The following is a 72,089-nucleotide window of genomic DNA, read 5'->3' on the forward strand; positions in this document are numbered from 1 at the left end:
AAATATGCATTAATGTTCCCCGCTAAACTTCGCATAATAACAGATGAACGCACCCATGTGTTCACCTCTCCGGAAGATGCCTGGACGTGGATGCATGCCAAAGGCTTCGCCCAACCACGCGAGGCAGCCGGTGCTGACGAGAACTGGTCAATGACGAAACCTAGGAAACGATCTAAGAGGCACGCCAGGGGTCAACCCACGGAGGAACAGGCTGCAGAGGAGAGAGTCAGGGCCCTTAAAGAAACTCCCCTACTAACTCGGAACTCCTTTGAGACGCTTAGGTCCCATCCAGTGGAGGGCTCGGACTCGGACTCGATCAGCTCGGACTCTACATTAACGGAGGCATTAAGAGGCCCGGAGCTCACCCCCAGGTCCGCAGACGCACTCTGAACAAAAACCACTGAACTATCCCCCTGGGGGGGTCCAGCCACCACAGCCGGAGCACAGAACTGAACTTTGCTACTTCCTCCTGAAATAGGTGATCATATCACCTGTACTTCTGTATCCTTACATGTTTGCTCCTGGAGATAACTCCTTTATTCATATTGTGCGCAGCTGGTGGCGCAGAGCGGGGGGTGGGCGGAGGGCCTTGCCCTGGGAGCGCCCCAAGCTAATTGCGGACCGTGTCTGCAGAAGGATGCGAGCCCCTAAAATGAGCCGCATCTGGATAGTATTATTGCTCCCCCGCAGATATCCATACGGATACACCTTAGCCCGCACCCACTACGGGTGTGTGGCCTGTTGCAAGTTCACAGTTGGGGTTGGGATCCAGTTGGGGAGGGTAAGAGGGTAACTATTAGTTTGTGCACTGCCGGTCTGCTCACAACACTGGACAAACGCCCGGCGGTGTGGGGCCCGCCCGCGGGGGTGACGGGGGCGGTGGGGACCCAATGGAGCTTCCCGGGTCCCGGGGAGCAAGACATACATTCACAAATTGAATATGGCCCAATCCACAACCCATAGCACATACAAATATGACATAATCACCTGGAACGTCAGGGGACTGGGGACTCCGGGCAAGAGGGCCAGGGTGCACACACGACTCAAACGCCATGGCACACATATTGCAATCCTACAAGAGACTCACTTGCGGGACCCAGACCTGCAGGATCTACGTAGTAAATGGGGAGGTCAGATTGTGGGCACATTCTATTCATCCTTCGCGAGGGGGGTACTCATATGGATAGCAGGAGGTGTCCCCTTCACTCAAACATCGCACAAGATAGATCATGAGGGCAGGTATGTGGTGGTGGAGGGTAAGCTGGACGGCAAACAATTGTCAATTATAGGGGTATACGCTCCCAACAGCGCACTGCCTGAGTTCCTGAGCACACTCACTCCAGCGTTATTAACGAACCCCGAAGCACCCGCCATATGGGGAGGAGACTTTAATTGCACGCCAGATCCAGCATTGGACAGGTCAAATTCCCCCACACATTCAATAGTCATTAGACACCTCAGCCGCCCATTATCGACATGGGCTAGTAACATGAGCCTTCATGACATATGGCGCATGAAACACCCACGACACAGGGAGTATTCATTTTACTCAGCACCACATAAGGTACACACTAGGATAGACTTGATGTGGGGCACTCAGGAGATCTGCACAGGGATCAGCGGAACAGAATATCTAGCCAAGACACTATCAGATCACTCACCGCTTAATATAGCCTTGGACTGGGGCAGGAAGCCCCAGGCTATTCCAACATGGAGGCTACAAGCGGAAGCATTACATGACCCTGCATTCACAGACTCACTGAGAACAGCGCTAAAACAGTACTGGGAACTAAACACCGGCACCACAAAATCAAGAGCAATGGAGTGGGACGCACACAAAGTGGTGATTCGTGGACATTGTATTTCCACTACATGGGGGGTGAGGCGCACACTTCACGCAGAGGTTAGCAAGCTGGAGCAGAAACTAAGAGTACTAGAAAACGCGGTTGCTCGCAATGAAACGCCATACACGGCTCTGAAGGAAACGCGCGCGGAACATGCAAAGGCTGATGCCACATTACGCCTCCACGACCACAAACACCACGTGGCTAGGCTACAGTCGGAAGGCAACAGATCTGGTAGGCTGCTCGCGTGGCTGCTGCGGGAGGACCGGCGGTGCCCTCCAATAGGGGCAATAGGAACAGGCGCAGGCGCAATAGCTAATACGCAGGTCAATATAAATGATGCGTTTAGGGAATATTATACACAATTTTACACCAAAAGCACATCAAGCACCATCCAACAGCTTGTGTCCTTTCTAGCAGACTCTCATCTGCCCCAACTAATGCACGTCGACAGAGAGACACTAGAAGCCCCCATCACATTAGGGGAACTTAATAAGGCCCTCGAACAACTACCTAGGAATAAAGCCCCAGGTACAGACGGCCTGCCATCAGAATACTACTCCACTTTTGCGACACACCTTAACACACATCTCCTAAAAACGTTCGAAGAAGCAGGGATCAACGGTATCCTGCCCCCCTCAATGAGAGAGGCAATGATAGAGGTCCTTCCAAAGCAGGGGCGCGACCCCACTGATGTCAGGTCTTACAGACCTCTCTCACTATTGAACCTAGACTGTAAGATACTTGGCAAAATCCTGGCTAATAGACTAGCTCCCTACATGCATATCCTGGTACATGATGACCAGAATGGATTCATCCCGAAACGTAACACCTTCCTAAATATCCGGAGGCTGCTCAGTGTGATGGGAGATACCTCCCCGACCGCACTCGAGGAAGTGGTGATATCGCTGGACATAGAAAAAGCGTTTGATACATTAGAATGGGACTTCCTGTTCGCCACCATGCAGTTATTGGGTATTGGTCCAAAATTCATAAACTGGGTACGTATTCTGTACACTGCCCCACAGGCTAGGGTGAAGACGGGAGGAGTAATATCAGAAACCTTTCCGATTAGCAGGGGAACAAGACAAGGCTGCCCCCTCTCCCCCCTCCTGTTTGCTTTAGCGATGGAACCACTAGCTGTACGCGTCCGGGCCAAAAAAGAAGAATGGGGGGTGTCAAGGAACGGTACTCTCCACTCCATATCATTATACGCAGATGATGCCTTGATATACATACGCAGAGTGGAGGATTCGCTGGCCCCAGTGATGTCGCTACTATCCGAGTTCGGAAGGGTATCTGGTCTAATAGTTAACTGGGGGAAATCCTGTATATTCCCACTAACCAGCTGGCCCCCTGCGAGGCAAGAGAGCGCCCCATCAGGCCACCTAAAATGGTGCTTCGACACATTTAAATACCTAGGGATCAACATCTACCACAAGGCGGAAGATCTAAGGGATGGAAATCTGGGGAAAGCGGTGTCCTCTGTTAAGAGCTCAATACGCTTCTGGAATAAACTACCACTCTCACCACTGGGTAAAGTAGCTATAGCAAACATGCTGATATTACCTAGACTGTTGTATTATTTCACGGCCCTGCCAATCAATATCCCCAAAAGCTTTTTTGTTGGCTTGAACTCCATCCTACTACAGCTGGTGTGGGGTGAGGGCAGAAGGCGGATTGCACTTACCACGCTGCATCATCGGGTAGCAATGGGTGGACTGGGCGCCCCAAACTTTGAGCTCTATTCTGCGGCCGCACAGCTGCAGTGGATCTTAAATTGGCTCCATAGACCCAGCTCGGCAGAAACCATATGGCTGCAATCCCGACTCCAGGGCGCTCCCGTACTAGTGTGGTTGCTGGACAAGCAGACTAAAAGCACATGCACAAATCCATTGATGATAGTGGCACACACATATTGGAAGAAGTATATCCAAAAGGGAATTAAAAGGCTACCCTACTCACCACTCCTCCCATTGGATCAGCTCCCCGGGTGGGTGGAAGCCGGCTCATATTCACCTACAACTTGGGCAGACGCGGGTATCAGCACAGTAGGAGACTGTTTAGAGGAAGGGAAATTAATGACTTTCGAAGCTATACAGGCCCTCACAGAGATCAATCCGGGGCAATTCCTGGCATACCACGCGATATGCCATGCAATCAGGAAAACGTGGGCATCTGGCGATGCAGAGCCTGATATCTCAGTCACCCTGCACCACATGCTGAACTGGGATCCCCAAGGAAAAGCAGTCTCAAACCTTTATAAACTTCTGAACAGACCCCCGGAAGACAACCTGCAGAAAGCTAGGGAGAGGTGGAATACCGTATTGCCCACTCCGATCTCAGAGACAGAATGGCCAAAAGCTCTGTGCCACACACGCGAGGTCTCAAGAAACCCCAGATTCAGATTCACACAGTTCAATTATCTACATCAGACATATCTGGCGCCGGCCAGGATTAAGCGTATGTTCCCTGGATCGGACCCAGCCTGTCCCAGATGCAAAATACCAGCAGCACAGTTCTATCACATGGTCTGGGAGTGCCCGCGGTTGGGAGGGGGGTGGGGGGGGAGTGGTCACAGCCTTAGCGGAAATCACGGGGCTCAACCTGGACACGAATCCCAAATCCTGTCTACTCGGACTAAGGACAAGGACGAAAAGAAATAAACACTTGCACAGGTTTGTGGATCTAGCGTATGTAATGTACAAAAGACTGATAGCAATGAACTGGAAGGCTCGCAACACACCTGACTTAAAAGTCTGGCTCGCCCTCACGTTACGCTGGGCTCGCGCTGAGCATCAGGTATTAACAAATTTAGCTCGTAGGGGACTGCGACAGACGGGCTGCGAGACCTGGGGCGTCTTAGTGTCCAGGCTAGAAGCCAAAAACGATGAAAGACCCCCCTGAATCGCAGACGGCTGCACCCACCTGGAAGGCTGTGGGCCCACCCCCCGGCAGAAAGTCATCACCACATCTGGGGAAGCATATATATCCATCATTAATGCCTCGCCAACTTGGATAACACAGCAGCCCCCCTCCCAATGCATGCATGCCACAGCACTAAGAAGCCTGCACACTCAACCAATAGTCACCAGCGCTACGCTCCACTGTGCCATTCCCCTCCCCCTTGCCCCCCCTCCCCCCTCCCTACGCTCTTCTGACCCCCCGCCCTCGCCCGCGTGGCGACGCGGGCCCCTGTCACCAGTGGCAATAGAACCACATTGCAATTGAACGCCTCGTCCTATGCGGTGGCAACTTCGGAAGTGTTGGGCAGAATAAACATACCGGGTAGTGCACACAAGTTCTTAGGAGTTTTGTTATATATATCGTTCTTAATACGGGAAAGCCAGACGGCAAACTTTAACCAATGACAAATCGTTATTAATGTCTGTATATGCAAGAAATGTATGGCTTTTGTTTTGAAAAATCAATAAAAATATATTTAAAAAAAAAAAAAAAAGGACTTTGCATTGCTTCAGAAAAGACTCATGAGTGGACTTCCTAAAAACAACGGGTTAACAGAGCTTGCCTTCACCAACTTTTTAAAAAGTCCCCAGCCTGGAGTGCGTCCAGTGGACTTTTTAAGGATTTGGCTAGGTGCATTGTGGGCATTGTGGTCCTAAACTTGCAAGGACCATCTCAGAGCTTCTAGTCCCTGGGATGTGTGTTTTGGACACTTTGAACCCTCAAGCGGAATGTGAGGAAGAAGTTCCAGAAGTTTAGAGAAGTTTGGAACAACTTTTGGGAAAAGCTCCATAAGCTGACCGACTCGCTGATGTGAGTCAAGCCAACTATTAAAAATTATGACCCAGCCTGGATTTTAGGTTCGTCCCACTGAAAGCTCTGGAGCTCCAGATTTCCAGGATTTGACTGAGGTCCACGGAAAAGCAGTCCAAGGACGCTACATCAAAATCGCCTTGCTGAGGAGGACCGCACAATGTCAAGAGACACATGATCCAGAAAAGTTTTTAAGTGCAAAGGTAAACGTTTGACCGAGGCCTTCTACTCAGTGTAACTGACTAAGGCTGCACCCCAGTGGGCCTCAAACTTTGACTTGGTCTAGGTCAAGAGTGTCCAGATGTCCCCGATTTGGGATATTGATTTATAGGTACTAGAAAGCACTTTTTTTTATTTAATCTTTAAAAATTCATAAATCCTGTTTTCTATATTGGATTTTTGTCATTTTGGTGTCATTTTAAAGATACAAATATTTATTATTTTTATAAATTGGTGTTGTGTTTTCCTTATTTACTGAATTTGTGTATTTAGATGCTTTACATACCTGTCTCCTCAGTTAAGTCTGCATGCTTACTGCCAAGCTAACAGGGTTTGAGCCAGGGGCTAATCTTTTGAGACCTTTACTGGACCTAAAACTCTCTGGGGACATTACTGCTGTTGGTATGTGTGCACATACCTCTACTAATAACCAGCCTCCAATACAGATGAACACACAGGGGGAATTGATCAAACTTTAGAACAGTATCTGCACTATTCCCTGATGAACCAATCCAATCAGTGGTGCAGTGGTCACCTATGGTACAATTCTCTTTCAACAATACTGTAGATTGCATACATCTTTAGGATATTTCTTTTGTACTGTTTCTCAGGGTTTTAAAATTGCATTCAGCCTTCACCATTTCACCGTCTTCACTTTCTTCTGTGCAAATACTTCTTCAAGATATCAGCATCAACTAGAAATCTGCATGTGAGACTTACAATATCTATGTAAATCATTTGCAGATAGGCATTATAACCCCAGGCCAGCCTTCAGAGTGGGAGAAAATGTGTGGCTTTCCACAGAGTACCTTTCTATTCTTGGAACTTCCAGATATACGTGCTAGTGAGGTCCATTACCCGTAAATTTTACATTCTAAACCACTGGAAAAAACATCCTTTTTTCTTTGTTTCACAAAGTCAGAAGCCTATTTCAGCCACTTCTTCAGTACCACGTCTTAAATTATAAGATGGACCACTGGAATACAAGATTGACACTATATTAGGCTTCAGCTGCAGTAGATGACAGTTCAATATGTGGTTGCATGGAAAGGATATGATGTGCCAGCCTACTCATGAGAGCTGGGCTCTCTTATTCATCTTCCTAAAGTGATGTCAACCTTCCACAAAAGGTTCCCTTCCAAGCCCAAACCAAGAGGGAAAGTTATTTGAGCTACTGTCAGGGCACCAGACAAGGGAATTCAGAAAATACCCTAAATACTTCAGAGTTGTGGATGGTGTATAACAGGCCAGTGGAAAATACAGACATAGAAAGCACAAATACTTCAGGAGTCAAGCAGATCAGTTGCACAGTCACTTTAGGACCAGCCCTAGATGTAGTACTTCTGAGGCAGTAGAAGGGGAACTACTAGGAGCAAAATCAATCTGTCTGGCTATATGCAAAATTATGAGTAATTCACTTATGCTTCCTCGTATGAAGGAAGATGCTGGTACTTTGAAACATTTATGAAATACCAAGATTTTCAGGGGGTTACTCATGATGTGGATAGTGGTGTAGTTTACTTAAGTCTGATAAAGTTGTATTGACATCCTGCTGAACCCACTGAATTGATATGCAAATTTATGGGCCAAGCTTGCTCCAGGTGCCACAGCACCACTCAGTTGAAAATGGAGATTTTGATTCAAAATGTCATATGCTTATGGCAGTATTGGCAAACCCAGATCATAACACAAATCTTTGGGACTGACCTTTAAGCACATGGTTCACAAGGTTTAGGGTGCAAATTTAGCATCACAGAAAGATGATGTTTGAAGCAGACCTTTTTCAGATTGTAGTGTTCTCAACAACGACAGGTCCAAATGTCCCTGAAGACAAGGTCTAGAATCTGTCCCTTCTATGTTTCGAGTCTTTTACACAGAAATGGCAGGAAACTCTTTCGATTTCCCATTAGTAGGCAGTTTAAGGACATTTATAAACAGGAAATGGGCTTCCACATTTTCGGCTCTCCAAGTTGGTAACTAAATGATGGAGGACCACACAGTGGTTTTCCAGAGGGAACAGCTATTCTAGACTTCATGCAGAGATTGTAAATATTACTCTGTTGTACCCTGTTGTTCACTCAGTCTAGACCATGGGAAAGTTAACATTTCAGGCCAACCATGATGGAGTGTGGGCCAGATACAGGGAACAGGTTAGTCCCGATGATAAGGTTAGCTTCTCAAAGTCTGGCAGGAAAAGCTCCATTCGCAGTGGCAGAGGCCACTAGGAGCATGTGGAGCATTGTGGGTGGTTATTGCTGTAGGGCAAACTGAGGCCTGGCTGTCATCACTGCAGTATAAAGAGCCAGTCTGGTGTCAAGACTGTTGTTGTTGGAGCTTAACGTTGGCCATCTCCCCAGCTGTTGTTGGTGTAGCACATAGTGCAGATCTTGTGTTGCTGATCATTGATGGCTGTCACTGTAGAAGGGGTCACCAGAGCTTCATGTTTGACGGTCACTGGGTTTGACAGAGTCAGGGCATGAACAGACCCACTTGCAGTCACAAAAAGCCTCAAACATTTCACCTTTCTTCATTGGAGGAGCTCAACCTGTGGCAGCCAAGGGTCCAGGAGCTGGGGAGGTAACTTTGGGGGATTAGGAATTCTCTCTAGCAGAGGCCATCAGGGCCCAGACTGGATCAGTTGCAGGTCAGGGCATGTCCAGTGCAACAGGTTTGCTGGGCAGTATCAGGAAGGTCTTGTGTGCTTGTTGTGTCCCTGAACTGTAGCTCAGACAGGAGGTCAACCAACTGACCCTTGAAGTTACTCATTTAGGCTGGGTTGGAGGGAAAAGGGTAGACATGAAGCACCTCTGGGGTCTAGGCAATCCTCAAGCAGCAGGTCAATCCACTAGTAGCAGCACAGTAGTCCTCTCAGGAGCAAAGCTGGCCTCAAAAGGAGGAAGAGTCGACCGACGCCAAGGGGGCCACTGCCGGTAGTGACTCTGATACCTCCTCTGATGGGAGCTTCCTGGTGGTGATGGACACTAGTGGGCCCACCCATTCTGTGTCATCTTCAGCCACCCCCATACCATCACCGCCCTCCCAGTTGCTCCCCATCCAGTTGCCTGTGCCCGTTCCCCCAGAAGGGTGGGTGCCCCAGGCATCTCATCCCCTGCCCCTGTCAGCCCTGCTGCCCTCATGGAGGAGGCTTTTGACCTCCTAAGGACCATCTCTGTAGGGCAGACAACCATCATGAATGCCATCCAGCGACTAGCATTCCAGATGCAGCAATGCATTGCATACCTGGAAGGCAGTCACAGTGCCATGTCTGGCCTACATATATCTTTTCAGGCTCTGGCCTCCTCTTTGATGGCAGCCAGTGTCCCTGGTCTTTCGGCCCCCCCTCCAACCACCTCTACCCCTTCCAGCACCCCACTCCCATCATCCATCCCAAGCACACATTCAGACAGCCATGCACACATCTCAACACACAAGAAGCACAAGCACCACACTTCCTACCACAGGCATACACATAGCCAACATACAAAGGCACACACAACAACATCCACTTCCACCAGTGTGCCCACCTCTCCCGACTCCCTGTCTGTCACCTCGACATGCACACCCACAAGCACTGCACCCTCAGTCACTGCTGCTGGCCCCATTCTTGCAGTCACCACAACATCTGACATCCAGTCATCCACCCAAGACACCACACCTGCACTCACCACAACGACATTGACTGACACATGCAGCACACTCACCAGACCTGCAGACAACCAGACAACATCCATTTACACTGGCAGCCTGTCTTGTCCCACTGTGTCCACTCCCCCTCCTCCCAAGACACTCAAATGTTCACAGACGCCCACTCAACACACATCCACAGACATCAGCATACTGTACAGGCACCTGCATCCATGTCCAGCACACCTACACCTGTTACAACCACTCTCTCTACCTCCACTCCCACACCTTCCTCGATATTCACCCCAACTGCCCCTAAAAAACGTTTCCTGTCCTGTGTTGACCTTTTCGCACCCACTGGCCCACCCCGTCTCATCCCTAAACATGCCCATCTCCTTGCCCTGTCTACTTCTTCCTCATCTAAGTCTGCCCCAGTCTTCCCTTCCCATTCCTGTGCCCCTTCCCCAGAGAAGAAGAAGCCCCGTGCTGCCCCAGGTCCAACTGCCACCTCCCCGTCCAAGCCCGCTCCAGCACCTTCCAAGGGCAAACCCAAACCCCCTCCACCTACCAAAGGTAAGCCCAAGCCCACCCTCCCAGATGTAATTAACCCCTGCCCCTGTTCCCTAAGGTGCCTGGTTGCCCCATTGATGTCCCTTTATGGTGGAGTAGCCTGTGCACATGTGCGAGTCAAGTTCGGCCTATTTGGGCCCTTCAGGCTATTTATCATGGACTGGCCAATGGCCCTATTTGGACATTCCTATATTAATTTTGTATTAAAGTTTGTGTGCCCAGTGGTGCTGTTGGCACAATACAGAGATGTGGTTCATGATTTCATTGTGGGGGGGTGGTGTGCACATGTGTATACTTTGGGCAGGTTTCATTCGCATTGTGTCGGGTAAGTACCTTTTATTCTGGTTTGTATTGCTTGTGATGGTGTGAGGGGTTGGGGGTGCATTGCAAGGTGGGTGGATGTGTAACTGTGCCCTTCCTACCCTTGTTTACTAGGTTGCAGTACTTACAGGCGTCGTCTTCGTCGGCGGTCACGGTTGTGAAGGTATATTGCAGGAGCAGGACTGGCATTATTTGCAACTCTCTCTCCATGTCTGCTTTGGCATATTGTGTGTGTCTACGGTGAGTGTTTCCTTTTAATTAGTTTGTTTCCGCCCCAGAACTGATGGCGGTCTTGTGCTTCAGTATTTGTTGGGTGGGTAGGGCCTTTCCATTGGCCTCTAGGCGGCCTCTTCCTTCATTGTTGGCACTCCAATGACGGTGGTGTGTGGATGGGCTGCTGGCTGTTTCTCATGTGCTTCATTATTTGGTGGTCTGGACCTCCAGGCCGCCGGCGGATCGGTGATTGCTGCTATGTTAATAATGAGGGCCTATGTCTGAAAGACACAGACTTCTCTCCCAATATTTCAAATTTATTTCTGATAAGGAAGCACCAAAGACACAACAAATTAGTCATAGAGATAAAAGTAAAGTGTAACAAGCAGTGAAAAAGCCACTATATTAGGTTTTACATGCTTGTAAAATAGTTATTCCTGGATCTGGAATAGCTACAGATGTTTTTGGCTAAGAGGATCCATGCTTCACTGCTTTTTAAAACATCAATAAGAATCTCAAATCAGGTAAATGTCAACAGGGTTGGGAGACAGCTGAGAAAGAGCATCCTTTTTACGTTTTTCCTGAGGTGGTTGAAGTCATGGTGGAATTAGTCTGTTAGTTTTATGACATTGTGGACCCACACACTGAGAACACTCAGAATATTGCAAGGTTTTAATAGCATTATCTATCTGCCTGCCAAATAGCAGAGAGTTTGTAAGGATTGGGAGCATCAACAATTGTCAATACAGACCCCATAGAAGACTCCCATTCACACATATGTTTTGTCTAACATGTGGTAGGTGGTGTGGGTCTTCACCTTTTCAAAGGATGGGCAGACCATTAGTCAAATAGTGTGCTTTCACAAGAACACTTGGAGGAGTATTCAGGCTTGATATGTTTGTGTATCAACCTCCCTACCCAACATGTGAAGTAGTGGGTCTCAACTGCGTGCTGAGGTCGGGGTTGAGTATTGTTTTTTGGAATGACATTGTGAACCTGTGGAGAACAGCACATCTGAGTTCCACTGTGTTTTTAATGTCTAAAGAGGTGTTGACTCATTTGTTCATCAAGTCAATTTGATTTTATACAGCCTATCCCAATATAATTTGTGGACTGACAATACTGTCTTCGAGGTACATACATTTTTCAAGACCATCATCAAAGAATAACAAGTGGGAACCAGCGAACCAGCATGAACTGCAGGCTGCCCTGGTTTAACCACAGAGGACCTTCAAATCACATACACAACCTCCTAGTGTGCTCTTTAGATACAGCCACAGGATGATTCCCAATTTTAATTTTGAAATAAGATTCCTTCACCAAGCGTACTCCTTCCTACCTGTATGCAATTTTGTGCAATTGTGGATCAGCACTAAGTGGTTCCTACATCTCAATCAACTGTCTTGAGGTCTTTTTAATTATTGTCACATTTCAATTTGTTTAATGCAGTGTTTTTACCATTGATTTTCATTGGCTACATTTTTCATTTTTATGTACTGTTGCCACTCTTTCTGAACCTCATAAATGTATCTAGCTGTTGCAGCATTAACATGATGTGAACATGTATCAGTGTAATGTTCCAATTGCTGATTGCTTTGTTGTTACTTAAATCATTTATACAATCTTTCTGGGAAATGCCCGGCTATTCAGACGTAGCTACCAAAGATAAGCCAAGGGTACAAATGCCAAAGCCCAAATATTTGCTAGTATGTAACCAGGGTTCCTAGTAAGCTAAACTGGGCAAATTGAGGAGACTAAGGTCCTAAACAGAGTGTGGCACAAAGATTATAAATTTCATTCATCAACATTGTGTTCCTAATTAAAAGGCACTTAAAAATATGTCCAGTATATCAGCACTTCTATTTATTGAAAACAATCCATTCTGTTATGATGTAGTGGCACGCATGTCAAATCCTAACATAAAATGCAATATTAGTGGCTATTAAGGTCACTTCAGAAAGTATCTGTGTAAACAATAGCTTAGGGTTCAAATGAGTACTGTCCATGCATCAAACACGCAATAAGATGGTAGTCGGCAAAAATGAAGGACTACTGACACACATCAATACAATCAATCAATCAATGATTTGTAGAGCACGGCTAATCACCCACAGGGTCTCCAGGTGCTGAATGTAGGCATTCTGCTCAGTTGAAGAGAAAGGTCTTGAGGTCCTGCCTGAACTGCTTCAGTGATGCTTGAAGGGAAGTGGAATCAGGCTGCTAGCTGGGAGAAGGATCTTCCTCCTGCTGTACTTTTCCAGCTGGGAGGAACGGAGACAGTTATTGGGTACATAGAAGGTGACGGGGTAGTGCAGTGCATTGAATGTGTGGATCAGGAGTTTCTATGTGATGCTCTTGTTGACTAGGAGCTAGTGAAGGTCTCTGAGGTGGGAGGAGATTTGGCTGTGTCGGAGGATTTGCAGGATGAGCCTGGCTGCTACATTCTGGACTTGTTTCAGTCTTTATTGACGTTTCTTGGTAATGCCGGCATATAGTGTGCTGCCGTAGTCCAGTTTGTTGGTGATAAGTGTGTGGGTAACTGTCTTCCTCATGTTGGGGGTAATCCATTTGAAAATCGTCTGCAGGAGACAGAGGTGTTGAAGCTTGATGAGATGGTGTTAACTTGGCAGGTCATCGATACAATGGAGTCCAGTATGATGCCCAGGTTGCACGTATGGTCTTTGGGGAGTGGGGGCATTACCCAGGGTGGTGGGCCACCAGGAGTTGTTCCAGGCAGAAGGGGTGGAGCTGATCACGAGGATCTCTGTATGGTTAGAGTTGAGCTTGAGGGAGCTGGCCTCCATCCAGGTGGTGACTGCTCTCATCCTATTGTGGAAATTCCTCTTGGCTTATGCAGAGTCCTTGGACATGGAGAGAATTAGTTGGGTGTCATCAGCATAGGAGACTATGTTTAGCTTTGTTGTCTGGTGATCTTAGCTAGCAGGCCATGTAGATGTTGGAAAGCATCGGACTGAGTGAAGATTCTTGGGGCACTCCACAGCTAGTGTTCTGATGTGAATGGTGGTAGACTGACCATCTGTGTTCTTCCGGTGAGGAAGGACCTGATCCAATTTAGGGCTTTGTCTCAGTTTGAGAGTCAATGGTGTAGGTTGCTTGCTGCTTCATTAGCGTCCTTTGCATACAGTGGGAGGTAGGGGTTGGGAGCATTGGTAAGCTGTGCTTCTCTCACTTTGCCCTATCCTCTGCAGTGTGGTGGCATGTGGTGTTCTTCGTGTAGGTAAAGTGGATGCACTTGTGGTCAGTCCGTTGGTGTTCGGAGGTATGGGAGATTGTGATGGTGTTCCCTGCTGATAAGACAGAGTCGAGAATGAGTCTGGCTCTGTGGGTGGGGATGTTGATGAGTTGTTTGAGGGCAAGAGTTGTGAGGTTGTCCAGGAGGTTTGAGGTATTGGGGTCATCCAGGGTATCAAGATAGAAATTGAGGTCACCGAGTAGGATGTAGTTGGAGGAGGTGAGTGCTTTGGGGGGTGACGAGGTCGGCGATGTCTTCACAGAACTGGGGTCGGAGTCCAGGTGGCCTGTAGATGAGGGTAACATGTAGGGAGGTGTTTGGGTTGGTCTCATCCTGGAAGTGTAGGCACTTGTGCATTGACTGAGACTGCGACTTGATGCTGGTAGTCAGGCAGAGGTTGTTCTTGTAGATTATGGCAATGCCTCCTTCGGGCCAGTTGACTCTGTCCTTGAGGATGATTTTGCAGTTGTCCGGGGTGGCCATGGCAATGTCTGGGATAGAGGTGGGGGTGATCCAGGTCTCCGTGAAGAAGGCGATATCCAGGGCTATTGAGTCGAGGAGGTCCCAGACTACTACCTCGTGTTTGCAAGGGAGCGTGTGTTGAGGAGTATGCCCTTACGGTGGCTGTCCGTGCTTGGTGCGGGAACATAGGGTGGTCCATGGAGGGTGCTGGAGCAGGTGAAGCAAGAAAAGGGTCCATGGGTGTTCCTGGGGTTGGCTTGGTGACAGGCTGATATACAACATATCTCAATTAAGTGTACTGGGGAGATAATGTACAAGACAGAATATTTCAATAGCGTGGCATGATAGGACTATAATGGCAGTACAAATAAGTAGAGCCTATCTCAATATTCAATTCATAACTTATAAGTAAGAGCTGACAGGTCACAGAATGAAATCAGTCACCATAGTAAGTTTGCCTTCAGGAATAGCTAGGAACACGCATCTGAGTAGTTCCCTAGGTGCTGCAATAATTTAATTACAAAGCTATTATGAGTCATTTGAACTTTTGACACTCTTGCGCCACTGGTTTATTCCAAAACATAGAAGCCATTTCCAGTGACCTCCCGTTGCCATTATTCTCACACTTACTTGTGGATGATGAAGGCTATTGACAGATAAAGTCACAGGTGCATAACATTTCAATTATAGTCCAACATTTTAGGTCAACATCTATGTCATAAATCCATTTCCATTTCCATAGCTGATGGCATGCATTTGATACTGGTGCCACACAAGGCCTGAAAAATTGTGTTCCTAAATGGTAAAAATCAACATGATCTAAATGGTACCTCTGATTCTTAGAGTGCTGTAGTGTAATACTCCTCGATCCATTCAGAACTAATTGCATTATAGAACAATCCTGTAAAGTATTTCAGGGGAACTCACCAACCTCTTGCAATATATGTGTTGATTAAACTTCTAACAATATTAAATGTTGGTGGTGAGTCCACTAACATGACACATGTGTCCTGAGCTCAGAGAAGACAAAGTCCATTACTGAGATAAAAAATCCTTACATATATTCATCTGCTCCATTGAGAAATTCCATGGGAGTCCAACACAGACTGAAGGACATGCCTAGCTGAATCAGGCGCCTCCCAAATGGCTAACCGTGTGGATGGGGAATACTTTGCACTAATACAAGGCCATACTGCCTCCTACCCAGCATCATGTGTTTCCCTGGTGAGGCTGGAAGGGTGAGGGCCCACTTTTATAGCGCTGCAGCTGTTTTATTGTTGCCTGAAAACTGTTGCTATATACAAGTAATTCCGCAGTGCTTTTAAACATGCCAAGATATCTCTGGTTATTAATGCTGGAGAGAGATCGTAGTTGTGTCTAGTGGCAGCTATGACTGATCTAAAGGAGCACATAGGGTTAATATGTCTGCTGCAAAGAACTCCTCATATTCATATTACAGAACAGTATTTTATGTGCATAGTTCAGTGGATACTACTTTTGCCAGAGATCTTTTTGTTACTGTGTACTTCATAAGTTACAATCATAATCTAACACAGTGAGCTATGAACTGCCATCATAGAACTGCATTCAAATTGCATGGTACTGGTTAGAAAGTTGTGTTTTTACCCCAGTCTTTGATTATCCAAATGTAGCTAAAAATAATTTGTTTAGGTCGAAATTAATTGTTACTAGTAGAGTCAACTCTACCTACTGTGTTATGTTTCTGAATCTGGAGTTTATGATGCCCCAGACCACGCTCTCTTAAACAGTGCTTACCAGTATGGATGACATGTGAATCCTACAACTTGTAGTCCCCTTTATCTTATTTCTATACACAAATTTATACACATATAAGTCATAGTCTCTGTATGTGTGTGTGATGTAAAGTGTTCTAACACCCTACACTGGTAAGCGAGGCGCTATTAAACATGTGAAATAAATGTGAGAATGGGGTTATAGGTTTCCAGTCCAGCCCTGATTACATTTCTTAGAGAGACTGGCAGATTAAGATTCACACAGAGTAGAATCTCTAGAGGGTGTCTGATGGGACCTGTGACCCATCTCCATTTGTCCTGACCTCCTTCCAGGGCTCCACCACCTCATCTCTTAAATGTGCCGCAAAACAACACTGAAAAAAGACACTGCACCCTGCCCTGCACATTTATTTGTTCATCTACCTATCAAGCCAATACATGAGCCTATATGTTTGCTTAAAATGTGTTATTCCGACAGGACACGCCTTTAGGGAGCTCTGACTCCCTGCCGCTTTTTCCTGCATCATCCTGCTGCTGTGGACTCTCTACATGGCCCAGTAACATGGAGATTCATTCCCCGCAATGTCCTGCAGACATCAGATGAGCCAGCTGACTGAAATCGCCCCTTGACAGTACATATTGGCCCCCGAAGCTTGTGCGGACTGCTGTGTCTGATTCCCAGAGGCCCTGCTGGCAAAGGCTACCTGATGTTGAGGTGGGTGCTGCTGAATGTGAAAGGCCGGTTGGGCCCAGCAGGGCACCATGACTGAGGAAGCTGCCTGTCTGAGAGTGGCGGCTGCCTGCCCTGACACTGAGCCATCAGAGCCTTTGCGGAGTCTGTACACCAGCTCCCAGCACTCGAACAGCATAGGGTGAACCAGTGGCAAGGTTGCAATCCTTAACCCCATTAAGGATAAAGTGCAGCGCACTAGGGCATCCCTCGATCGACGAGGACTTCTGTAATGACAGTGGCAGCCTAGAGGAGGACAGCGGAGAACGGTGCGTCTGGACCTGTCAGATCTGATCACGCACTGGGACATGCTCGAAACACCAATTTACCTCACCATTGATACTGGGGAGTTGGCATTAAGTGGAGGGCCTCCTGGCCTATGGTGCGGTAGTATCCAGGGTGCCAGAGCTGGTTTGTGAGACTGCTGAGACACATGGGGGTCCACGCACTGGGAGCTGTAGCTCACCCTACAACACGCTACTTGATGCTCCCCTTGACAATGGGGGACTAGAATTGAGAAGTGATATCCATTGTGACTGCCATTGTTCTCCTGCTCCCTGACCGACTGCCTTGTGTACTATGATGCATCATAGCGGGTTATTGTCACTTGATTGGAAAGCCCTACAACACCTGGTGTGCAGTAGGTAGTTTGCTCACTTGAGAACACAGATTCACAACGAGCACATTAAGTACTGCCCACTGCTTACCCAGACGACTGAAGTGCATGGACAACAGGAGTTGAGATGGGCAAAGTGGTTTTATAGCCTCCTAGGATCTCAGGAGTACTAAGAATGACAGTTCTGTGACTTAGGACAGGGCCCTTGCTGGTGTCCACATAAGTGTCAAACTGAGGCTAGCTCTTGTGATGGATTATGCTGAAACTCATTGACTTTTGGCCTGAGGCTGCTTTCATATTGGCCTTTATCTCTGCCCCTCTGTCATACAGGTGGGGGCATTTTCAGCTGCTATGCAGTTCATAAGAATGCTTTCCCTGTTGGGCACTCATTATGGAGAAGGATAGACCCCAGAGACAAGAACAGGGTAACACATTTCACCTCTCCCCGCCAGACCAAGCACAGGATTACCAGACAGGGTCGGACCTCGTCAGACCTCTGCTTGAAGTGATGGAGGGAGCCCTCACAAGCTGCCCTGCTGGAAGCATTTCAGTGGTTGTGAGTGGCACTGGAGAGACAGATTGCTAGAGTGTTGGTGGAAGTGAACCTTCTTCAAGCAGATTTATGCAAAGTAGCAGGCAAAAAGCCTGATTTGCATATTGGTGGACAAATGCTCCGTCACACCATGACAGATATCCCATCCACCAAAATCTAAATCCAAAAGGATATAATGGGATTTAGATTTCCGTGGATGGGATATCCATCACCGTTGTGATGGAGTAACTTGTCGGCCAGTATATAAATCAGGTCCAAAGTGAACACTGCAGAAACGAACATCACAACAGTTCAGACTCAAACAGCACAAGCGAGGGGCACAGAGGGACAACTGAGGAGAAACAACATACATTGCTGCGATTCACAGAGTGGGTGGAGGGGCAGTTGGTGGAGCAGGGAGGAGCTGAAGCTGACAGGACTGTTAATCTCTTTGTTATAGAGCATTCACACAGGATTCTGGTGCCACTGCCTGCCCAGGCCTTCATCGCTCATCTGATGATCTATAGCGATATAGATGTGATATTGCAAACAGCCAAGGAGGCTTTCACTCCATAGCTTGAGGGTTGCAACATTGTAATGTACACTAAATACACACATGAAGTAAGGAGCCCGATAAGACATTCTTGGAAGTTACAAAGTGACTCTGGACTACGGGTCTATGATATATGCTCCTTTACCTAGCAAAACTGCAAGTCTTTGATGCAGGAAGATCTCACTTCTTTCAGTGGCTGGATGAAGTCCGGACTTGGCTAGACAGGGCAGGCGTACCAAAAAGACACTCCATGGCTGAAGTAGGTACTTTTCATGCCAGTGGTAAGAGGAGTGTGAACCAACAAAATCACCTGGGGAGTAAGACAGCCAGAAACAGGAGGTACAGGAAATGTGGGGACCTGTGATGATGGCACAATGGTTGCAGCGACCTCGGACCTGCAGCTGACACAGGAAGCACAGGGGAGGAATCTTCCAGGAAAGACAAGGACTCCGACTACTTGGCTGAAACTAGGGATGCCATCACAGACAGTTGGGTCACTATCCCTAAAGAACATAGTACCATTGCAACTGATCAGAACAGAATGTTTCCATGTTATTCTAGCCCTCTAAAGTTGAATGACTGGCACTGGATGACTGCCAAGTTGTCCTGCTGTGGGGTGATGAACCTGTGCGCAGCTGTGTATCTGGTATTTAACAAAGGGGAGTGCTATGTATGTTTGAAGAGCGGAGAGGTATGAAGATCTCTTAGTGTATCCTGATGAGGAGATAATAATGAGTGAGACAGATGAGTGGGTGGGGACGCTGAAAGAGAGAGCATCTGTAATTTAAAATGCTCTTTTACACTTAATCCTTAGATGTCGCTACTAATGCCTTATTTTTATAAATTAGGTCTTTGATTGGAAACCAGGTCACCCTCTGTCCAAGCAAGGACCCTCACTCTAGTCAGGGTAAGTCATACACAATCCAAATAAAATTATCCTGTGCCCACCCTCTGGTAGCTTGGCACTGAGCAGTCAGGCTTAACTTAGAAGGCAACGTGTAAAGTATTTGTGCAATAAATCATGCAATACCACAGTATAGCACCACAAAAATACACCACAGTGTTTAGAAAAATACATAATATGTATCTGGATAAATGCACGTCAAAACAATCAAAATGCAATAAGTATATGTTGAAATATCACTGTAAATATGATATAAAGTTTCTTTAGTCTCTTAAAAGCAACAAATGTCTCTTGCAAGCGCAAAATACCTGGTTTGCTTTCAAAATCTCCACAAGGAACCGCAGAGGAGGAGATGCATGGAAAACAGGGAGATGTGTGTCGATTTCTCGGGCCTCACTCGGCGATGTGTCATTTATTTTTCACGCAGGGAAGACTTTGAGTCGATTTCCGACGCTCCGACTTGGATCCTCTTTGAGTTGTGGGATTTTCAGATGCCCCGGGGATAATGCTTTGAAATCCGGTGCTTGTAGGATGAAGTCACAGGGGCTGCTTCGATCCGGTGGCCGTTGCGTGGAAAGTTCTATCGCACGGTAGACGCTGCATCGATTCCTCTCAGGAAGTCGGGATGCATCGTTCCGGCTCGCTTTTCGTAGAATTTCCAGTTGCTATGTTGGCACTGCGTCGATCTTCTCCATGCGAAGTCGGGCTGCATCATTCCAGTTCAACATGTGGTAAATTTTTCAAGCTGTGAGTCGTTTTCGGCAGGCTGTGCATCGATGTCCGACGCACAGGGAGTTCTTCTTGCAGGAATGAAGTATTTTTGGTCCTGAGACTTCACGGAACTGGAGGCAAGCTCTATCCAAGCCCTTGGAGAGCACTTCTCAGCACAGCCAGAGAGCAGGAAGGCAGCAGGGCAACAGCAAGGCAGCAGTCCTTCTCAGAAAGCAGTCAGGTGAGTCCTTTAGGCAGCCAGGCAGGTCTTCTTGGCAGGTTGCAGGTTCTCGTTCAGGGTTTCTTCGCCAGGAAGTGTCTGACTTGGTTGGGGCAGAGGTCCTGTTTGAATACCAAAATGTGCCTTTGAAGTGGGGGAGACTTCAAAGAGTGGCTTAGAAGTGCACAGATCCCCTTTCAGTTCAATCCTGTCTGCCAGGGTCCCAGTAAGGGGTGTGACAGTCCTTTTGTGTGAGGGCAGGCTACTGTCCTTTGACATGCAAGTGTCAGGCCCTCCACCCTCCACCGTCCCAGCCCAGAAAGAACCATTCAATATGCAGATTGTGGCTGAGCATCCTGTGTTTGGGGTTTGTCTGAATGAATGCATAAGGGATCTGTCAAATAATCCTAGCCAGACGTGGATCGTAAGGCACAGAAGAATTTAAGTGCAGAGAAATGCTCACTTTCTAAAAGTGGCATTTCTAAAATAGTAATATTAAATCCATTTTCACCAGTCAGCAGGATTTTGCATTAACATTCTGGCCATAAAAAATATGACCTTGCTACTCCTTTCAGATCAGCAGCTACCACTCAAACAGTATATGAGAGTATCCCTAATGTTAGCCAATAAAAGGAGCAGGCCGCATAGCAGTGCAAAACGAATTTAGGAGTTTTACACTACCAGGACATGTAAACTACACAACTACATGTCCTGCCTTTTGTCTACACAGCACCCTGCCCTATGGGTTACCTAGGGCCTACCTTAGGGGTGACATATGTAGAAAAAAGGGAGTTTTGGGCTTGGCAAGTACTTTTAAATGCCAAATCGAATTGGAGGGGCAACTGCACACACAGGCCTTAGACATGGTTAGGGGGCTTATTAAGTGGGTGGCACAATCAGTGCTGCAGGCCCACTAGTAGCATTTAATCTACAGGCCCAGGGCACATATAGTGCACTTTACTAGGGATTTGTAAGCAAATTAAATAATCCAATTGGGTATGATCCAATGTCATCATGTTTAAAGGGAGGGTGCATATGCACTTTAGCACTGGTTAGCAGTGGTAAAGTGTGCAGAGTGCTAAAACCAGCAACAACAGTGTCCAAAAAGTGGAGGGATGCAGGCAAAAAGTTAGGGCTGACCACCCTAAGGCTGTCAGGTCTAACACTTATTGTTTGGATGAGAAGTTGGGGATGGAAGAATTTCCATTGTTGACTGGGTTGGGGATGATAGTTGCATTCTTTTGAGTTAGGATGGAGATGCTGCAAGTCCTGTCACATCAAATACTGTGGACATGTACATTATTTTTGGTTAATGTTACGTGTCCTGGGTACAGCATGGTAAGTTTTCTGAGAGTTTTCAATTGTTTTTTTTCAGTTCATAGCCATGTTGACATGTGGGGGGGGGGCATTCAGAAGGTTTGATTGATGATCCAACTAAATGTTTATCCCGAGCAGATATAGACTCCTCTTCTTGAATGTGCAGGGGCTGGGCTCATATACAGGGTGTTGTTCCTCCTCAAAAGGCATGGGGTTTGTATTGCGTGACTACAGGACACTTTCGCACTGAAGTGGAAGCTTAATAATTAGGGGAGAAATCGAAGGGTCAGGTAGACTATGCAACATACTCAACCTTCTCTTGTGCTGGTATGGTTTGCCACAGGTGTCCAGTTTGACTTGACCTATAGGAAGGCGGATGTGGAGGAATGCTACCTGCTCCTACAGGGCGGTCTAGATGGGGTAGATGTAGTCTTTGTGAACTCCTATGGACCGATCATGGATGCTTAGGTCTTTTACAGTACAATCAAAGATGTGGTGTCCACGGCTGTTGATGCCAGCCTGTTCTGGGGAATGAATTGTATTACTGATGGTGAACTAGATCTCCACCCTCCTCAACAATGTACTAAACCAACAATTACAGCTAAGTTAAGGGAGGTCATGACGCAATTGGGACTGGGTGATGGCAAAGTGAATTACATCCTACAAAAAGGAAATATACTTGTTAACCCACCCACCCATGGCACTTACAATAGGCTTGATAATCTTCTATTGTCCACAGATTTGGGTCCCCAGATATAGGTGGTGTCCCATCATTTGCCCAGCTATTTATCTGACCATACAATGACAATGGCATTTTGCCTATTTGTATGGAGGAGGGTACTCAGTCTCCATGAGCATGGAAGTTCCTTTTGGAAATATTACAGGACCTGTGTGAAGTGTGGCCCTAGCAGGGACACTGACGGATTATTTTGAGATTAACTGGGCCACTACCAGGAGCCATGCTATGGAGTGGGAGATGATGAAGGTTGTGTTGAGGGGACGCTGTGTGGGTCTCTCCTGTGGGATGCATTGAGCACTACAGTCAGAGCTACTTTATAAGGAGGAAATGTTAGCAGAGATTCAGAGATTCAGAGACTCCCTCCCAACGATGTGCAGGGGCACTGTAAGGAGACAACACCAGAGTGCCAGGTTGTGCTGGTGAAAGACTGACATAAGCATTATACTCTCAAGTCCTACCACCAATTGTTATACAGGGAGAGGGAAAGCTCTGGGCAATTATTGGCCTGGATCCTCCATAGGGAGAGGCCATATCCTCCTGTTCTACATCTTAAAACAAGACAGGGAAGGGACATATACACACAGCATGACATAATACGTACACTAAGGGAACATCTGGAACATGTGTATACCTGTGTATGCAAACCGGACACCAAGAGTATTGATGTCTTCTTGGCAGGTTTCCCAGTTCTGCAGGTGGGGGAGGTTGTGGCACAGGAGCTGAATGTCAAACTTACTCTAGAACTGGCTAGAGTGGCATTGGTGTGCATTCCTGAGTGGCAAGAGGCCTGGGATTGATGGCTTTTCAGCCAAATTTTATCAGGCATTCACTTTGGAGGATGCCCAGTGATTTCTTTCAGTATATCTGGAGGACAGGGACAATGATGTACTGCCCCTGTCCATGCAGGAGGGCTGTATCAGTATGGCCACTCACTATCATCAAAACAGGCACAAAGGTGCACTGCAAGGTCTTTCCGCTTCAGTTGGGGACGCTGATTCCCATGCTGGTCCACCCAAACCAGTGCAGGCTTATACCGGATCATAATACAACCATGAATCTGAGACGAATGATGCATGTTGTGCATGAGTTTGCAGACAGAGAGTAGGAATTGGTAGTGTTCTCAATTGTCATCGCCAAGGTTTTTGACACAGTGGATTGGTTTTATTTAAAGAAAGTGCTGGGTTCATGGGATTGGGGCCTCAGTTTAGATCTTGGGTGCGTATGTTATATAATGCACCAATGGCCAGGGTGAAGGTTGGCTGACTGTTCAGAACTATGGGTGGTGACCAAGGACATGAAACATGCTGTTCACTTTACTTTCTTCTTTTTGCCTTGGCACTGGAACCGTTATCAATCTAAATCTGACAGGAGATGTCAGTATGGGGCATCCGAGCAGGGGATATGTGTCATTTGGCGTCCCTCTATGCGGATGGCACTCTGGCTCATTTCACTGCCTCAAGAGAGTCCCTGCCCTTGCTCTTACAGCCCCTAGATGTATTTGAGGAGCTTACTGGTCTACACGTTGATCAGTGCAAGTCATTGGTGTTCCCTTTGGGAGTACTGGCCATAGCGGATCCTGTCTCTCTGACGTCCCTTAGGCTACAATGGGAGACAGACCAGTTTCGGTATCTGGGGATCATGGTAACAAGCATGGAACAACGACGCAGAAGATGTTACATAGAGAGGAGCAGGGAGTGTTTGAGCGCCTCAGCACAATTCTTGAACACACTCCTGTTATCACTCTGGGATGAATGGCTGTGGCAAAGATGGTCTTCTTACCATGATGCCTGTACATTCTACAGCACTCGCTCCACCCCCTTCCTTGACTGATTCTTCAAAAACTGAATTATCTGCTTATGACTAAGGTGGCCCTTGAGTTCCTATATTTGCCTACGATGGATGGAGGTCTGGGGGTCCCAAATATGGAGCTGTTTTATTTGGCCCCCCAATTTCAGTATGCAGCCCATTGGTTGTCATAGGGAGAGAATTTGGAGAAGGCCCTACTAGCAGAACAGACAAGTGGCGCTCCACATCCACAGCTGCTACACTCTAGCATGCAGGATCAGATGCCACTCTTGTACCTTATTAAGCATACAGAATCCTCATGGGAGCGAACTGTGAAGGTGGGAATGTGGTGGGCCCCCTTCACTCAGGAGTTTTGCTACTGGGTTCTTCCAGCATTCCACACACTGGCAGAGTAAATGGATGATATGACATGGCGTGGAGACGGCTGTGAAGTCCTAGGTGACTTACATCCAAGTGAGTATATTATCTCGTTTGACACAGCCTAAGATGTTTTTGATATAGAGAATGGCCAAATCCTGATGCATGGTAGTATAGCTATTATAGTCAGGGAACTGTGGCCCACATACCCGACTTCTCCACCCTCCTCACTTCTGTTTCAGACACTGCTAGAGCTGGGGGAAGTATGGCACCTGTTTTCATATGTATACAAAGCTATGATTGCTGATAAACCCAGTCCCCAATTCCCGGCCAAGACTACAGGGTAGTGGGAACTGGGGAAACCCCTTGAAGACGCACTATGGTTCAGACGTTGTCCTGTAATGCATGCATTGAGTTAGTGTATTTCATTTATTTGCCTCATAAATACATTACTGTATATTCATGCATAGACCCCACTAGGTTGAGCGAATGTCCAAGATGCCAGGAACAGGAAGCCTCCTTTTTGCACCTTGCATGGCACTGCCCATATGTCACTGCCTATTGGGGTGCTGTGGTGCACGGCATAGTGGTGGTGAGTAGTACAAGTATAAAACAAGACCAGGTTGTCTACTTGCTGGGGGATGTCAAACAATACAAAGGCAGGAAGATTAAACTTAAATTTCTGCAGTTGCTACTCCTGTTAGCAAGAAAAGTGGCAATTACATGGATGGGGCAAACTGGTCTTGGTGTGGGTGGATGGATAAACAATGTTCGTGAGTGGATGGTGGCTGAGCAAGTTTGCCTTCACAAATGTAGATGAGATGACAAGGTGGCGGATGATCTACAGATCTGAAGGACATTATTGACCAAATTTGAGGATGTGGAGGGATGGTCAAGGGATGAATCCTGTAATGAGCATTTTGACACCTGTGGCACTGGGAGTGGAGAAAGCTTGGATATTTATACATGTGATGCCTACCATCATGGACATAGACCTCCACTGAGTCACTTCTTCATGTCAATTAGTTGGAGATGGCTGTAATGGCTAGAATTGGATAATGGTAATGTTATTGTTTCTGGTGAACAACAACAATACAAGTCTTTAAAAAGAAGTGTGTGTGTGCATATATACATATATATATATATATATATATATACACACACACACACACCGAGACAAGCATAGATACACACATGCACCCACTCTTTACCATTGCTCTCTACAGGTAGCCAAACTGTTTTATCTGTGACCCAGTCTGTGTCCCCCTTCCAAAAATAAAAAAACACTTTTAAAGATGCCGCTGTACCTATGTAACAGGGATGATTTGTAATATGCAGAACATAATGTTAATAGACTCTTCGAGACCTGTGCAATGCTACAGAACGTGTTATTCATAGTGCACCTGTGCTTCTTGACCTGGAGGCACCATAGTCTGGGTTCAATGTTTTATTCAGTGAGCAGTTTGCCTACTAAGCTGCAACCCACTAATATTGTAGTGATTGCTCTTCCGTGGCCTATTTGAGTGGGGTCAACATCTTGAAGTATTGCTTGATCAACTTCTACTCAGTGGATGCAGGTGCCATCTATACATGTCTTTATACTCCAAGTTTCTTAGCCCAACTTCTCTGCTTTAAAGTGATCAGTTGTTTCTCATAAGCTTGTTGTACCCCCACTTGCATCCACCCCGGATGCAAAATAAAACATCTGTGCTCATTTTGATCCCATCTTGCCATGGTTATGTATGTTCTAGAATAAATGGGACATTACTGTGAAACGTGGCCAAACATCAAGAGCTCTGTGGTTGTAGTTTTCAATCATACGTGTCCTGAGCATGCTGATTTATATCAAGGAGTAGACAGTTTTTGCATTGTTACTACTTAGGGATGGGCATTAGTAATGCTACCCGTCATTCTCTACATATAGTAGCAATGTGCTACCTACATTCAGGTTTCTCTGACTTCATCGCTTGTGATGTCAGGCTGGTACCAAATGCAGATTCAGGGAGCTATTACATTCTGTTACATTTTGGCTCATTTAGTGGTACCTGGGCCTCCCGCAGCTGTAGAAGGCCATGCCGTGACATACTAGCCATTGATATGCCGGATTTGTGACCTTTTTTTCTGAGTTGTAGTCTTTACTCTAGACTTGAAGTCCACATAAAGTGGCTGGACTGATTCACAACACATTTTTCTATAAACCGTAAACTGTTCTCTCTTAGTCTACAATGACTTACCCATGCATTTTGAGGACCAAGAGCCTGATTTAGAGTTTGGCGGACAGGTTACTCCATTGCAAACATGACGAATATCCCCTCCACCATGTTACAATTCCCACAGGATATAATTGGATCATATTACAGCTGACAGCACATCCGCCAAACTCTAGATCAGGCCATAAGGGCCTTATTTAGGTATTGGGATATCAATTTAAATCCCTTTATTTCCTGTGGGATTTGGATTTCGGCGGACAGGATATCCGTCACCATTGTGATGGAGTAACCCGTCTGCCAATATCTAAATCAGGCCCTAAATCACTAATCACATTAAAAAATAAAAATATTTTTCCATGCGCAAACATGTCTTAATTTGGGAACTTCATGAGTTTCATCCATAAGTGATCTTGGAATTTATATGAGCTTCTTATTAAGACAACTACTCTCACAAAACTCTTTTTGAACCTAGCGTGGACATTCCTCTGTAATTCACACATAAGACCACAGTACTAGAACTTTTTATGGAAAAAACTCCGTGAATGTGTTGTGTCAAGTGCTGCTTAGTGGAAAGGTTGAACATGCCATAATCAGTTGTCTCCGAAGTACCAGAGAATGATGCCATCACTGCATGAAGTGTTCGTACAACAGGGCCTTTATGGGTGTAGGACTCAGGGACATAAGGACATTTAAGGACTGTAAGTGCTCTGGGGACCTGTGCAATAATTATCACACATGATACAATCCGACACAGAGTTATTCGGATTTCATTGTGTACTTTAACTATCTGCCAGTACAAGTTCTGGCTGTGAAGCAGGGCATAACGTGGATTTTGGTGGCTAGTGCGCCAAAATCCGTGTCTTGAAAAATTTCCAGGCTATTTCCCCTGGTGAATTTTGGTAGATTTGATCTACCTACAGCTATCAAACCGGTGCAGATTTTATCACCCCCGTTATTTACCATGTGTGATTAAATAAAAGCAACTCATAATTACGATATGTGTAGCAACAGAAGTTGCCACACACTGCAGTTGAACGAGGCCCTGGTAATGAAGCCCTACGTGTGCTGTCTTCAGTAGGGTCATCATATGTGCTCACTGTACCTGAAGTTCCTACTGGAAGCAACTATTTAAAGTGTTTGTCCTGTGTCATTTTATCATACTCTAGACATGTTGCATTTCATGAAATCTAATGACAATGACTTTGTGGATATCCCAAAATTATTTGCAGATAGAAAACGTGCTGGTATAATTATTTACTGGAATGCAGCCTCGTGGACAGCATCGTGAATAACTGCATATTTATGATTTTCGTTTGTACTAACAGCAATTCAGATCTCAAATATGTGGAAGGTTATTAATTCTCTGTAGGAGATAAGTGCTACCAAATAGTTGTGTCACGAAATTAAATTAATGATGTAATCCACCAACCTCCTACTAATGAAACACAATGTTGTGGTTTGGCAGTCGTTTCCAAGTGATACTGGAGCATGATTTATCAAAGAATTGTTTAAAAGTGCTGTGAGTATTGTTTTTCCTCAGGCTGGCAAGAAGCTTTTTAATAAGACTGCAGCACTTAGGAACTTAGTTCATTAAACATGTATTGCCTGTCTGCAAGTAAGTTAAGACTTCTTTTCTTAATTGCATCAGTGCTTTTAAAATGGTGGTATTTGATTGCAAAGCAGAGAAAAGGATTACTTTGTAAAACTGCAACCAGTCAATAGAGTGACTCCTATCTGACTAAATGAAGATAGGCAGGCTCCCTGTCATTTTTTCTATTTCTGTCATCAGATCCGATTTCTTTGAACCGCAAAGGTTGACATTTCCACCTACATAAAACTGTAATGCATATGCTTTTTGCGAACTGTCCCCGGGTGTTGCAGTGAGAATGGCCAACGATATTGCTATCTAGCACATTTCTATTTTCCAACCATATTAAGGCTGTTTTGTTTGGATAATCGTTACCGCAACATCATGTTCGCCAAATGTGACAGTCATTTACATCAGAAGATCCAGGTTCTATGCACTCTTTAAATGTATATATTTATACGCTATTGTACCTCTTGAATTAGGTATGTGGCAGTATGGAACTGCCCAAATACCTGCAGCTATCCCAACCACATAATTTTTTGAAAACCCTTGAGGGCCCCAGCTTTTTCAGCAGAATTCGGGCATCTAATCACAATGGACTCCCAAACTGCATTGGTTTGCAGCAACAACTACATTATAATATAATAATAGGGAGAACTCAAAATGGCCTCCCCACCATGTAGCCTAAAGCAGTTTCAACCTCGAACCCAGGGCCTAGCCAGTGGCAGTACTGTAGTAGCTTTAGGGCGTAATAGGTGAATCCAGAGTTTGATGCCTATATGCCACCGATTGTATAATAAATCAAGTGACCACTGGTAGACAGAACCACTTTAGAATTTTTTGATGTCAATCTTAAAATCAGAAAAAATTTAATGGGCAAATGTGATACTATTGTTCCCATTGGAGCAGGGTCAAGACTGATTTTCATACGGCTGGGTCTAAACTGATGTGGTATTGTGTGCAAAATAACAACGGACTAGGTTAAGAACAGGAAATAATTTGACTTTTTAAAGTTTAAAACCAAAAAGCAAAAGCACAATTCAATACTGCTTTTGTCAGCTTGTGTACACAGCATTGCATTGGGTCTTGAATCTAGCATGTCTTTAGGGTACTCTTGATTGTAAGTATCTCTTTTAGAATTGTCAGTGAAGGCAGAGAGGTGATCCATGCTTTTTCCAATATGTAATATTTTATGCAGTATTGAGAGTATGTCTAAGAGATTGTAGCTGTTTTTTTTGCAGTTACCACATGATGCCCAATCAAGTGGTTCATGCCTTCCTGGGCATGCACTGATCAGCGTTATTCTTTTAACTTGCAGTTCTTTACAATGCATGCGATAAAGCACTTTGATTACCCACAGTGTTTCCAGTGTGTGAGATTATTTGAAGCATTCTTTCCAACACTTTGCATGCTTTGATGTGTTACAGTAAGTAGGAGTTGAATGCCCAGACCTGGGTCTAGTGCAGACTGTCACTGGAACCAATCTTAAACTGACTGATGAACACTAATCATGGCAAAACCAGTCTTAGGTTGCTTATGTTCTGTTTCAGGGAGGGCCTGGGTTGATAGCTCAGGTTAGCCTGTTCTCATGGGAGAGGGGTCAAGACTGCTTTGCCTATGGCTGGGTCCAAATTGAGGTGCCATGGTGTCAAAATAATGATGGACTGGGAAGCAGATTGAGTAAGAACGGCTGAGATTAATTTAAACATTTTTTTTTATCACTCTTGGTGCACTTCAGAGCAACCGTGTCTAAAATAGTTCGTACGTTTTTTTAACTCTTTTTACTGAAAGGTGAGAGGAATATACATAAAAAGACTTCAGAAAACAAATTTAATTATTAATTACATCTTCTCGTCTATAGATTAATATCATTCCATTAAATACTCATCAATAAAAAGCATCTCAATTCAAATCACATATTAACCATGAGAACAATATCTGTAGTGAACATAAAAGTGCAAAATCACAACTAAAATCCTTTTGCATTTGGGGAAAATGGATAAAAACGATTTTTCATTTGAAAAGAGCACTGTGCTAAAAAGAGATACAAACACACAATATATCACACTCTCAACTCGAGCCGGACTAATACAATGTTTTAGGCTAATAAGCTTAAACATGACCTGGTGAACTAAAAGGAATTACAAATAATGAATCAGTCCCTGTTTAAAGTGCTATGGCATAGTGAAATTCATATTATAGCCCTAAGTTTCAGGAATATTTCACTTCAATATATCTATAAAAAGAAACATTTAGGGTTTCTGAATGAACTAGTTAACCAAGTGCATTATGTTCTGAACAATCAAAAGCCCTCCAAGTTGCAAAAAAAAAATGTTTGAATCTGGTTTCAACGTGAATATGAATATTGAAATAATCTAATTTGTATCAACTTTATACACCAATGTTCCACAGAAGGTACATTTTTTATTTCCAGTGTTGTAATATCAAAGACCATGTAAAACCATGGCCATGCAATGAACCGAAATGGCAATATTTGCTTAATGTGTTTAAATTAAGTGAGTACCCAAATAATACTAATGTTGACTCCGTCTATTCAAGTTTCAAATAATTTTACTTAGCTCTTAAAACATCTCAATCCAGAAATTATAAAGTGCTGTGCATGTAAACAAAACATATGAATTCAGGCCCCAGGGCATTCAATAGACATTCAAAGCACAGCCCTGGAATTGATGTTGTATGTCCTCTAGAGAGTTTTCGGAGTATAGTATACTGGCCATCTAGGAGCACCATTCAAATTAGCCACACTGAGGGATTTATACCCCATATTTGAGATAATTTAACATCCACCCCGTGCAACCCTTCAGTTGGTATTTCTGCAAATTGAAAAATCTGAAATCGATACTGAAGACAAAATCTTGTGCAAATCCCTTTAACAGTTACCAGCCCCATCCAGTCTGTTGTTAGCTAATAACTTCATCACTGTTTAAGTCCCATCAGTCCTCTGTATAATTAGCTGCCAAAAAACTTGATATCTGTAGATTCTTCCCTGTACTGTATTACAATATCCACCCAGGTTCTAATCCTTTGGCTAATAATGAAATTGCCAGTTAAACAAAACTCTTTAGCGTTCCATATTTCCAGACAAGATTTAGAGATAGCTAGACACATATATTAACAATAATTTAGGGATATAAATCCATGACACTGGAGATCTTTCCATAACCTGAAGAATTGTTTAATATGAGAGTCTATTGAATGTAACGCTTTATGGGGGTCATTCTGACCCCGGCGGGCGGCGGGAGCCGCCCGCCTGGAGGGAGCCGCCATATGGCCGCTCCGCGGTCGAAAGACCGCGGAGGCCATTCTGGCTTTCCCGCTGGGCTGGCGGGCGACCGCCAGAAGGCCGCCCGCCAGCCCAGCGGGAAACCCCTCCCCACGAGGAAGCCGGAGTGGAGGATGTGCGACGGGTGCAGTGGCACCCGTCGCGAATTCCAGTGTCTGCAAAGCAGACACTGGAATTCAAAGTGGGGCCCTCTTACGGGGGCCCCTGCAGTGCCCATGCCATTGGCATGGGCACTGCAGGGGCCCCCAGGGGCCCCCGACACCCCTCACCGCCATCCTGTTTCTGGCGGTCGGAACCGCCAGGAACAGGATGGCGGTGAGGGGGTCGGAATCCCCCATGGCGGCGCAGCAAGCTGCGTTGCCATGGGGGATTCCCAGGGCAGCGGAAAACCGGCGGGAGACCGCCGGTTTTCCTGGTCTGACCGCGGCCAAACCGCCGCGGTCAGAATGCCCTGCGGGGCACCGCCAGCCTGTTGGCGGTGCTCCCGCATCCCCGTCCCCGGCGGTCCTTGACCGCCGGGGTCGGAATGACCCCCTATATCTAGTTATTTTCAGTAGCATAACAATTTTCAGAAAAGCGGCAAGCTAAGGTTGGATTCTTTCATAATCTGAATCAATAAAAAATTACCTAAAGTTTCTATTTCATAAACGATTCTAATGAAATGGTCTAAAACAGGTGCCTGATAACAAACCTGTAAATGGAGTAGGGTCAGTCCTCCTTGAACTTTATTTAATTGCAAAACTGGAAGTTGAACCAAAGGATGTTTATCATTTCATACACATTTTCTTAAAGGGAATCAATTTCTTTAAAATAATGGCTATTGATTTTTATTGGGACGTTGACAAAAAAATATGATCAATGATAGTTATTGGAAGCAAAGTTCATCTATTCAACAACTCATAATTTCATTAACGTAGCAAAGTAATTAGGATGAAACAAGTCTGCAATGCTGGATGTTACAAAAATCCCCAGGTAAAGAAGTGGGTGCTGGGGAACAAACTGTTCTTGAAGATATTGGGGCAGAGTTTTTCCTTCCACATTAAATAATAGAAGATCTGGTTTTGAGGGATTAATTTTATAGCCCACCCACTGTGGTGAATTCTTGGATTTCGTCCAATACTTCTTGAATATTGACTTTTTCAGCTTTCAAATAGAAGATAATATCATCAGCAAAAAGTTACATTTTTGCCATCCCCTCTAGTGGTGGAGCTACTGAAGCCTTAATGTACAGCCTGAATACTAAAATAAATAAATTTTTAAAAAAAGAATCAGACATATTTGGCAGCCCTAACGCATGCATTATTTCATTATGACTGAACTTATCTCTATTGAGTTTTTGATTATTCTAGCTTCAGCACTTTGATATATGTTCTGAGGCATTATTAAAGATTGGTGTGGGAACCCAAATGTTGCCAAAATAAAAAATAAAGTCCCCCAGTTCACTAAATCAAAAGCCTTTTTGGCATGTAGCATCATCATAGCCACTTTTACATTTTTAGAAAGAAAAAAAACACTCACCTGAATGAAGTAATTTGTTTTGACAGCTATAGATTTAGATGGTAAAAAGCTATCCTGATATTTATGAATAATTCCTTCTGTGACTGGTATAATTCATGCAACCAATAATTTAGTCAATTATATATAATCAGCAATTAAACTAATTGGTCAATAAGGATTGACATCCAATATTGGTGTATCTTTCTTAAGAGAACACACAACTGTGTCCTTAAAAGAATGAGAAAAGTCAATTCCTGTCATAAGTTATATAAATAGTTCAGCAAGTATTTCTTTGTACACTTCAAACGGGATACGGTCATTCCCATATGCCTTGTATTAGACACGTGTTTAACAGGCTTCTCTACCTGTGTAATTGTGATTTTTGCAAACAGGCTATTTTGTTTTAATCTCTATCAATCTAGTTCGGTTAAGTGAAATAAAATATTATTCAACAGGAGAAACAATCTCTTTACTCATAAATATCTTTATAATGATATATGGAGATCTCAGCTACTTCATTGCTTTTGGATGCTCAAACTTTAGTGACTGGATTAGAAATCTTGCAAATTGCAATATTGTTCTTCATAATCTTGGAAGACCAAGCAAGGAGTTTATCAATCTGTTGAATCTCTTTGTAAATTATTTGCTGAAATGTTCTTTGGTTACAAATTTCTTCAGCCAAAAAGAAATCCCTAAAATATTGCATTGCTGCAGCTAACTCATTCCGTTTTTGCCCTAATTTGATCATCTGACTGAAGGTCCCAATGGATGCTGTCACTGTATTCAAACCCATTTGCAAGTCCACTATTCTTGAGGAGTGCGTCTTATTTATTTTGGATTAATAGGCAATCCCTGCCCCATAAACATAGCTTTGAAAGCCTCCCAAACTACAAAATCAGACAAGAATTCAGATATATTTGGAAAACTTCTTTTAAAAAGCCTGTGGCTTTCTCTAACCAGGTCTAGTCAGCTAATAATACTTTGTCAAATTGTCATCTACACCTAACTCTGGGCTGAACATCTAATTTAACTTCCACCAAAACAATGGGGTGATCTAAAAAGGAAATAGCCCACATAGATGCTGAGACTCTACAAATGGAGTGTGAAACCAAACAAAAGGTTTTTTTGTGATGCAGAATTAAAAGGACACAAAAGCAAATAAGTTGGAAAAAAACAAGAATGATTTACATATCATGGATCCAAAAGTGCATAATCCGGCTTTTGGCTTGCCAGTAAATGTGCAGTTTTGGTCTTAAGCTGTCCTTTTGCTCTATTTAATGTGTCCAATTTTACATTTTGTATACAATTAACATTGTCCCCGAAATCAGACGTCCTACGATCATGAAATGCTCATAGAGTTGTTTAAGACCTCTAGCTCATCCTCAATCAGATCAGAATTATTAATAAAATTAAAACTGAGCCCTTAATGATGATCTCTCTTGACATCTACAATATGCCAGTTAACATTAAATGAAAAATAAATTGACAGTTCCCCTTACTGTAGCCCCTGATGATGAATAAAAAGAGGAGAAAATCTTCAGTGATCAATATCTTGGGATTAATAGGCTTAAAATGAGTCTCCTAAAACATAAATCACCTCTGCTCTATGTGAGGACAGCAAATTGATCATTAACATATATTTAATTCATAGGCAATGGCATTGAACACACTGTCATGCTGGGAGCTGGCCACAGGGACTTCCAACGCCTGTTCTAACTGGTGTTATACTTGACACCTTTTAACCATGCTTCTATAACATGTGCTTGCAGCTGTATGTGAACTATAATACTACAGGATCGGGTGTTTGCAGATACTCAAAATGACAAGAGGGTAAAAAAAGTCAAAAAACAAACACAAATGCTTTTAAGCTAGACAAAACACATATCTTTATTTAACTATGGTTGGCATATTCCATTGGCTAGTATGGTTTGAAAAACAATATCACCTACATGGATAGTCTGATTTCAATTTTAGCATTTGTTTTAATGATGTTTTCACAATTGCACTCTCCATGTTTCACTTTCTTTCTGGGCTTTTTTTTAACATGTGTCCTTTAAAGGGTGTCACCCTTTTAATAGGAGTTGTGTCGATCATCTTTCCCAGGTGGTTAGACAACTATTTGTGAAGTGTTAAAGGCTCTCCAAAAATAGTTTGATAATCCAACACACATTCATATCAGGGAAATAATGTCACTCACTTTCACAACACATGCAAATGACAAAAAGATCAATGTAGACTTCTAAGCTATCCTGATGATGGATGTGCAATGGTACATATGCACTACTTTTTAGATGAACCCCGGACCACCTGAATCTGATATGGGACAAGTCCATCTCTCTACCAGCAAGCTATGACCACCTATGTGCAGTGGATTACGTCTGTCTGTCTTTTTACAGCACTGACCACTATCTTGCAATGTGCTAATTCCTCCTCTCTTCCACTGGGCCCATTCCCAACAATCTGTAATGGGCCATGTTCACCTGCCTTCCGATTACCTGTTAACTTCTTGGCAGAATCCATGTGAGGCTGTAGCCACAACAATGGGTCCATTGCATGTGCACTTTGGTAAAGAACGGCAGCTGAAAGGGAGGTGTTTGGGACAAAATTGGATGAGTCCAGGACACAAACAGATAAAGTGAAGGAAAAAATAAACATATTGGCAAAAGGGGAGGATATGCAGTATATGAATGAAAAAGCGGTCAGTGTGACATTGACTCAATATTTACAGTACTTGCTTTTGATGAATAGAAATATGTTGAAAGTACAATCAGAACCTTTTTCCATATAATGCATTAAACACCATCTGCATCACAATCTGGCATGGGGGGCGTGGCCAAGGCATAAAGATGGAGGTCGCACTTTCATAGTGCTCCGGTCCCCTCTGTCATCCGCCTTAAGCAGTGTCTATCATCTGCCCGCACTGGTGGCAGAACGCGATCCAGGGGGCTTGTCTGATGCCCCTGGGGAAGGTGGGCTGAATAGTGGCGCCTCATAGCTCAGTCGAGTGGCAAAAAACACACGGAGCGGTCTGCTTCCAAATGGCAGGTGGGCTCCACTGACTGGGTATGCTGTTGGTGACTGGACCGAGCCCGCAGCCCAGCAGTTATGTGAGGTGGAGTGACTGCCCCAACTGGCGACCACCTGAGTGGGAGGTGAGGAGGCCCCTGTACAGTGGGGAGCAGCGACAAGTGGCGGTGGGGCAGATGGCCTGAGAAGTGATGTGGGCCAGAAGAATTGTGGACGACTGCGGGGGCATCCGGCCAACTCGGGGCACTCTAAGAGGCTTGGGAGGCAACAGAGTGCGTGGCCCCCAGCCAGCTGGCTGAAGAGAGTTGAGAGGTGGCGGGCGCTGTGCGGCTGCCTGCTCCTCTCTCGGTTGATAGCAGTGGGGTGCGCTGTTCTAACGCCCCACCCGGCCACTGAGACTGTGCTGGGCCTGGATGGCGGGGGATGGAGCTAAGCAGCAGAAGACGGAGGTGAGGAGGAAGAATGGACAAAAGGTGGTGGAAAGTGCTGCAGCAGATCAAGATTGTCCTCCCCCCCTCCTTCTTTGGGGTGACTCTGGGGACTGGTGGCCGTGGGGAGTGCGGTAGACGTGGTGGGATGCCTGGAGGGTCAGAGAGACTGCAACATGCGGGTCGAAGGTGTCCAGGAACGTCCCCACTGAAAAGGAAACCTAGGCCTCGTCGCTGGGGGTGGATGGACTTCCAGTCACTGAAGGCAGGTTGCATCAAAGTGGAGATTGTTGTAGCCGTGGGAACTGGCGATGGGTCTGTGAACCTCGCAGTGCCCATACGCGCCCCCCGTGAATGAGACGTGGACCTCAGGAGGCAGCTCTGTGGGACCTGAGATCCAAAACAAAGATTCTAGCTGGTTGCATTGGCTGCAATGGGCAAGGACAAATCGACATGACCGTCCACGGCATAAACGTGCATAGACCACATCACTACGGGCCCTGGCGCATCTCGTACTGAAGAGCAGGTGATGGGCGGTGGCGGCGGGAAACCTGCAGCAACCAGCGACCTGGCAACCATCCTTCAGGCTATTCAGGCATCCCAGACAGTGGTAGTGGTCAAGATCGGAGAGGTAAGAGTGGATGTGGCACTAGTGCGCCAGGATCTCCGCACGCAACGGCCCAGATCACAGAGGCGCAATCAAAAATATCCACTGTGGAAGATGACCTGACTACCTTGAAAACGCAAATGTCCGAGCTATCACCCGCCACATTAGAATTATACCGTAGAGCAGAAGACGCTGAAAATAGATCTAGGCGTTACAATCTTCGTATCGTGAGCCTTCCGCAGAATACAGCGGCCTTGTCATTTGCCACCTTCCTGGAAGAGTGGTTCCGCTCCTGGATGCCCAAAGATCGCCTCACCCTACTGCCCACAGGGCTCTACAGACCAGGCCACCACCAGGCTCCCCACCAAGGCTAGTGATACTCCACCTCTTCAATTTTAAGGACAGGAACGCTGTGCTGCAGGAGGCACACTCCCAGTGGGATCTACACTGTGACGGAGCAAAGGTCCTTGTGTTCCCAGACCACACGAGGGACGTGCAGTTGTAGATGTGAAGTTACATATGTGAAACAGAAACTGAGAGTGATGGACATACCCCACTGCCTTCTCTTCCCTGCAAAACTCTGAGTGGTACACAGAAATAAGACTCATTTATTTGAGAACCCAGTTGCGGCGTGGACATGGCTAACAGAGGAGGTCCTGTTAGGCCCCCCTCACCGGTGGAGGCCCACAGCAAGCTTGAGACAGACTACCGATAGACAATTGGCAAAACCGGCCACCTGGCCCCCGCCAAAGAACATGCTCTAGGAGGCACAGAGCGCGATCTGTTGGGGGCTCCTGCTCTGGCTCCCCCGTGGAGCCCCCAACAGAGAAAATGTCAGAACAATTGGTGAACACAGGTCAGGGTGGTAGCGATGGGGGATCACAGGTGGAGGGCCCGGCACTTGTACAGCTGGAGATAGCGGAGGACTCTGATCTGTCCCGAAGCCCAGTGCCTTGAATCCGCATATGGGGTGGGGCAAGTAAAGCCCACGACGAAGATGTTGCTCCAATATGACTGCTTACTATCTAACACTATTTAATCTGACGATATGGAGGAGTTCACCACTGCTCAACCAATTGTGTTTAAAACTCACTGTGTTAGGGAGTGAGATGTTCTATAAGGGCAACAGATGCTTCTTTGGGGAAGTATGGGGTGGGGTGGGAGTTGGGGGGTATGTGAGTTCAGGCCTTGCAAAAAGGTACTTGTTACAGTTAATTGAATTCAGTGTTTGCTGTTATGTGCAACTGCACAGGGAGGTAGACAATGATGCTATGGGGCAGAGAGTACTCTACACACCGGGGCGCTATATGTGCACAAAGGGGGGAGGACCCAGGGGGTACCCGGTGGAGTTAGGGAACATAGTTGTGGTGGACATACGCTCGCAAACAGATGGGACAGACACTGTTATCTCATGGAACGTTATGGGTCTCCAAGATAAGATCAAGCGCGCTGCTGTACTTGCATACGTCCACCGACACCTGCCTGACATGCTTCTGCTGCAAGTAACTCATCTCCTAGGGGACCGTTGCCCCTTCCTGGCCTGTAAGGGTTTTGACAGAGTATATCATGCGGGATTCGTGCGTGGCTCACAGGGTGTGGCGATACTGCTCCACCGCTCATTCCCATGGTGGTGATCCAAGTGTGGAGGGATCAGCAGGGGTGATATGTGGCTATCACTGGAAAAGTGGAGGGCCTCACGATCAATGTTGTTAGTGCCTATGCTCATATGATGGCAGTGCGTGGAATTCTTAGTCATCTGACTCAATTGCATCTGGACTTGCCCCTGGGAATCACCATGCTGGGGGCTGACTTTAATGCAGTTCCTGATCCTGGGTTGGATGCCACCGGGTCACCTTCGGCCCATGGACAGGCAATGGCCACTGGACTATCTGGGTGGCTGACATCCGCGGGGCTATGCCATGCATGGAGGATATGGCACCTGTGGCACCGACACTTTACACATAATTTGGCATCCCACAGCATGCAATCTAGAACTGACCTCGTGTTCCTACCGGCCACAAATTGCTGCCACCTCCCCGATATTGAAATTTTGCCGTGTGGGATCTCATCCCATGCGCTGCTCCAGTTTATTATAGGACCTGCCCAGGCGTTGTTCCATCCTATGTGGCAATTGAATGCATGGTACCTGCAGGACAAGTCTTATGTTAAACAGTTGCAACAGGCGCTTCAAGAGTACTTCGCCCTCAATAGGGATTCGGTGACGTCATCCGGGGTCTTATGGGCCACGAGTAAAGCGCTAGCAAGCGGGCGGCCAGGAGCCTTGTCTGCGCTCAGGAGCTCAGCTGTTCAGCTGGAGGCACGGGTCATGCAATGGAAGGCAGAGTAGGGTGCACAAACCAGTGAAATGGTGGCTAGACAACTCCTACTGATCCAAGAGGAGATTTGCAACCACTATTTTGAAGCGGCTAAGCTCCTTTGGCGGGCATCTAATACTAGGGTATATGGCTGGGGGGCAAAACTGGGAAACTGCTATACTGGCTGGCTTCCCATCAACAGGCCTCTAGAATCGTTCCCGAAATTTGTAACGCGCAGGGGGACCATGTCTCCAGGCTCCAAGAAGTGGCTGATATGTTTGCATCATACTACAAAGTGCTGTTCCAAGCCTCAGAAACGATCGTTCCGGGTCATGCCCGTCAGTTCTTGGTGGATATTCCCCTCCCAGCATTGCCCCCGATGGAGGTACAAATGCTTGACAAACTTCTCACAGAGGAGAAGCTATCCCTGCACTGGGGACGGGTAGGACCCCTGAGCCCGATGGATTTCCATCAGAGTACTATAAGGTGTTCCAGGGCGACCTTGTGCCATACCTCTCAGCTTTGTATACAGAGATGGACCGACGGAGCTCCTTCCCGGACGGGCTAGATATAGCCGCTATTGTGGTGCTCCCCAAAACCCAGCCCCGTTGCAACACTGTGCTGACTACAGGCCAATATCTCTGATTAATAGCAAAGTGAAAATGTATGCCATAATTCTTGCCTCCCGTCTTCAAAGGGTGCTGCCACTGCTGATACACCCAGACAAGTGCGGATTCATGGCCAACTGCAGCATGCAACACTGTATTTGTTGGATGCAAGTGGCCCTCGCTAGACGCCACCAGCTGCCCCGGAATCTTGCCCTCCTATTTATTGACTTTGAGAAGGCCTTTGACACTGTTGACTGGGGGTTTGTCTTCCTGGTGCTCCGAAATGCAGGCTTTGGGCCGAGATTTCTCCGACTGGTCCAGGCCGTGTATGCCAACCCCACGGCACGCGTGCAGGTCAATGGTACCTTGTCCTCGGCTTTTTCTATCCACCGGGAAATGCACCAGGGCTGCCCCCTGTCCGCTCTCCATTTTGTCCTGGCCATCGAATTCTTGGCGCAACTGATAAGGATACATCCACTATAGCGTGGTTGGAAGTGGGGGCCCTCCTATGAGGACCGAGTGTCCCTGTATGCTGATGATATCTTGCTTTATATGGAGGAACCCAGCGTGACGGGTCCAAGAAGCTTTCATCTTTTGCGCTGCTATGAAGAGACATCAGGGATCAAAATGAATCCTGTTAATTCGGTGTTGGTGCCCCTAACAATTTCACAAGACTGCTTTGACTGGCAAGAAATGGTACCCATACGCAGGCTGAGTTTTAAATACCTTGGTATATGGGTGGCTCTCCTTCCGGAACTCACATGGGCCCTAATCCTGACCCCGCTCTTATCCCGCACCAAGGTGGATTTGCAAAGATGGAAAACACTGCTGTTGAATGTTCTGGGCCATGTAGCCTTTTATATGTGCTCCAAAATGTTCCTTTCCTGATCCCACATCCCTGGTTCTGGGCATTGGAGAGAGCCACCACATACTTTCTTTGGTGTGGAGCGAGACAACGGGTGGCCGGATAGCACTTCAGAGGTGGGTGTACGACGGGGGATTGGGCTGGCTGGTCCCTATCTGTACTATCTGGTGAACCAGCTCCTGGTTGTGCACAATTGGTTTAACGGGGGATGGGCAGACCCAGCCAATCAGATAGAGTTGGAGCCACTAAGTTTTCCTCGCATCCTAGACTTTCATATGGCTCGCTGCTCCCCCGAGACATGGAGCCAGTAACTAGAGTGGTCTTCCTTGCGTGGCGCGCGGCACTGCGGTAAACCCGATGGAACACTTATCACCCAGCAGACCCCACTGTGGCACTGCAAAGGGCTGAGTGAGTTGGCGGCACTAGAGGGGTTCACAGAATGGGACCTACTGGGCATCTCACGTGTGGGAGATGTATGGAGAGGGGATGCAATTAAATCCTTTCAGGAGTTACAGGCTGACTTTCATCTGTCCCGCACGCAGTTCTTTAGGTACCTCCAACTCCAGCATACCCTGGGCGTTCACTTGTCCCCACGCCGACTCGATACCGGAATTTAGCCCACGTGAGGCTAAGCTGCTCATTGGTAACTTGGGAAAAAAAGTTGTATCCCAAATTTATAAAATAATAATTAATAATGGCCCGTTCAACCTAGACCAAACTAGGAGCAGGTGGGCGGTCTGGTTGGGGCCAATTGAGGAGACTGACTGGGTGGAATTACTGATGGCATCTAGAACATTGGCAGTGTCAGTGATGCCTTGTGAGGTGCAGTTATATTTCCTACACAGGGCTTACCTGTCTCCTGAAAGGCTGCATTGGACGGGACTTTGCCCCTCCACTCAGTGTCCGCGATGTGCAGGGGGACCGGCTGATTTCTTTCATATGGTATGGTCGTGTCCATTGATACAGGCCTATTGGGGTAAGATAAACCGTGAGCTGAAAGTTGTGCTGGGAAGGGGAACAACAGTTGCCCCCAAGACTGGTTTTATTGGGCACTATGGAAGAATTGGCGGGCACAAGATCAGACCGAGCATTTGTTGGTACGGCCCTGCAGGTGGCCAGGAGAGACATTGCAGCTGCCAGGAACTCCCCTCAGGACCGTCCATCCAGAATTGGAGGCGCAGAGTGGACGGGTGTGCGAACCAAGAAAAATTGGTTTACAAGTCGAGGGGCTGTCCCCATAAACATGGGAAGGTGTGGGGGAAATGGCTGGGCCTGCTTACATGAACTCAATTGGTGTGTGTGCTCTCCGGTGATATGGCAAGATGTGGATCTGACGTCTGTCTCAAAGATCGTTTCACTGTAAATGTAATTTAGATCTGGTTGCACCTGAACTTACCTGTGCAGGTTGTCTTGGTTTTTCCTTTTGTGCTCCTCTTTCTTTCCTCCTTAAAACCATTAAAATGTATTTACAGAAAAAGAACCTGGCACTGAGACACTTGATTTCCTATCCTAAAACATTCATTTACCCAAGCATTGCATGGTTGTAGTGTTTACTGCAATGTTTTAGTGTTGGCTGGCAACTAGTGATTGGTAAAATAGAATAAGAAAGCACTGTTTTTTCAGGAGACCTGCAATCCTAATTGTTATGACATTTGCAAACAGAAAAATGTGTACAATCAGAAATTGCTCACAAATAGAACAAACTTGTGTTTAATTTGAGTGCCCAGTACCTTTAATATAGTTCTTGTTAAGGTTGTATCATGTTATTTTTTGTGTGATTTACATTGCCTACTTCACATTTACACCATTTATACTCTATATATACGTATGTAATTTTGGTGAAATTAGAATGTTCACACCACACCAGACCTTAAATGATTGACCAAAATACCAAAGAGGACCTATGAGGCTTGGGTGCCAGCATTCTGTTGCACTGTTCTCAGTGTCTGGACAGTATGAAACACTAGCATCTCTACAATGATTGGGGAACAATACTGATGGCAAAAATTACCAATAACCTTATTTTGTTAAACAGAATAGTTTAGTAAATACACTGGTGACGCTTGTGTGGTTGGTAGTCTTCACAGGATTAAGCAATTTTGACCCAGTCCTTCACGGAGGTAGCTTAAACTTTTTAAAAATCTCTACCCATATAGCACTGTTTCCTAGCAGACTATAGTAATTCTCCTAAACATCTGAAGGATAATGGATGTACTATATATATATATATATATATATATGAAAAAAAACAAGAGAGAACTCTGGGAAGTTCCCAAATTTAGGTGGAGAGCAGCTCTAGTAAGGAGCACCCTGCAACACCAGCGACACTCTAGATTTGCTCACCTCAAATGTCTGCTTATCTAGCAAAGTTTTTTGTCATTTTACAGCTCGGCGAGGATGACACTGTGTCAATCCTATGCTTAAAGATTTTGCTGTACAAATGGCAAAAGACTTTGTCACTATCTAGCTCGGCGTGGATAGCACTGTGCTGATCCTATGCTTAAAAACTTTGCTAGATAAGCAGACATTTGAGGTGAGCAAATCTAGAGTGTCGCTGGTGTTGCAGGGTGCTCCTTACTAGAGCTGCTCTCCACCTAAATTTGGGAACTTCCCAGAGTTCTCTCTTGTTTTTTGCATAATTTATGCGTCACTCTAACCCTGAAAGGGCCTTGTTTTGATATATATATATATATATATATATATATATATATATATATATATATATATATATATATATATATATATATATATTGGTTATTTGTGATTTTGTTCACTTTCCTTCACTCTATTTTAGTGTGCTAACTCTTTGATACCCACAACCTGTTTGATGTGTATAAATGTGAGAAATTAAGATAGAATAATGCTCACAATGATTATACAAACATAAGACATGCAGAACTTTTCCAGAGATTCTAGAAATGATTGAAGAATATTCTAGCCCTCTGTTTCATCCATTAACTCATACAAATCAATGCTTTACCCCCAACCTGGTTTCAATGTAGGTTTTTGAGAGCCATCTATTCTGTTGTTGCCAAATAGCTGTATTTAGCTATTGCTGTTAATGCTTGCATGGGGACATTTTATATCAGCTGTGGTCTTAACTATGCACTCAGGTACATGTTGCCTAATCATTCAATGGTAACTGAGGCTCTCCAAAACATTTATGCTTTTTTGTATAATTTGTTTTTCAAGAGATATCAATGAATGCACCAGTTTTTTTCTTTTTTTCAAGAGACTAAAGTAATCGCAAAACTGATTACTTTGGACATGGGATTCCAAGAATGCCTCTGTCGCCAATCTGCAGTGTGTGATTAATAGGTGAGAGTTGGAATCTTTTATCCCATCATGATTGAATGTTCATCTCAAGGGTTGCAGAACATGCTAGTGGCACAAGCAGCCTTAATTAAATTTCATTATGCTCAAGAATAAATCCTCATACCTGATCTGGAAAGCCTTTATGCGTTGCCCAAATAAAACTCCATTCTTTTACATAAATTTTCACTTTTGGGCTATTCAGGGACTCAGTCAAGAACTCTGGTAGAGTGCTTAGGCTACTAATGGTATGTATGTTCAAGAAAATGGGGTTATAAAAGAACAATAGGGTGATGAAATTCGGAAAAAGTTGACAAGAATTCGTGCTTGATGCCGCTCAGGGTTTCCTACCAATGCTATTACTACTGAAAAAAATAAAACAACATGATCTGGATTCGTGGCCTAAATAGAGAATATTGAAAAATATTAAATAATAAAGTAATTTCCTTACAGAAGTAAAACTTAAACATGGAAACAGTAAGAAACTGGAACATTTAATATAGTTGCAAAATCGCACTGGAAGACTGGTCTGGACTTATAATTGACGTGTGAAATGATGATTTGGTTGCTTTCATGTTGAAATAATATCCAGAGAGCACACATCTAATTTACTTCAGCACTATTTACCTCCATACCCTCTAAACAAATTCCATTTAGACCAAGGTGGGTAGAAGAACGGTGCATTTGAAATTCACCTGTCAACCAACAAAACATTTTTGCAAACGCTTTGTGGTGCCCCTGAAAGACACTTTTACAGAGAGATTTGATTTGAATCAAACATGTTTACTTCCTCTAATCCCAAAAGTGAGAAAATGGAAATTAAATGAAGTATAGCATCATTAGGCATAGTACAGACTGCAAGGCTTATTGAAAATTAATAGGCAGTCAAAAAAACGTTTGCAATACCACAGAGTGGCACAAATATGAAATCACCTGGGTGAAATAGAAAAAAACGGCTTAAACATAATGCTACCTCTGTCGATTAGGGATATTGTTTAAATTTTGGGAACAACCAGAGAACAAGATCGTCTTCTCCTGTGAATGCCTCCTTGACTGTAAAGTTCTACTGATCTATTAACCTGTTTTGATTAACTGCATAATGCATAGCACAAGATCGTCATGTACATATATTACTTTCCAATCAACTACAACCTCCACACGGAAACAAAAGTACTGAAACCAAAGGAGAGCTTTGAGTGTTTTGACTAGCACACTTCTGTCTGTGAACTCCGCTGTTCTTTTTGAAGTCATGTGCCTCTTTCTCACAGGAGGCTGGCAGGGGAAAGGCTGCAGTCCTTAATGTGAGCTACTGAGTGCCACCTGCACTTTTGTTTTCATCATCAGATATCTACTGAGCGCAAGAGAGAGAAAACACACAAATTGACTTGAAGGAGGCAGAGAAAGGCAGCAAAGCCGTCACAAAATTAGAAATTTGGGAGGGACCTTCAGGACAAAGAAAGAAGGGCGGGACGTATCAGGTAGTGGAGTATAGAGGCATGAGGTGAACTTGATGCCACAAACCTTGGGATGCAGCACACTGACAGCAGTGATGGCTGAGGGTTTGTGAGCATAGATTCGGGTACTCATTCTTTCACAAATTAAGCATTGTAAGTCTTTCTTTATACGAATAGCATCTGCTTCGGATTCATAGAAATCAGTTACAGAAAATTATTATCAAGGTAACCCACAAGACTTCTATTTCTTCTTAGCAATTACCTAAGTTTCTTTGACACATTATCCTGAAATCATCAAAATGTGTTTCTGCATACAATAACATATGCCTACTGTGGCACAGTTCAAAACATACATGAATTCTTCTCATTGGCCTGCACTCAGTACCTTCCGGACCCTACACAAAGTAGCAGTCACATGCCACTGGAAAAATTCTTAAACCCCTCAATTACAATCAGTCTACCACTGTGGACAACAGTCTCACGTGCATCATAGTACCAATTGCAACGAATCAGAAGTGTTCTCACTCCCCTCAGAATACTAGTGAGACACTGCTGATGCTACGCACAACCCTGACAAACTACCAGCAGAGCCAACAAGTCTGGCTGCTAACTGAAAGTGAGTCGTCATTGATTGGGGAACTGTGTGTGTGGGCTTATAGGTAGGTGATGGGGTGAATGAAAGAATTAGTCAATAGGCTGAAGAAAAATGCAGGAATATACGAATGAGTGAATGAGTAGATGAAAGGCGACTGATTGCAAGCATCGATGGATGGAGGAAAGACTGGATGGATATAAGAATCCTCCCTTCCTATTACAAGTCAAGACCAATCCTTTTGCCAAAGGTTACTTTAACTTCGCTTTAAGCCACTACATTTTTCGGTCTGCTAGAATTTTTTTTTCTCTCAAAACTGTGAAAACTCATCATCAAATCTGGGAGGCATTCTGTTTTGTATACATTTTATATCCTTACAATAAAGACACGATTAACACTGAACGCTTATTATTAGCCCGTGCAGCTTTAGCATCTGATGTAAATACAGAAAACATGACAAGTTCCTGCAAACAGCACTTTCTGACCTTCCCCAGCAACTGGGAGCTGTTTGATTCTTGTGACATTCAGTGCCATTCGAAACCTACGAATTTGCCGCAGCCTTATTGCAAAAAGCAATCATATACTATTCTTTAGCTCAATCATTTTCTTAATAAAAAATTAGAGCAATTCTACAGCGAAACTGACTAGCGTGACCTACGGTTTATTAATCATGGCACAGGCATAGCACTGGAAGAACATTTTCATTTGCACAGCTATCTTTATCACCTCAGTGAGGTGAATTCAACCGACAGTGTTAGGAACACAAGCTACAGACACACACTTGTATCTATTTAACCAAATGGAATACATCTTAAAGTGCTACTGCAGACATGTCACGGTGACATTAGTGCAACAGCGCTGAGGAAACCAGTAGGTCTCCCTTCTGTAGGGGAGTGGTGAACTATGAGTGCGTTGTAGGGGTGAGAATAAGACAAATCTGTCTGATAAAATAACATACATTTAAAGTAAGGAATACGCATGAATACGTAGTTAGACATGTATCAATAGTGGGAGTATGGAAAAAATGTCTTGAAAGTTGCTGTTTATGAATTCGTTTTTTCCTGTAGTGCAACGATGTATACAGAGCTGAATGCATATAAGAGACAAACATTTAAACGCCATGCGAACGCCAGATATGCCATTAGTTATACACTTATGTTTGTTTGTGAAAGGAATGCACTATCACAGATGAGCGATGCTATCACTCGATGTTTGTAAGTAAAAGCATGTTTTCTTTTTACTAATGAGTGGATAGAAAATCCTATCCCGCCCCTACTGACCACACACCTGTGATAAATCTTAGCTACTGCTCTCTTTCTTCTGGGTGACAACTGGAGGACACTGGAGAAAAATACAAAGCAACTCTTGCCCTACTAAGTGTGAACGAGGGAACAAATGAATGAATTGTGAGCATGAACTATATGTCCAGACAGTAGGTGCCAATGACTCAGAAATGGAAACAAATATAACTGGGATGAAAATAGATGCTTTCAGTTCTTACAAATGATAAGATACAAATGAGTCTGGCAGAGAACAGTAGAGTTATAGAGGGTTGCGGCGCACACAAAGAACATATGGCCTTCGAGGGGAAACCAGGAAGGTGAGGAACAGCTAATAGGAACATGGGCATGGGAGAGTTGGTACATTTTTTACTTTTGAGATGGTTACTAGAGGCGACAACAGTGTTCATACCTTTGAAGAAAATCTATATTAGCCTCCAAGTAGCATAAAAGAGAGTTATTGCATATGTCCACCACATCACACCAGATAACGCTGAAATTTTAAATCAATAGGTGGTCCTTCCCAGGAGTTCTACTGTCAAAAACTCCTCATTTATCACAAGGAAAACACAACTGATACACGACTTATGTTTGGGTCGCACTCAAGATAGTAGCTAAACAATATTGTTCTTATCCAAGTCCAGTTCATCAATTGTTTATGAAATGCATTCGGACTAATATTTTCCATCATAGATGCATCCTTCCTAGTGGGAATCCCGAGTTACCTTACTCACATTTGCATGTGGTCTCCAAGGTGTACGATTCGCCACACCACCTACAAGGAGCCGTACATCGTGTATACATTTGATATCTTTTGAATTTGGGACAATGTACCTTGAGAAAGTTCTGTATGAACAAGGCAGAATTTTAATAAAGAGAAAAGAACAATAACGTCTTTGGAATCTGTATACAAATGTTTGGCGGGTATTCATTTCTATTAATTTTGGAGCACAGTTAATAAGAAATAATTGATGACATGGACTTGGGTAACAATATTGATTAAGTGATATCTTGAGCATTGTCACAAAAATAGGAAGGACATAAAAAGAGCACAGATTAGTGATAACGTCAAGCTTCTTGTTCTCATTGTGGAAAGCATCAGAAGAGACTGGATCAAGAGTTGTGAGTATTACCGAGTCCTCCATCCAGCACAATAAAACAAACATACCCCATGCCCAGAATTCCCCAATTTTAGCGTACTACTAGATAGCTCACGACCATTTTCACAAGGTACTGACGCACTGATGACTACAGAGGACGCCATACAAATATAGATAGGGTGCAGTGTCGATGTGCATTCTCTGCAGACACGAAAAACAGACCTGGGACAAATAATGAAAGTGAGCTTTTGTTATGCTGAAAAAAGTTTGTGTAGTTGCACCTTCTAGCACTAATGCTCATAACATTTGCCTCCTCCCTCAATATGTCTTAGGTGAATTGACACAATATCAGGATACAATAGTATACAATTACTCAGACAAAGCTTACACCGGCAGTCCAATGTTAAACACCTATTTCATTTTCCCTGCGGAACTTTGCAGAGAGGAAAGATGATCTATAAACACCGTACGTTAAAAATGATCAATGCATCAATAGTCGCCCGGGCTGACTACGCAAATCACGGTCCCGCCTGAAGTGACAGAGGCACGTCTGCTTTTCATAATGTCTCTGGGAAGAAACAGAGAGTTACAACACTCTCTATCCCACATGTTTTAAAAGCATTTTCCCTGAGGCTGCCACCCTCATAGCAGCGCAGAACTAAATCATATCAACGGGAGCTCTGTGACAAAATGTTTTTCTTTGCATTAGGTGGAAGGGGAAAGTAACTGCACCACTGAAAAGGCTTGAAAAGCAGTGCAAAGCCTTCGTTTTTGCAAATCTCACCACTATCACCCTTAGCAGATCTGAGAGACGCAGGCTTTCCTGTGCCACCATTTGAGGTGGGAGCAGCACAAGTATTACCGTGTTCTTCTGCCTTTAAAGTAATAGGCACACTCTTGCTACAGCTCTGGAGGATGTTCTACCTAGAAATCGTATTAGCATTAACCTTGGGGCACGCATCAGCAGCTCGTGGGAAGAAAAATAGGCGTATGGTGAGATACAAAAGCATTTTAGCAGTCAAAATTCTTCCGATTCACAAAATCACAAAGTTTGAAACTTAAATAGGATTTTTTTTTACTAGCTAGTTTTGTGAAGTATATAATGCCTTTCAGACTCACAAAAAATGCATCATAGTTCATAGAGGTAATTGATTAAAAAGCCTTTTCTAACTAAGATTTGCAAAGATATGTTCCAATGATACGTGGCTGCTATTGCAGTCCTAAGCCATTGATCATATACCGACCCCCAACTTGGGCTGGTACCTGTCTCATTGGGCAGTTTCCCTTTGAGAATCAAGTCATGCAGTTTTCGGGAGAGCTGACAATTGTTTTGGGAGGGACCATTATATGAATATGTGGGTATATGAATGCAGGAATGGTGGCCTGCAGTCCTTTGCAGCTCACCATCTCTGTGTTTGTAGACAATCCTAAGGGGTTGTGTTAGACATAACAGTCTTGGTGTGGTATTTCCCCAAAACATTTTGCCTTCACTTTCTTTACTTTGCTGAAGTCATGCATGTCGGCATTAGGACTCTGTGCACTTTACCCCAGCTAACCAGGGCTGTTTATGCTCTCTCCTTAAAAATTGTGAAATTAGACTACAACTATTGTCCCATTTAAATTACTTTCAAGTCCCTAGTTAATAGTACTACATGTACCCAGGGTCTGTAAATTAAATGCTACCAGTGAACTGCAGCACTTGTGTCACACACTGAAGTAGCCTTTTTACGGTCGAGCATGCGTTGCATGCCCTCGCGCATACGTATCGCAGCGAGACGCTTTAGTTATTAGAAAACGGTTCAGAGCCCTATCGACATCACGTTAGTGTTTTTTATTGGTTCGTGGGCTTGCCTATTAAAATCCGCTTGCTATCATTAGTCGAAGGCATGCACACGTCATGCCTTTTCCAGTGGCTAGCCCTCCTCGAGCGCATCGACCAAGTACAGAAAACATGCGAGGCTTGCTGTTTTCTGTCCTGCTCATGGACTACTTTTTCTCTATTTTACTAGCGCGATTTCCCTTGGCAGAAGTCGAAAGCTTTACACAGTTAATTGCACTTTTTCGGTTACGTACATAAATACACTTTTGCCGATAGGTGAAAAGTCGGGTTAGGAGTTTACAACGCTATCAGCTCTAACATGAGCAAACGCGAGACCCATTGCATTGCAAATGCTTGTTAAAGCATGTCTCAGCCCTTCCACATCAGCCTGTAGAACAGATTTAATCTCCCATTTCGACCTTCTAAAGTAAACCTTTTGTCAGGATAAAACTTTCCTCTATATTACTTATAAGTCACCCCTATAATAGGCTGTAAAGGCTCATAGGGCTCGTATTTAAAAAAAGAGGACATGTGTGTTTAAGTTTTACATGTCCTGACATTGAAAAACACCAAAAGTCGTTTTTCACAATTCTAAGGCCTGTCTCTCACCTACACTAACACTGGGTTATCTTATTATATGTGATTTGTGCTATCTTTAGATTGGAAGCGATAGATAATTTTCTTTTTACAATAAAATTAATTGAATTTTAAAATATTCCTTAGATGGCAAAGTTATATTTTAAGCTATAATTGTGTAAATGCCACTTTCAGAAAGTTACCATTTTCCTGCTCAAACCAGCTGTGCCTTTCTGCCAGTGTCCTGTGTCACATAACTGGGAATGGATCAGGTCTTGTGGGTTGTGTATTGCTACCAGAGAGTGAGAAAATGGAAAGCTGAGAAGGAGCTGTAGCCTTCCCTGATTACATTTCAAAGGACCCTCCCTGTGGCACATACAAAGGAACATAACACAGCCTACCCTGCCTTTTGTCAATCTAGATAGTTTGGAGCAAGGACCAGGGAAGGACTGAACAGAACCATTTTTGGGGTAGGTCAAGAAATTCCCCAACACAATGGCTGACACCAGGTTGAAAAGTTGGATCTTCAGAACCTCCCATTAGAACACTACTGGACCTATGGAAGATTCAAAAGAAGGGCTGCTCTGCTGCTGGAAGGATGTCGTGCTGTCTGAAGAAAAATTATTGGGTCTTGTTTTCTTGATCCCAGGCTACCCGCTGTGAGCCCAGTGGACCATTGTCCACCCTCCTGTGTGAGCTACACAGACGCAATAAGCTGCCAGAGGCATCTCAGCAAATTTCCAGCTGACCAGCACCAGCATGCCTGAGCCCTGCTGCTGGCTTCTGCTTGAGTGAGCCCTGATCCCCAAGAGGTGCCACCAGGTACTGCGCCTTCGGCTGGCATCAATGTGAACCCCTCCTTAAAGTTTGAGCTCCTCATGACCACAAATTTACCTCTTTGTGCTGAGAATAGGCAGCCTAATGTGAGACCTGCACTTTATAAAATCAACCAAAGCAAAGCTCCAGTGAGAACTAGTACATCATTCTATAGCAACGACCATCCACCATGCTCAACCTGTTCCTTGTGCCCCTCTTTTTTGCTGTCTCCTCAAAAGTGAACTGAAATATCTGTGACTAACCTTAGTAGGTACCTTTTCAGTGGGACTAAACTGGTGCCTGTACTTGGCCAGCGCTCCATTATGGTCACCCTGAACTTGTGATGTTTCCCTAGTTTTGCGCGACCATGTAACCAAGAGCGGCACTTTGTGCTTCTGGGAGCCATCTTCACCTAGAAACTCTATCATTTAAAGTCCCCAGTTCTACCGATGTGATTTTGTTGTTTTCAGTGTCATTTTATTCTTTAAGATGGACTCTATTTTCTTTAATTGGTTCAGACTTTTCTTGTGTTGTGTTTTCACTTTATTACTGTTTGTTTACTGCATTAATACTTTACACGTTGCCTCCAAGTTAAGCCTGAATGCTTTGTGCCAAACAACTAGTGGCTTAAGCACAGAGTAATGTAATGACTTCTGTGGGACACCCTGACATGGATTTTGGTTGTTGCTTGATTGGGGCTTCCACCCTCTCAACAAATAACCCATTCTCTTACAGGCTACAAATAGCGGCCTATATAAAATATATTGACAAGGAAAGTAAATTTGCAACCCTCTCCAAATGAGCATTTTGGAATGTGAATTAGTGCATAGTTTGCATCACAAAAAGAAAGATGAGCTTCAGAAAGCTGGTGTGACCACTGCTTTTCACCCACCTGAACTTACATCAGACCCTTACTTTCAAATACAACCAATGAAGACAGTTCTGTAAGGTTTCAGCAAGAGTATTACCAGATCATATTTGAAATGACAGATGGAAAATCACCACATAAGCCACAAAATACCTAAAAGTGAAAGAGTAATGGTGCATTATTAAATAGAATGCAATACCCAAACACATGGAAGTAATTAACCATTAAAGAACAAGTACCACCCCAAGATTTTAGCAAATGCTTTAACATAGAATCTCTTGTATCATTAAATTGTTCAGCGGACCTGAAATATTGCCTCTGTGCATAAAATGCTGGGACTTACATTGAGGTTTGGAATTATTTTGACGCAGTAGAAGGAGGAGATCAGAAAACAAGTTGGGAGACCTTTAAGTTTGAAAGAACCTTTATTTCTATTAAGGCTCATGCCCTTTTGGAGTTTTAGAAATGTTAACATCTTCTAAAGTAAAGGAAAGCATGCCACATTCACGGAACCCACTTGTTTTAGATTCCCTTTGTGTTCTGATTCTATATGAGTGTTAGAAATGGGGTCTCTAATTGGCACACACATGGTGATGCAGTGAAAACACTACAAAAGTACTCCAAACCAGTTTAGTAAAATAGCCAATATTTATCTAAGTCAAACAAGACCAAAATAAAGAAAATCTAACATACACAAGCAAAGATATCATTTTAAAAAGATTAAGGTGGTCATTACAACCCTGCCGGTCAGTGTTAAAGTGGCGGTAAGACCGCCAGCAGGCCGTCGGTAAAAGTTTTGCAATTACGACCGTGGCGGAAACCGCCAACAAAGACAGCCACTTTAACACTCCGACCGCCACGGTGGTACAAACAAACAGCGCGGCGGTCACCGCCAACACACAGGCGGAGGACAAAGTACCGCCCACAGTATCACAACAGGCCAATCCGCCACCTTTTCCGGGGCGGATTCACCGCAGATGAAAACAAGGCGGAAACAGGATTCAGAAGGGAAAACACTGACCTCTACACACCCCACGAGGAACTAGGGCACCATGGAGCCGGAACTCCAAATTCTCCCTGTGATAGTCTTCCTGCTCCTCTACCAGGAGCACGAACGCCGGCGCCGAAGACCACGGTGAGTACTGCACCTACGACACAGGGGAGGGGGGAGGCAAAAAACAGGGCACACACACGCAACACCCCCACCCCCACCCTCACCCACTACAACACACACACTAATACAGCATGACACATTACAGTTAGACCCCCCAAAGCCCCCAGAAGAATGCAAAGACAAAAGGAAATTAGTGTAACCATTGTAAGATATTAAAAGCAAGTATGCAAAAATATATATATACACCATTAACAAAATATACACCAAGCATATTAGTCCAGGTAGTGCTCCAATTAAGTCCGTGGAACACTGGGCCCACACGGTATGGGCGAGGCCCACACAAGATCCCCGACCATGACGGAGAGAACACTGCAGGGGCATCAGAGAGCAAGAAAACAGGCACCTCAGGGGGAGGGAAAGGGGGACACCTCAGCCGGTTAAGTGCATGACGCCAAATCCACGAAAGGGCCACATGCCCACTGTTCAATCCTGGGGAGTGCAAAGCCACAGTCTCTCAAGTCTCTACAGTGGGTGGGTTGCCCACTGCCATATCCTGGGGAGTGCAAAGCCACAGTCTCTCAAGTCTCTACAGTAGGTGGGTTGCCCACTGCTTTATCCTGGGGAGTGCAAAGCCACAGTCTCTCAAGTCTATACAGTGTGTGGGTTGCCCACTGTTCCATCCTGGGGAGTGCAAAGACACAGTCTCTCAAGTCTCTACAGTGGGTAGGTTGCCCACTGCTTTATCCTGGGGAGTGCAAAGCCACAGTCTCTCAAGTCTATACAGTGGGTGGGTTGCCCACTGTTCCATCCTGGGAAGTGCAAAGCCACAGTCTCTCAAGTGGATGACAGTCTCCACTGGTTCTGGAGGGGGCTTGGTGCCCAGAGTGCTTCATCCTGCTAAGGCAAAGGTAGTGGATGTACCTCTCCACTGGTTCTGGAGGGGGCTTGGTGCCCAGAGTGCTTCACCCTGTTAAGGACAGAGGTAGTGGATGTATCTCTCCACTGGTTCTGGAGGGGGCTTGGTGCCCAGAGTGCTTCATCCTACTAAGGACAGAGGTAGTGGATGTATCTCTCCACTGGTTCTGGAGGGGGCTTGGTGTCCAGAGTGCTTCATCCTGCTAAGGACAGAGGTAGTGGATGTATCTCTCCACTGGTTCTGGAGGGGGCATGGTGCCCAGAGTGCTTCATCCTGCTAAGGACAGAGGTAGCGGATGTATCTCTCCACTGGTTCTGGAGGGGGAATGGTCCCCAGAGTGCTTCATTCTGCCCATGACGGACTCAGTAGCGTCAGTGCCCTTGGCGCTCATGGGCCAGCGTTGCTTGAGGTGGCAGTGCCCTGTTCAGCGGTGCTTGAGACGGCGGTGCCATGTTCAGCGGTGCTTGAGACGGCGGTGCCCTGTTCAGCGGTGCTTGAGACGGCGGTGCCATGTTCAGCGGTGCTTGAGACGGCGGTGCCCTGTTCAGCGGTGCTTGAGACGGCGGTGCCATGTTCAGCGGTGCTTGAGACGGCGGTGCCCTGTTCAGCAGTGCTTGAGATGGCGGTGCCCTGTTCAGCGGTGCTTGGAGCGGCGGGCTCCTTTGCAGTGACTCAGCTGCTTGCGGTTCATTTATGGCCCAGCGGGGCTTGTGCTGGCGGTCCTCTCTAGCACAGGGGGGCTTGTGCTGGTGGTCCTCTCTGTCCCAGCAGGGCTTGTGCTAGCGGTCCTCTCTGTCCCAGCAGGGCTTGTGCTGGCAGTCCTCTCTGTCCCAGCGGGGCTTGTGCTGGCGGTCCTCTCTAGCCCAGTGGGGCTTGTGCTGGCGGTCCTCTCTAGCCCAGCGGGGCTTGTGCTGGCGGTCCTCTCTGTCCCAGCGGGGATGATGGCTGTGGCCTCCTGGTCAGCAGGGATGATGGCTGTGGCCTCCTGGGCAGCGGGGATGACGGCTGTGGCCTCCAGGGCAGCGGGGATGACAGCGGTCTCCTCCGCCGTGCTGCTCTTCCCAGACTTTCCTGGTTTCTTGTGGCCCTTCCCCACCTGGGAAGGTGTTGCAGATGCCTCCACACTCCCACCGGGACCCCTGGGAGCGGCTTTGGTGGGTGGAGTCTTCCCCCTCTCCCGCCGGACACTGGCCAACTTCTGATGCTTCGTAGCTGGGGGACTGTCTGTGCTGTGGCTCCGTGCCACACTGGCTGCCCTGGTGGCCGGTGCACTCCAGATTCCGGTGACTACAGGCACCACTGGTCCCAGAGATGTTGTGGCTGAGGTGCTAGTTCGGGACCTAGGAGACGGACGGGGTGGGGGAGGTGTGGGAAAGAGGTCAAGGTTGGACAGGAAAAATATTTTGGAGACACTGGGACGGGTAGCTGGAGGGGGTTTGGGAGTGGAGGAAGAGGTTGTGGTTGTAGGAGGTGTTCGTTTGCTGACTTTGGGTGAAGGTGCATGCGCTGGAGGCTGTCGTGAGGTGGATGGGTGTGTGCCTGCATTTGTGTATCTTGGGAGGTGGTGTCACAGACACAGTGGGAGAGGACACATGGGACGTGTACATGGTAGTGGGGGTGGTGACTGCGCGTGAGCGGGGTGTGGTGGTGGGTGTGCTGGTGATCGCAGTAGTGGCTGTAGAGGTAGTGCATGCAGGTGTGAGTGTAGACGAGACTGGGAGGGAGGAGGGAGACGAGGAGGAGGGGGACTCAGTGGAGGCAGTGGATGTTGGTGTGTCTGCATGTGTGTGATGCTTGCGTGAGTGCCTGTGGGATGTGTGGTGCTTATGTTTGCCAGAGCTTCCCTTGTGTGTTGACGTGTGTGCATGCTGGTCTAGAGGTGTGCTTGGGATAGGCTGGGGTACAGGGGATTGGGTCTGGGTGGAGGAAGTTGGAGGGGGGAGGCTAGACACAGGAACAATGGCTGCCATCGGTGCTGAGGCCGGAGTCTGAAAATTTTGCTGAAGGGCCGCCTGACCAGAATGAATGCCCTCCAGGAATGCATTGGTTTGTTGCAACTGCCTTTCGACACCCTGGATGGCATTCAAAATGGTAGACTGCCCAACAGTGAGGGACCTGAGGAGGTCAATGGCCTCCTCACTGAGGGCAGCAGGGGTGACTGGGGCAGGGGCTGAGGTGCCTGGGGCGAAGGTGGTGCCCACCCTTCTGGGTGAGCGGGCACGGGGCAAAGGCTGAGGGGCTGCTGGGAGGGTGGTGCTGGAAGGGCGGGTGGCGTCTGTACCTGTAGATGGGGGGGCACAGATGTTGCCACCACCACAAGGGAGCTCCCATCAGAGGACGAGTCCGTGTCGCTGGTCTCAGCTCCTGTCCCTGCCGTGGAGCTCCCCTTGCCCTCCGTCCCACTGGTGAAGTCTGATTCCATAGTGTGGCCCTCCATGGCCATGTGGGATGCAGCCCCCTCGTGCTCCGGTGCCACTGCTCCTCCGCCTGATGATGCTAATGCACACAAGAACAGGGAGACCACAAAAAGGGGGGGACGACAGAAGAAAGACATGTTTAGTGCATGCATTACCGCTACCGTTGGCAGACATGACAGACACACAAGCCCCCTGCACTACGCCGCGCTCTTGGGCTCCAGTGTTCAATTCCTGGGAAATGGCCTACTAGGCTATGGATGACATCTGCACACATGAATGACACAGGGGCATGACTAGGTGTACTTGGCACTCTACTGAGGTGCGGTGGGATGCCACATGGCCTGCCTTTCGGATGGACCTTGCCTACGGGACTCGCCCTGGCCTAAGGAAACCCACAGCCCACCTCCCCCACCCAGACCCCTCCACTGCGTGCAAAATCAGCAGGATGAGAGTGTACTCACTCCCTTGTGGCTGCTGAAATGCCCTCAAGCGCCCATCCAACTCCGGGTACGCCACCGCCAGGATCCTGAACATCAGGAGGGTCATGGTGCGACAGGCACCCCTCCCACATTGGGAGGCCAACCCCAGCTGAGCCTCCGCCATCTTCTTGCTCCAGCGGTGAATGTCCTCCCATCTTTTCCTGCAGTGGGTGCTCCGTCTGTGGTAGACCCTCAGGGTCCGAACGTTCTTGGCAATGGCACGCCAAATATATTTTTTCTGGTGGGCGCTGACCTACATGATTTGTGCACGGGGAAGAGAAACTTATTAGCAACTGCACCGTCACAGTCATTTGCCCCCATCCCTACCCTTGGCATGTGGCACATGCACTCAATGTTGTTTCATGCACGCCACACTCTCACCCCTTCCTTTTTACATCCACCCCTCTCCACACAGGCATAGCTCATACAGCATGCTCCCAGTGTACTTACCAGTTTGTCTGGAGGACCGTAGAGTAGCGAGAACTGGGGGAGGACCCCATCCACGAGTTTCTCCAACTCCTCCTATTTGAAAGCAGGGGATCTTTCCCCAGACACTCAGGCCATTGTCTCTTCCAGACCGAGGTCACAGCAGCACTTGCAGTGTAGCTCCTCTCCTGTCAAAGATCAGGTATCGAGTGATTGAACAGATAGAAAATGGCGGTCACGTTCGCGGCGGTGCGTACCGTCACAGCCAGCGTACATCGCCATTGGCTCCTGGGACCCATAGGGTTCAATGTTAACCAATGCAGCATTGCGCCGTATCTTCGACCGCCTACCGCGACGGTGTACAACGCCTGCGCAGTTACCTCACATCCAATTGTCCCACTTTAGAGGTCAGGCAGCCGCCATTTCAGGGGCCCACATGGCTTCATTTTTAACTGCGTCACACATGCCTAGGCCTAGACTCAACACACATACAGGCCATTTTTTAGATTATGGTTGGTGTTCTTTGTAAGCTGTGGGTACGTACCTCTGAGTTGGTTGACTCTGTGCTCGCTGTTGTCCTTCATAGGCACCGTCCGCTGGAACATGTGAGGAGATGGCGGCATCCTCTGGTGTACCGACCTTTGGTGGACCTGTCGACAATGGAGAAAAGACATGTCATCATCACATACAGGCTTGACCGTGCCTCAATCCAGGAACTGTGTACCCATTTGGAGCCAGACATGATGTCAGCTATCCGCCATCCCACAGGAATCCCCCCTCAAGTGTAGGTGCTGTCAGTGCTCCATTTCCTTGCAAGTTGGTCATTTCAAACAACAGTGGCCATAGCATCAGGGATGTCCCAGCCTATGTTTTCCAATGTGTTGTCCAGATTGTTGTCTGCCCTGCTGAAACACATGCGGAGCTACATCGTTTTCCCTCAGGTGGAGGATTTGCCTACAGTGAAAGGTGATTTCTATGCCCTGGGACATATCCCCAACATCATAGGTGCCATTGATGGGACACATGTGGCTTTGGTCCCCCCCCCCACAGGAGTGAACAGGTGTACAGAAACAGGAAGAGTTATCATTCGATGAATGTACAGATGGTATGTTTGGCAGACCAGTACATCTCCCATGTGAATTCCAAGTTCCCTGGCTCAGTGCATGACACCTACATCCTGCGGAATAGCAGCATCCCTTATGTGATGGGTCAACTCCAGAGGCACTGTGTGCGGCTATTAGGTGAGCACCTGGAAGCAAGACAGTGGGAATGGTTGTCTGGGTCTGGGGATATCCCTACAGGTTAGTGTGTGTCTAACAGTTGTCCCTCGCCATTTGCAGGTGACTCTGGTTACCCCAACCTGTCATGGCTACTGAGCCCAGTGAGGAATCCCAGGACAAGGGCAAAGGAACGCTACAATGAGGCCCAGGGGCGAACTAGGAGGAAGATCGAGTGGACCTTCGGCCTCCTGAAGGCCAGGTTCAGGTACCTCCATATGACAGGTGGATCCCTATTCTACTCACCAAAGAAGGTGTGCCAGATCATCGTGGCCTGCTTATGCTTCACAACTTGGCTTTGCGACGACAGGTGCTTTTTCTGCAGGAGGATGGTCCAGATGGCGGTGTTGTTGCAGCTATGGAGCCTGTGGTCAGTGAAGACGAGGAAGCAGAAGAAGAAGACATGGACGACAGGGACTCAGTGATCCATCAATATTTCCAATGAAATACAGGAACAAACCTGCCTACTACTTGTACTTAAATACTACTACCTCTCTCCTGTCTGTCGTTTTCACCCAGTGTATGGTCACTGAGTTGTCACTTTCCCTTACGATTTCACAGATGTGGGTCACAATGTGTGACATCTGCTTTGATTCCTCATGGACTAGAGCTGTGTGACATAGGTATGTTGACATTACAAATGAAAGAGCTTTTTGCCACAGTAATTGCTAATACAGTATTCCGAAATCACAGACTCACTCCAGATTGTTATGTGCTTTAAGGGTGTTTATTTAAGTGCTCAATATTGGAGGGGGCAGCAAAATGGTGAGGGGTGATGGCGGAGGAATGTCCATGGCAGAGTCCAGTCTATTAGTCTCACAGGTGCATTGCCCTAATGGGCATAGGAATTGTAGCTGGGGCAGTTTAAGGATGAACAAAGTGGGACAGTAGGATGACAATCAGGGTGGTCTCATTTCTTGGCGGGGGTCTTGGCATCGTTCTCTGTCTTTGTCCTGGATCTCAGGGACCGTTTGCGAGGTGGTTCTCCCTCTGCAGGGGGTGGGGTGCTGGTGTGGTGGTCCTGTGGGGGTGCCACCTGTCCACTAGCGCCATCGGAGGTGGTGGGCAGTTCATCGTCCAGGCTAGTGTCAGGGGCCCCTTGTAGTGCCACAGTGTCCCTCCTGGTGTTGAGTACATCCTTCAGCACCCCTCGATGGTGCCCAGGCTGGAATTGATGGCTCTGAGTTCCTCCCTGAAGCCCGAATACTGTTCCTCCTGCAGGCGCTGGGTCTCCTGAAACTTGGCCAGTACCGTTGCCATTGTCTCCTGGGAGTGGTGGTAGGCTCCCATGATGTTGGCGAGGGCCTCGTAGAGAGTGGATACCCTGGGCCTGTCCACCCCCTGTGGCACAGCAGCCCTTCCAGTTCCCCTGTGTTCCTGGGCCTCTGTCTCCTGGACCGTTTGCCCACAACCACTGCCCCCAGGTCCCTGTTGTTGTTGGGGTGGTGGGTTAGCCTGGGTTCCCTGTAGTGGTGGACACACTGCTGATTGACGTGTCCTGGGGACGGAGGTATGGGCCCGCAGGGTGGGTGCTGTGCTGGTGTTTCCAGAGGGGGGAAGGTCTGTGGTGGCCTGTGACTGGGTGAGGGGAACCGACTGTCCGGAGGTCCCCGATGGGCTGGGCTGGTCATCTAGATCCAGTTGGACAGAGGTGCTGTCATCACTGTGGGCCTCTTCTGTTGGTGGTGTGGACAAGTGTGGACCCTCCTGTCCGGTGACCTTGGGTAGGGGTCCTGCAGGGGTATCAAACGATGGTTATTACATCTGTGTGTGCCATGGTGTGCAATAGGTGGGTGACCGTGTACCCCAGTGCTTCCATTCCTGTGTGGGACCTTGTGTGATGATGGTTTAGGGGGGTGTATGGGTATGTGCAGTGGGCATGCTTTAGTGATGGGTGTCCATGCTTTGTTGTTGCATGCAGGGCTTGGTGTTAGGATGTGTGGTTTGTGATGTTGGGACATTTGTGAGGAGTTAGAGAGATGGGGTAAGGTTGAGGGTGGGGGTATGTGCTGGCATGCAGGTAGGGTGGGGGATGTAATAGTTAAGATTTGACTTACCAGAGTCCATTCCTCCACCTACTCCTGCGAGGCCCTCAGGATGCAGAATCGCCAGGACCTGCTCCTCCCATGTTGTTAGTTGTGGGGGAGGAGGTGGGGGTCTGCCGGCAGTCCGCTGAACCGCAAGGTGGTGTCTTGAGACCACGGAACGCACCTTCCCCCGTAGGTCGTTCCACCCCTTCCTGATGTCCTCCCGATTTCTTGGGTGCTGTCCCACTGCGTTGACCCTGTCCACTATTCTTTGCCATAGCTCCATCTTCCTAGCTATGGAGGTGTGCCGCACCTGTGCTCCGAATAGCTGTGGCTCTACCCGGAAGATTTCCTCCATCATGATCCTGAGCTCCTCCTCTGAGAACCTGGGGTGTCTTTGCCATGCCATGGGGTGGTGTAGGTGATGTGTGGGGTGGGGTGTGGGGTGATAAGTGTGCTGATATGTAGTGGTGTGTAGTGTGAGGTGCGTAGAAGTTATGTGGGTGATGGTGTTGTGTGTCTGTGGATGCTAGTATTGTTGATGGTGGTTTCTTTCTCTGGCCTTCTCTCAGTAATTGTGGTCGTAGGGGTTTGTGGGTGATGTGGGTCAATCAATCAATCAATCATAGTATTTATAAAGCGCGCTATGTACCCGTCAGGGTTTCGAGGCGCTGAGGGGGGGGGGGAGCGCTGCTGGTTTAGCGGTCGAAGAGCCAGGTCTTGAGGAGCCTTCTGAATGCGAGGAGGTCCTGGGTCTGGCGAAGAGATGTGGGGAGAGAGTTCCAGGTCTTGGCGGCGAGGAAGGAGAAGGATCTGCCGCCGGATGTCTTGCGCTGGATTCGGGGTACGATGGCGAGGGTGAGGTTGGCGGATCGGAGTTGACGTGTTGGAGTGTAGAAGTTGAGTCTGATGTTGAGGTAGGAGGGTCCGGTGTTGTGAAGTGCCTTGTGAGCGTGGGTCAGGAGTTTGAAGGTGATCCTCTTGTCTACCGGGAGCCAATGGAGTTCCTTTAGGTGAGGGGAGATGTGACTTCGGCGGGGTATGTTGAGGATCAGTCGGGTGGAGGCATTTTGGATACGTTGGAGGCGTTTGATGTCTTTGGTTGGGATGCCTGTGTAGAGTGCGTTGCCTTAGTCAAGTCTGCTGCTGACGAGGGCCTGGGTCACCGTCTTTCTGGTTTCTGTTGGAATCCACTTGAAGATTCTGCGGAGCATTCGAAGGGTGTTGAAACAGGAGGAGGAGACGGCGCTGACCTGTTTGGACATGGTGAGGGCGGAGTCCAGGATGAAGCCGAGGTTTCTTGCGTGGCTGGCAGGGGTGGGTGGGGGTCCGAGGACGGAGGGCCACCATGAGTCGTTCCAGGCCGAGGGAGTGCGTCCGAGGATGAGGACTTCCGTCTTGTCGGAGTTGAGTTTCAGGCGACTGTTGTTCATCCAATCGGCGATGGATTTTAGTCCCTCGTGGAGGTTTGTTTTGGCGGTGAGCGGGTCTTTGGTCAGGGAGAGGACGAGCTGGATATCGTCGGCGTAGGAGATGATGCTGAGATGATGTTGGCGGGCCAGTTGAGCGAGGGGGGCCATGTAGACGTTGAACAACGTGGGGCTGAGGGAGGATCCTTGGGGGACGCCGCAGATGAGATGTGTGTGGGTGTGTGTTTTATATTGTATTGGGTGTGTGGGAGTGGTGTGTGTATGTGTATCAGGTGTGTGTATATCAAATTGTCCAATGTGGTTGTGTTTTGCAAATGTGTGTGTATTTTGAGCGCAGCGGTGTGTACCACCAATGGAATACCGCAGTTGAAAGACCGCGGTGTGGATTTGTGGGTTGTGATAGTGTGGGTGTATTTCTGTTGGTGTGACGGTGTAGATTTTGTTTTCACCAGTTTATCATTGACCTTTGGTGTGGCGGACTTGTGTGGGTGTCTGAATTTTGGCAGATTCTGTGCTGTGGGTCATAATAGCTGTGGCGGATTTCCGCTGCCGTGGCAGTGTGTTGGCGGTCGTCTGCACGGCGGTAAGTGGCTTTTACCGCCAATGTTGTAATGACCGCCTAAATGTAATTGCAGTTCCTTGAAATCAATGAAGTGCTTGACTGAATGAAGTGATTGACTGAAGTAAAGTACCTAAGATGGGCCAAAAACAAAGAAGATGTTGGCTGCAGGGGAGTTAATGCGTCGACAGACTCGTAGATGCGTTGGTTCTTTACTGTTGCAGGGGAGGTGATGCATCAGTTCCTTACTGCTAGGCAGGCGAGGTGATGCATCCTTTGAAGCATGACGCATCAGTTCCTTACTGCAGTGTGGTGTTGATGAAGAAAATGGCAGGCAGGGATGATGCGTCAATGACAAATTGAATGTCAAGCTGTGATTCGCCAATCTCACAGTGATGAATCAGGTGCTGTGTCAGAGTCAGGGCAATGCATTACGGAATTTAGTGATGCAGTGCTTGAAACCCATGCAGCGGTGGTTCTTCTATCACGTTGTGACAGAAAGCTGGGGACTGCATGGAAAATCTTGGTTGTTGCATCAAACGGGGACCACCCTCAGGTGCTTGCAGAGGTGATGCATCAAATCCTTAGAGCAATGCATCAGTTCGGAATGACGCAGTGAGTCGATGTATAGATTGTGTTCTTGTAGCACCAGTGGATGAAGTCTTTGATGTCCCTGAGACTCCCTAACAAGAGGCAAGCTCAGCTCAAGTCCTAAGAGAACACTGGAAAGGAGGATGTAGAAACCAAAGTCCATCCCTTTCAATCCCAGGCTAGAAACAGTAAGCTGCAGGCCAGCACAACAAAGCAACCGTCAGCGTGGCAGTCCCTCCTACAGTATCCAGCTCTTCTTCCTGGCAGAATGGCCTCAGTCCAGAAGTGTTGTAACTTTGTGAGGTCAGAGGCCAGTACCTATACCCATTTTTGTCTTTGAAGTAGGGAAACTTCAAAGTCTTGATAGTGCATAAGACCCTGCCTTTCATGACCTGGCCCCAGACGCACTCCAGGAGCTTGAGACTGCTTTGTGTAAGGACAGGCACAGCTCTATCCAGGTGAAAGTATCAGCTCCTCCCACCACTCCAGTTCAGAAAGAGCCATCAAGATAAAATATGTAGGAGAAACCTGTGTGACTGTCTAGAGTGAGTCCACAAACAGCTCAACTGTCATTGTAACTCAGAAGTGTATTCCACAGACAGGCAGAGGCATAGAATGATTAAGCAAGAAAATGCACACTTTCTAAAACTGGCATTTTCACTCTCACAATTTTAAAACCAACTTGAACAAAAGATGTAATTTTAAATTGTGAGTGCTGAGACCCCAAACTCCAAATCTCTATCTGCTCCCAATGGGGTCTTACACTTTCAAGTCAATCCCCATGTTACCAAATTGGAGATATAGGCCCTCATTATGAACATGGCGGTCCGTTCCGCACCGCCGGCGGTGGGGGTAGAAACCACCAACAGAGGAGCGGTCCGGACTGCCAAATGATGAACCAAATGAAACTCATGCATCCCGCGCACCACCCACTGCCAGGAAAGGAGTCCCACTGACGACAGCAGAGACCGCCCACAGGCCATCGGAAAGGCCCAACCTGCCCGTCAAATAATGAATCACCATTCTGCTGCAAGTTCCGGGGCGGAAACCACCGCCACACAAAGCCAGGCGGAAATTAAACAAATAGAAGGAAACACAAACCGGAGGTTAACAAAATGTGCAGCGGCAGCCATGGACAGAGAGCTGCAGTTCATGCCAGCCTTGCTCATTGCCATATATCTACACGACCGAGGCGGCCGACGAAGACGACGACGGTAAGTAGCGCAACCTACGACACAAGGGAGAAAAGGGCACAGTTACATACCCAACCACACCACCCAACCTGCAAAGCCCCCCCAACCCTTCCCAGCAGCAAAAGTCAGACACCCCACACTAAGAGGGATGTACCCGACCGAAGGCCACTGCAACTTGGCCATAGGACATACATTAGCACCATAGCCATAAATTATTTAAACAAACAAATGGGTGGAACTGCGTGCAGCCCAAACACAGGCCACACAGAAACTTTATTAAGTATCTCACTGAGCTAAATGATGATAACAGGGTCAATGGCCAGACCATAAAAGGTCAATTTTCCTTGGGCACAACTGGCCACACCTGACTCCCACAAGTGCCGGGAACTCCTCTCAACAGGGCAGCGTAGGGGGATCCAGGCTCCTCACAGAATGGGGGCAGGGGGTGGTGGTGAGGGATTTATGACGGGTGGGACTTTGACTTGCGTGAGGAGGTTGGAGGGGGGGTGGGCTTCTCCTTTGAAAGGGGTTTTGCTCGGGCGGAGCAGGATGCCTTAGGCTCTGATCGGGCATTCTTTTTAACTGGAGAAGGGGCACGGGAATGGGAAGGCTGGACCGGGGTGGGTTGCGATGTGGAAGAGCGGAAAGGGCAAGGAGGTGGACACGTTTCAGGACAAGACGGGGGGGGACCAGTGGGTTCGAACAGGTCTACACGGGAGAGGAAAAGTTTCTTGGGAGCCATTGGGGTGGGCGTGGATGAGGGCGTGGGAGTGGAGGCAGAGGGAGTTGATGTATGGGGTGTAGGTGTGCGTGTAGTGGGTGCCGGTGACTGCTCAGTATGCTGTGGTGTGGTGGATGTCTGATGGCTGGGTGTCTTGGTGCGTTTGAGTGTTTTGGGAGGTGGGGGGGTGGACACAGTGGGAGAAGACAGACAGCTAGTGTGGGTGTATGTTGGGTGGGTGTCTGCAAGTCGGGTGAGTGTGCTGCATGTGTCAACTACAGTAGAGGTGGTGAGTGCAGGTGTGGTGTATGGGGTGCATGTATGGTTGTCTGCTATTGTGTTGAGTGTAGGAAGAGGAGCAGTAACAGTGAGTGAAGGTGCAGTGCATGAGGGTGTGCATGTAGAAGGGACAGACAGGGATGCGGAAGAGGCAGGCACTCTGGGGGAAGTGGATGTTGTTGTGTGTGCAGGTGACTGTTGGCTGTGTGAATGCTTGTGGTGGGAGGTGTGGTGCCTGTGTTTGGAAGTGTGTTTTTTGTGTGTTGATGTGCTTGACTGCGTGTCTGAATGTGTGCCTTGGTGAAGGGAGTGGGGTGCTGGAAGGGGTAGAGAAGGTTGGAGGGGGGACAGAATGGCCAGGGAAACTGGCTGCCATCCAAGAGGAGCCTGAAAAGTTCTCTGTAGGGCAGACATGGCACCGTGAATGCCATCCAGATAGGCATTAGTCTGCTGCACCTCTGATGCTAGCCCCTGGATGGCATTGAAGATGGTTGTCTGCCCTACAGAGATGGTTCTCAGGAGGTCAATAGCCACCTCTGTGAGGGCAGCAGGGCTGACTGGGGCAGGGGAGGAGGTGCCTGGGGCGAAGGAAACGCCCACCTTTCTGGGTGGGTGGGCACGGCCAACTCGGTGGGGAGCTGAAGGGAGGGCGCTGATGGTTTGGGTGGTGGCGGAAGATCTCACGGTCGTGATTTGTCCACTAGTGTCCAGCACCGCCAGAAGCCCCCCATCAGAGGAGGTTTCAGAGTCACTACCCCCTGTGGTAATAGCCTCCCCCGTGGAAGTCCCCTCGCCCTCCCACCCACTGGTCCCCTGGGCATCCATTGTCTCTGTCTCCGAGGATCCATGGGCCGCTGTTTCCCCACTAGCCGGTGCCTCAGCTCCCTCGCCTGATGTTGATGCTGTACCAGACACACAAACAAGAAGAGGGATGGGGAGACAAAACAGGAGAGACACTTGTAAGTAGCTGAATGCTGATACACAATGGCCAGACAAACACCTACCCAGCAGACACACCCAACAGGCAGCACCGTGCAGTAGGCCCATGACCATTGCCATGACTACTGAGCAGTATAGTGACCTACACCCATATCCTGTCATTGCATTGAAGCTGAGGTAGGTGAAACCTGACAGGGACACCCCTACACCCTTTGAGGAGTAGACAGTAACTGGACACCAGTCAAAAACCCTGCTCTAAGCACCATGAGCCCTATCGCACACACACTCATCCTTCCAGGTTGAAGTATTGGCTGTGAGTACTCACCCCCTTGTGACTGCTGTGCAGCCTTCAAGCGCCCATCCAGGTCTGGGTAAGCCACTGCCAGGATCCTTCGCATGAGGGTGGTCAGTGCCCGATGGGCACCCCACCACGTTGGGAGGACTTCCCCATCTGGGCCTCACTGATCTTCCGCGCACAGCACCGCAGGTCCTCCCACCTCTTACGATAGTGGGTGCTCCGCTGGTTGTAGACCCCCAGGGTCCGTACCTCCTTGGTGATGGCATGTCAATGTGACCTCTTCCGGTGGGCGCTGACCTAGTAGGGAGACACAGAGAAGAAGCACAGAAGTCAGGCACCTGCACCTGCACAATGGCAATAGCTGGCTGATTGTTAGACATAGGACAGACAGTACTCCCAGACATGCAGGACAGTGGCACGCAGCATTCCATGCACCAAGCCCCATCCTGGCTCACAGGAGCGCACATCAGAGCAATCCACTCCATCCATTACACACACAGTGCCCCCCAAAGCCGGACTCACCTGTACCTCTGGCCGGCCGTAGAGTATGCCGTAGAGGGGCAGGACCCCTTCCACCAGTTTCTCCAGTTCTTCCTGGGTGAAGGCCAGGGCCCTTTCCCCTGCACCACGTGGAACATCCATAGCCAGAGGAGTACTTGTCCGCACAGGATCAGGGAGTCAAGTGATCACATTATGACGAACACGCGTACGTTCCACAGCAGAATGCCTGCGGTGATCATGATACGCCAGGATTCCCTATTGGCATCCATGTTATCCAATAAGGGTGCGAACAGCGGTCAACACCGCCATATGCTGTGACGTCAACCGCTAGCGGTCTTAGGTCACTTCCACAACGAAGGGGCAGAACTACATTGGGCAGACATTTTGCCATCACTTACAAATCTTGAAATTCAATTTACTCACAATGCTGGGCCTACTAGCCATATGAAGCTCCTATGTCTCTATCCATAGAGTATATGAGCACACATAATTTACTCTGTTCCCTCTTAGTGAGGTCAATGTACATCTGTCAGGTTGCAGTTATTGTACAGACACTACTATGATGAATGCAGTGATTGTGTTTAGCAAATATGCCAGTGTATGTGTGCACATGACTTCTTGTTCTTAACCCTCACAGGTACCGACCCTTGTGGCGAGGAAGGGCACCATCTGTGTACAGACCACTTGTGGATCTGGGGACCATGTTGGAGCGTCAGATCATTATCACTTACAGACTCACACGTGCAACTATTCAGGACCTATGTGCATTACTGGATCCTGCACTGACTCCTGGAAATCATAATCAGCATGCCATTCCAACTGAGGTGCAGGTGCTCTCCGCACTCCATTTCCTGGCCACAGGCTCATTTCAAGTGATAGTGGGCATGGGTGCTGGTTTCTCACAGCCAATATTCAGCCAGGTACTTACAAGATTTCTGAATGCATTTGTAGAACATCTGCAATCCTATGTGTGATTTCCCCAAAGTGCTGACCTCCCTGCCATCAAATCAGACTTCTATGCCTTTGCAAACATTCCCCATGTTATTGGTGCCATCGATGGAACCCACATACCAATCATCCCCCCAAGAGTGAGTGAGCAGGTGTACAGAAACAGGAAGAACTTTCACTCCATGAACATCCAATTGGTATTTACAGCACACCAGTACATATCCCATGTGGATGCCATGTTTCTGGGTTCAGTCCATGATGCATTTGTTTTGAGGAACAGTAGTGTGCCACAAAAGATGGAACAACTCCAAGAGGACAGAGGGTGGACCATACGTAAGTGTGCCTGTTACTAACTGACACATTGCAGAAAACCAGCCTGTCAGACTAAGGACATTCCAATGACGACTCTGTATTGACCATTTCTCTCGGTGATTCTGGCTATCCAAACTTGCGTTGGCTCCTGACACCAGTGAGGAATCCCAGGACGGATGCAGAGAGGAAATACAATGAGGCCCATGGACGTACTAGGAGGGTGACAGAGCGTACTATAGGTCTCCTGATGGCTAGATTCCGGTGCCTACATACCTTTGGGGGTTCCCTGGCCTGTGGGCCTGATAAGGTGTGTAGGATAGTCGTGGCGTGCTGCATGCTGCACGACGTGGCAGTGAGACATTCAATCCCCCTTTTGGTGGTGGAGGATGCTATATGTCCTGATCTGTTACCTCAGAGAGGTGAGGAGAGTGATGGTGAGGATGAGGAAGGGGAAGATGTCAATTCCAGAAACTAACTGATACAACTCTACTTTCAATAACTGTCTGTGACTTCAGCCTGTGTATGCGGTTAGTGACTGATTCTGTAGGTGTGTGTTAGAAATGGGGTATTTGGTTGACAGTCAGGTTACCCCCTGTTCAAGCAAGGACCCTCACTCTAGTCAGGGTAAAAGAGAATCACCCTCAGCTAACCCCTGCTTACCCCCTTGGTAGCTTGGCAGAGCAGTAGGTTTAACTGCAGAGCGCTAGGTGTAAAGTATTTGTACCAACACACAAAGTAACTTAATGAAAACATTACAAAATTACACAACACCAGTTTAGAAAAATAGGAAATATTTATCTAAACAAAACAAGACCAAAACGACAAAAATCCGACATACACAAGTCAAGTTATGAATTTTTAGAGATTAAACTAAAAAATAGCGCTTAGAAACAAAAATGCTTCGATGAGATGTTAACACGGCGTCGTGACGGAGTCGTTCCCAACAAGCCGACACCAGCGGCGCCGGACATGGAGTCATGTAGACCCCCCAAGTATAGTACTTTTGGTGAAGAGTGAAAACAAGCCGATGCGCAAAGTCGGGATCGCGGCGTCTGTGCGAAACATTGAATCCGTGCACTTCGAGCGGCGTCAGTCACGACGTGGTGCAGCGACTTCCACGGAGTCATGGACTTCAGCGGGGCTGCAGCGGCATCGGGCCTACGAAGAGCGTCGCGTTCCAGCGAAGGAGTGCGGCGTCGGGTACAGGCGGCGTTACCGGTTTCAGCAGCGGCGTCGGTCCGGAGTCGTCCGAAGTCGATTTCCTTGGATTTCCACCAGCTTTCCTTTCAAGGGCCCAGGGACTGGATAGGGCACCACTTGTCGGAGCAGGAGTCTCTCCAGAGACTCCAGGTGCTGGCAGAGAGAAGTCTTTGCTGTCCCTGAGACTTCAAACAACAGGAGGCAAGTTCTAAATCAAGCCCTTGGAGATTTCTTCACAAGATGGAAGGCACACAAAGTCCAGTCTTTGCCCTCTTACTCTGGCAGAAGCAGCACTGCAGGAAAGCTCCACAAAGCACAGTCACAGGCAGGGCAGCACTTCTTCCTCAGCTATCAGCTCTTTTCCAGGCAGAGGTTCCTCTTGGTTCCAGAAGTGTTGCTAAAGTCTGTAGATTTGGGTGCCCTTCTTATACCCATTTTAATCTTTGAAGTCACCTTTCTTCAAAGGGGACTCACACCTACTTGTGAAATCCTGCCCTGCCCAGGCAAGACCTCAGACACACACCAGGGGGTTGGAGCGGGCATTGTCAGAGGCAGGCACAGTCCTTTCAGATGAGAGTGACCACTCCACCCCTCCCTCCTAGCAGAGATGGCTAATCAGGAAATGCAGGTTACACCCCAGCCCCCTTTGTGTCACTGTCTAGTGCGAGGTGAAAAACAACCCAACTGTCAAACTGACCCAGACAGGGAATCCACAAACACGGCAGAGTCACAGAACGGTTTAAGCATGAAAATGCTCACTTTCTAAAAGTGCCATTTTCAAACAAACAATCTTAAAATCAACTTTACTAAAAGATGTATTTTTTAATTGTGAGTTCAGGGACCCCAAACTCCACATGTCCATCTACTCTCTAGGGGAATCTACACTTTAATCATATTTAAAGGTAGCCCCCATATTATCCTATGAGAGAGACAGGCCTTGCAACAGTGAAAAACAAAATTGGCAGTATTTCACTGTCAGGACATATAAACCACTTTACTATATGTCCTACCTTATCCATACACTGCACCCTGCCCTTGGGGCTACCTAGGGCCTACCTTAGGGGTGCCTTACATGTAAGAAAAGGGAAGGTTTAGGCCTGGCAAGTGGGTACACTTGCCAAGTTGAATTTACAGTGTAAAAATACACTTACAGACACTGCAGTGGAAGGTCTGAAACATGATTACAGGGTTACTTATGTGGGTGGCACAACCAGTGCTACAGGCCCACTAGTAGCATTTGATTTACAGGCCCTGGTACCTCTAGTGCACCTTACTCGGGACTTACTAGTAAATCAAATAGGCCAATCATGGATAAACCAATTACATAAAATTTACACAAAGAGCATATGCACTTTAGCACTGGTTAGCAGTGGGAAAGTGCTCAGAGTTCAAAAGCCAACAGCGACAGGTCAGAAAAAAATAGGAGGCAGGAGGCAAAAAGATTCAGGATGACCCTGCATAAGCAAAAATCCAACACGACCCCCTACCAGCCTAAAGCCAGGGGAGAACAATCAATACCTTGATGTACTTCCCTGATTGGGGCGATAGAACAAGGACCCAGGCCCACAACAGCAGGGGCATTTTCCAGTTCTACGCCTTCCTGACTCCAGTTGGATCCCTCTGTCCATACTCTCAGGGCCCACTAAGCTAACCCATGGGGAACCCTTCTCCACA

The sequence above is a fragment of the Pleurodeles waltl genome, chromosome 2_1 (assembly GCF_031143425.1).
Source record: "Pleurodeles waltl isolate 20211129_DDA chromosome 2_1, aPleWal1.hap1.20221129, whole genome shotgun sequence".
Lineage (NCBI taxonomy): Eukaryota > Metazoa > Chordata > Amphibia > Caudata > Salamandridae > Pleurodeles > Pleurodeles waltl.